Source organism: Scomber scombrus, chromosome 5 (genome assembly GCF_963691925.1).
Source record: "Scomber scombrus chromosome 5, fScoSco1.1, whole genome shotgun sequence".
Lineage (NCBI taxonomy): Eukaryota > Metazoa > Chordata > Actinopteri > Scombriformes > Scombridae > Scomber > Scomber scombrus.
The window spans coordinates 8749968-8822056 of NC_084974.1; the positions used below are offsets into that span (position 1 = coordinate 8749968).

At 40.1% G+C, this 72089-nt stretch overlaps 1 protein-coding gene across 4 annotated transcripts; it reads right to left on the minus strand.

The window, feature by feature from the left end:
• Window positions 1–21493: 21493 nt before the first annotated feature.
• On the minus strand, window positions 21494–36950 carry igsf11 (immunoglobulin superfamily member 11). Of its 4 annotated transcripts, none has more exons than XM_062419837.1 (7): window positions 36897–36950; window positions 28415–28622; window positions 27745–27900; window positions 25848–25910; window positions 24312–24381; window positions 21841–22052; window positions 21494–21738 (listed from the first exon to the last, which is right to left on the minus strand). In XM_062419837.1, exons 1-7 carry the CDS (start codon window positions 36933–36935, stop codon window positions 21494–21496), a joined length of 993 nt encoding a protein of 330 aa, XP_062275821.1. In that variant the 5' UTR covers window positions 36936–36950. The 4 variants fall into 4 exon arrangements, with proteins under 4 accessions (XP_062275821.1, XP_062275819.1, XP_062275818.1 ...); XM_062419835.1 differs by having other exon boundaries at window positions 24312–24459; XM_062419834.1 differs by having other exon boundaries at window positions 24312–24459; window positions 25788–25910.
• Between the last annotated feature and the right edge of the window lie 35139 nt (window positions 36951–72089).

Below are 72089 nucleotides of genomic sequence, written 5' to 3' on the forward strand. Positions count from 1 at the left end.
CAATGACTTCCATCTCTTGTTTTGCAAAGGTAAGTGGAATTGGATTTTTTTAACCAAGCTTATATTGCAGGGTCACACTGGAGCATTTAAATCAGTTGACCGTTCTGAGGGTTTCCCACAGAATATGTGAAAGCCACTCGAGTAAGCAAAAGGTGGTTACTAGTCTTTTGATGGTCTCTTTAACATTTGGTAAGTGTTCTTGATGAGCATTTCTGATATTTTGCTTCACTGGACATATGTGGCCTGATGCAAATACACTAGGGAAGATGAGCATACATCTGGTTAACCAGTTTAACCAGAATTAGAGGTGGGCGATAAAAGTATCTTAATATGGGATCACAATGAAAATCAATAACGAAGATAAACTTTGAAAATGTACTTGATAGATGTAACCTATCACACAGCAGAAATAAATCTGATAACAGCCAGTCAGTGTGCAGTTTTTGGTCTGCGCATCAAAGTACACGACCATTGACTACAGCGGTCTATGAGGCTATGCTAATGATCATTAGCAGGATTATGACCATCTGGAGTGCCCATCACATTTAAAGTAATGTTAGCCATTGTTTCAACAAGGCTGGAAATGCACAACTGCTAACCTAGGCAAAGCTCGAAGCTAGTGACGAAAAACTAGTTACCCACAATCACTACTGTCATTTCAATCCGGAGAGACAAGTGATAAAGAAATATATTTATTGTGAATATATGAGAGAACAAAGTCTTTGGTAAATAGACAAAGTCTTTGGCACTTGAACTCCATGAGGAATCGTCCTGGAACGGCTGCAAATATAGAACCCCCATGAAGTCAGGACACTGGTGGTGGTGATTGCTGATGAGTCTAATGAGAAGATGGCAGAATTAAAAAATGGACTGCAGATCCTGTGGCGAATGGCGGAAATGGGGAGGTGGTGAGACGCACGCAACAGCTGTATGACAGACTGAAGCAGAGAGAGAGAAAGGCATATTTTAAAAGACTGCAACGAGATGAAAGGCTATGGCTGAAGTGTGGCGTTTTGCTATTGGTTGCCTAGAGTGACAGGTGACAACTCATTTAAGATCACGCCCCTTGGACATGACAACTAGGAAATAGCTGAGCATGCGTGAAAGAAGTTAGAAAGTTACCCCTGAATTCCTGTATGTATTAGTGTCTTCCTGACTTAACTTTCGCTAAGCTTCCTTTCATAAAGAAAACTAGTGATATAAGAACTAAGCGCAGAAATTAACATGAGTTACAGCAGAATATAAACTGTATACATTAAATATGTAGCATAATGACTGGATTACAATTTTGCACTTTTTACTCAGAATCCTACTTCTTAAACATTTGAGAGATGTAAAACCAGTGCATAGTTAATATATTTTAAATGTATTTGAACTTACAGTGGGGTGTATAAATGTGCCAGGGCCATTGTGATCCACTTTAATTTACATTATTTTAATAAGTTAAAAGGCAAGCTAACTTATTTCGTTATGGAAGTTAAAGCATGTTTGCAAGAGTTAAATGCTTACAATTAGATGTTATTAAGAAATATTTTTTGAGCCTGACCGATACTAGATTTTTTTGGGGCTGATGCCAATACTGATATTGGGAATAAAAATGTTTTTAAAATGATGTTAATATATTGTTGAAAATCTTATATATACAGAATACATAACTAAACACAAATTTTTGTAATGATCCCTCAAATGTAGTTATAAAAAACACTTGTGACAAATATGTAAAGGAGGCAGGGTTTTATACAGTTTAACAATAACCTTTATTGTGTAAAATGACATCAATACACTGAAACAGTACACTTAACTGGGAAACTGGTGTAATATCGGTTTGTTATATGGAAATATTGGTGTATGCCACTGACACAAAACATCAGCAGGCAGCATGAACTGCTAATGATTGGCACAAAACAGCATCTAAAGTTTTTTCCCAGGTTTAAACTAGATTCAACCAGTATGACCCGCATGATATCATCATAGGACCATCAAAGAACAGCCTGGACTATTAAATGACAAGCAGCCAGAAGAACCATCAGCCTTCACTGCTGCCCTCTGCTCTTCACCAGGACTGCTGCTGTATGAAGCACTGCCGCAAAATGCAACAGATTGGTGTCCACTTCACACTTGTGTTTTAACTCTGAGTCTCACCACAAAACAAAGGCAGATTTCATAAAGCACTTATCTGTTGCATGTGACACTCAGCCTTCATGTATGAGTGCGTCCCCAGCTCTCTGCGCACTGGCAGTTTGTTTCACGCAGGGCATTTTGACATTTCAAGCACGCATGAAACGTAGATACAATTTCCCAGATGAGCAACAGTTAGACCTCAAAGACCCGCGCATTAACACGAGCTTGGTGAGCCGCCACAATCAATCAGCACTGCCCCAAACAATCCCCAAAGACTTCAAACTGCGCCATACCACATTACTATTCACCAGTTGTAACCCGGCTGCTAAAAAATCACAGTAACATTTCAAATGAAAGGAATGAAAGGGTCGATCCTTGCCTTGAAATCCGAAGAGGAAAGCGACGCCGGGGATCCAAACGCTGTAAACCCAGAAGTAATGCATGACGTCCTTTAGTCAGGTCCAACCGCTCCAGACGAGAAACTTGGTATCCTGGCGAGGGGCCGGTGTCCAACAGGTTATTTCTTGACCTCGGAGATAAAGAGCTATCCTCAGGATATGATGTGTCAAAGTGAAGCAGCTCAGCAGCAGCAGCAGCAGATGATGCGAACCGCACAAGTGCAGAGGAACCAAAGAACTGGACTCTTATCTCCCTGTGACGAGCTGCGGGTTGGTGCAGTTGTATATCCTGTCCTGCTCTGCCATCTAGTGAACTTTAGAAGAAAAAGGAGAATTTGCACAAAGGGGGGGGGGGGGGAGACTCAAGCTGCCTTGCATTATTAACTGAGCCCAATGAGCCACTGCTCACATTATAGCAGCCTGTTGTCTCAGTAGGGTTTTGGAGAGTGCGTCGTAAATAAATCAAAGTTAATTGGGGTTGTCATGATGATATCTTTCAAGGCGCATACCCTTACAAACGCTATTGTTGCATGGCTGTGACAAACACAACAACACTCTCCCCATCTCAGTAGAAGTCTAATATAGTTCAAGCAGTTAAAAAAAAGTCTGATGTCAATATGATTATTATCTCATTGTTCAATTGTATGTGATTATTTATGATTATTACCTCATCATGATGTTTATCTCATTATCTAATTTGATAAGCAACAACCAGACCAGGTCATTTGTTTAGAATCAGGTCAATAATATGCTGTCCATTATTATATTATGATGACATAACACGACATATTGATGGCATAACACACAGCATGAATCATTGATGTTGTCATTTATTATTTACACTTGTTCCTAAACTGTTAGGGAATCAAAGCATTTTCCATGTTTCATGCTTATCATCTGGGTAATATTTTGCATACCCAAGTCAAACATTATGAAATATTCTACATAATCAAATATTCATTCATGACTACAAAATGATTTGTAACCCATAAATTATGAAAGTGGGGCTCTGTTAAGCACTGTTTACCATTATGTGAGAGAGCTCAGTGGTTTGTCAGCACCCAAAACAGCTTTCTCTGCTTCTTTTTGATGATCTCCTGGGCTCCACTGCGGCACAGAACGATGGCATGGTTACAGCCAGAATCTGCCAATAGCACCTCTGCTATTGTCAGCAGCATCCATGCAGGAAATATTTCATCACCCACAGGTTGACAGGTATGACTTTGTTCATATGATATGCTGCATCCTGGACAATGGTTCTAGCACACACTTGACCTGGATCAAAAGGCTTCCTGTCATGTCAGTAGGTGCTCATTAACAGGAAAGCTTTGCAACCACATTGCCATTTTGTGTGCCATCAAACATTCACACTGTCTGCCTATGCAGTAGCTATCTGTCAGTTGATGGTGAGGCAATGTAAGGTTTTTTAATGACGCTCTAGGTACAGATTAAGAGTGAATAGGTAGCAACTGCAGAAGTCTGAACAGTGTGTATGCTCCTAATAATCTTGTGAAAAATCCCAATTAATTTAGTTTTCTAGCCAGAAGGAAGCGTCCTTGCTTTTATTAAGTAGAAAGTTTTAGAGTAAATACAAGAATTTAACATTTAACATTTGAAACATTGTTGACATACTTTGCACTTTATGAATTGCTAGCCGAACCCGATGAGGACCACCACTTTAACCTTGTATCATCTGTCACATTATATATCAATGCTTGTCTATAACTTGATGTTTTTGTCTTTGTTTAAAAGAGTATCTACAACAGCAGAGCAAAGCACTGGGAAGGACCACCACAGTCTGCATAGTTCAAAGTGACAAAACAGTACAACAAGAATGTTAATGAGTCCCGGCTTCTATCTTATGAGAACATGCTGCCTCTAGGCCCACCTTTGGCAAATCGGCTTATATAATAATCTCCTGAGAGATAGAAAACAACCAACCTCTTCCAATAACTTCACTATGAGGGATAGTTTGTACTTGAATCAGTGACAGAAGTAGCAACTTACAAAACTATAGAAAACATCAGCTGTACATCTTGTCTGTCTGTCAGTCTGTGTAGGAGAATGACCAAGAGGTAAATGTTGCTGTCTCTATAGAGTCTACTGCTTGGGATACCCTGCAAATATATCTTGGTTTGGTCTATGATGCAGTATGCAGGCAATATCGAGGTTAAGTTTAAAGAAACTGAACAATATTGTTTATTTTCAGGCTTTGGAGACAGGACAAACAGGCAGTCCCGTTCACAGAAGCATTTAAATATTATATGATTTCTGGTTTCTTCTGGCCTCTGCCACTGTTGGGAGACCGCTGCTGGCCTCATGAACCCACTGTGGCTGTATTTTCACTCTGTTTGAATGTGATGTTCTTGCAGGATAGCTGTTTTCACTTCTGATGACAGAGTTAAAACTTGAGGATGGATTTTAGGCTTCACATTCACCAAGATTTGTTGGCATAAACCATTTGCATTTGAACTCAAGTCTCCGCAATGTGTTAGAGAAGCACACAAAATTTGCATACAACAATCATTTTCAGTTCATTTAAATCTTCCTCTACTGTACATATACTAGTACACATACTGAGGTTTTTTTTGAGGGGGTTTTTGCTTGAGGCTTGCTTGGGAAAGATAGAACATTGTTGTGTAGCACTGTCAGAGCACATGGGTGAAATACTGTATTTTCCAAGTGAAAAGCACTTAATAATTCAGGTAGCATGAGAGAATGGCACAATACTTCTCCAAGAACAGAGTGTACAGTAACAGTGAACATTAACCATCAGTCAGTTTGTAAATGTTGGAAAAACTGCAGGGTGAGTCATGAATTATTCAGACAGATCAAGGTTGTGTCACTTTGCTGAGGGAAAGCGCATGTAACCACCTTTAATAACAGCACAGAGTCACACACATAGAGACCAAGCAATAGTTCTGCTGCAAAAATGAATGGTGCCTCTTTGTAGCCAGTATCAGCATTGTAACTGTGCTAAAGCGGCCATTAAGGATAAAGGCATTGCATCAAAATACTGGTTTACTCTCTCTGTGCTTCAGGGTGGTCCAGTCCGGAAAGAACAGAGGAAATAAAGCAAGGGGAAAATCAAGGAAAAATAAAACAAAGTAGGCTACTGCCCAGATGGAATTCAATCAATAAATATTTGAAAAATCCCAGAAGTCTGTGATGTTGGATTACTAATTCCCAAAACTGCAACAAATGCAGATCTGTTTTAACACACAGACTACATGTGTTCATGCATTATTCATTATTCGGTGTGTGCCTGTGCATGTTAACTTTACACATGTGCTTAAAAGCACAGTTATAAAGTAATAGAGGTCAGTCTTGTCCCTGAGCTGGTGTCGTGTAACAGTGTTACAGTCAGACTAGATCCTAACTTTCACTTTTCACATTCCTTTTTCCCCACTGTTGACAACAAATACAAATGTGCACTGACTGTGTGGTACCCTCGACAAATAGCAATATAGAATTCATCACTTTCAGGGTGGGAAATTGTTTTTACAATTAAGGAATGCGTTATCATGCAATTTCACAGGGTGAATTTGCCAGTCCATTTAATTTCACACTTGCATAGAAGAAGAAGAAGAAGAAATATTCTGAAACATTCATTTGGTGTAGGTGAAATTATCTCATTCCATTCTGTCAAACAGGGTAAAAAGTCCAATGTTTCGTGTCAGCCTAAATAAAAGAAATCGTCTTTTTTAGTATGTTCCACTGAGTTGAACTCCCCTGAGATGGGTTTTGGCTGTTTAATCAGGGCAATGAGGCAGGTGTGTGAAGTCGGTGCCAAGGAGAGCATTAAAATCTAGAGATGCTGAAGTGAAATGAGCTGTAATGGATTAATGTAGGTACTCATTCAACACCACAGTCTTTTGGATAGTGAATACAGATCAACTACTATGTCTACCACTGCATGTACTGCATGCCTGTTACTGTGATACGTGTGTTGAAAGACCACAGGGAGCAAACTGATCCAGCCTGTGGTTCAGCACCATGGACAGAGATAGTGCAGCAGCGCACCACAGAGCCCGGCTCGCAGCTGTGACAACATGGCTTCTGTACACACTGCTGTTGTATGTTGGATATCAGTATTGGCTATTGGTCTATACTGATGTATTCCCTCAGGCTTCTATACGTTACTCCAGAATATAGCGTCTTATTTAAATGGAAATGTAATCTACAAGAGCAAAAGCATCTCAGAAGACATACATTACAGTCCTTTGGTTATTCTGTTATCCATCTTCTTTTCTCCTTACACCAGACTTCCTCATACTGTGGAACAATCCCCCTGGTTCCTTTGTGGTATTAGACTACTTTACATTAACAGTATTACAAAAAAAGGAGGGGGGGGGGGGGGGGGGGGGGGGGGGGGGGGGGAGGGGATATAAGCTTCCAAGTTGAACAAAGCACACCACAGACAGACCTCTTAAACCCTGCTGAACTCTTCAGCAAAAACAAACAAGTAGTAACCCTAAAAATACATTGCATTGGTTGGACCAGGAAGATAGACATATTGTGTGTAGTTAAGAAGTTCTATAAAATCCCAAAAGTCTTGGTAATTGTCAAAAGTTGGACTCCACTTCTTGCTTTTTCATTGTGAATAATGAGATGGGGGGATCTTTTGGTTACACTCCAGCAACATACAGGTGGAGCAAATGACCTGCATCATATCAAATTTTACCCCAATTCTGCTGTTTAATAGCCGAAACCATTCTTGCCTGTTTATCGCAGTCAGTCTTCCTACCGCCTCCTAGTTTTTTCCTAGGACAACAGCCAATGTATTGTCCAGTCTGCTGAGCAGGTGATTGGCTGTCAACTCCCTTTCAAAAAAACACCTCCAGTGTAAGAGAGAAGGAAAGCCGAGGTAGAACTGCCATCGACCCTGCTCACTCAGGAAACCGTTCTGTGCACAAACCTCCCTCCTGGATATGAAACTGCTGCATTAATGTCATGGTGATGCCTTCACCGTCTGCTTTCTCCCTTCTGCCGCTGGCTCTGTACTTCCCTTCCTCTCGGTGTTCAGAGTTTATTCACCAGGCTCGCTGGTTTCAGAGAGTTTCTTGCCTTTGCTCATTACCTGATTGACTGTGTCACCTGCCACCTGCCAGCACAGCTGCTCTGCATTTGTTCATTAATGCTTTAAGTGCATGTTAAAGTTATTGTGACACTGATTGTCTGAGATACTTGAGTTGGCCATGTTGTCTGGCCTGCTGTTGCCTGGCCAATGTTTTTTTTGTTGTTGTTTTTTGCCATTGCATCCTTCTTAACACTACTAGTGAAAATGCCAAAAGTTTGAGTGGAACTGACAATGAGAGTTATTATGCAGCTTCCATCACACACTAAACGCAACAATGTGAGAGGTCTTTCTCAGAACAGTCTATGTCAGATTTATAAAACATCATTTTCAGATTCTCAGATACCACTGAATGTTCTGAAGCAAAGTAATGAAGCTTAGCCAAAGTCCAGTGAGGAAGATTATCTTTGTGTACCAGGCATAGTTTGTTGCTCATTCCACCCTGTCTTCCTTTTCATTCACGCATGCTGACCTATTTACTCAGTGCTCAGGGGGCATATTCTCATTTGTCACTTGTCGATCACGTCTATCCAATAGCACAACGACACACTCTCATCGTTAGCCTGTCATCTAGTTGCAGTCTTGTTAAATATGTCTCTCTCTCTTTCTTTGCTCTAGTCCGGCATGCAGCTGTTATGTGCGCCCCTCCACCTCCCCATCTCTGCCCAGTCTCCGCAAGATCAGCAGTCCCATCTTTTCATCAGCATCATTCTCATTGGACTTCATCAGCTTCCACCAAAGACACCAAGCACCAAAGACTTTCATATTATAAACATCATTATTTTCTCATTCACTTGTCTTTCCTGATTGAAATATGATTCATATTGACAAATTTAACATGAAATGATTTAGGAGAAATTTAGAATTTTTGTAATTCATTTCCTATGTAAGTTCAATTTTTGGAAAATTGTTTGGGAAGTTTTATGGAGAAGTGGATCCTGAATCCAAACAGGAACAGATTGATAATAAGTGTAAGAACAACACAGAGAAGATCAAAGAGAGGCAAGAGAAGCACACTCCGTTTTGGAAAGTCTCTGTATTCAGATGGAGAAAACAGAACAGGTTTGAGCTTTCTGGGAAAACCAAAGGGACATGATTGGAGCTGCCTGGATGGAGGTGCATGAAAGAACTAAATCTGCCTTCCAGAACAGCCTGAAGGAAATCAAGACAAATAGCCAACAGAGCTTTTGAGAATACTGAATAGCTACTGAGTAAACAATAATGCAAGAAAAATGTCAGGAGCAGGTCAGGCAGCTGAAAGTGCTGATCCTGAAAAAGAAAACAAGGAAAAGCCGATCTTTCACTTCACATATGAACTGATGGCTCTCATAAATGTGCATTTGCAGACTTTTTTTGCCAAGACAATCATAATGAAAGAAGAGGGGCAGAGAGAGAGAGAGTGAGAGAGAGAGAGAGAGAGAGAGAGAGAGAGAGAGAGAGAGAGAGAGAGAGAGAGAGAGAGAGAGAGAGAGAGAGAGAGAAAAAAAATGCAAATCAGCACAAAGATGTTTGTGTGGAGAAAGAAGGCGGTGACATGAGCCTCTTGATGATTGAAAATAGGCAGCCACCTCTGCTGATCATTTTGCTTTGGAATAAACACTCACTGGATGCAACATCTTGTTCCTGTCACTCTCTTGTCAACAATCAAATAATGGCAAATCTGATGTAAAACCTGAAATGGAAATAAAATCATAAATATGAATACATGCTCAACATTTTTAGCCTGTCACTCAGTTTCTTATTCATTTCACTCATTATCCTCTGTACCAGGCTGACAAAAAATATATCCACCAGCGAACAGCTGTGGGGCACATCCACTGACACTTGTGCAAACCGACACACTATTTGATATCCACCACATCTCTTTCTTTGCCTATTCCTCTGGACAAATGAAATACGGCTGCCAGTAAATTGATAAGGTGACGAAGGGAGGAGAAAGAAGCGACAAACACAGATAGAAAAAGATAGAAAGAGAAAAAAAATTGACAAAGGACACAGAGGAAGAAGAATCCTTGCCAGCTGCTGGGAAACTTATTATGTGACAGGTGGTAAGGCCTTGATACCACACCAAATTTGATTCCATCATGCTATTGCAATATCCTCCCTTTACCACAATGCAATCATATTTTTCGCTTTCTTCTAATGGAGGCTTTTCAACAGAGGTGCATTGAGAGAGAAGATGGAGGCACAGCCACTTCAACACTTATAGATAAAGAGGACAAGATGGAGCCAGTAATGATCCACCACTTCACTTAAATTGTCTACCAAAAGGCATTTCATTAAAGGGGTGTTACTGTTCTGTAAGGGGATTTGCTTTCATTCACTTCACACAGATAGAAAAAAAAAAGTCTTTTTCTTGGCTCCCCAAACACTGATGGCAGGTGGTCATAGAAATATTATCTGTTGCTGATTTATTTTAAAGCAGAGATATGAACTAAAGAGCAAGATATTATCCTTAGGAAATGATGGAGACTAAAAACCAAAACCTCATTGCAAGTGGCCAAAAATGTGACTTCAGGCAGGTTTAACATTCCTCTTTCTTCTAATTTCTATGAACATTCCTTTAGGGAAAATGCTGAGGTGTGGAGTATGTGTTGAATTAAACGTTTATATTAATTGGAAATGTGAACTTTATTTCCCTGTATGTAATATAATATTCAAAGAAGCTCATATCTGATCTTCTTGGCTGCTTTTCCATTGACTACAAAACAGAAACGTCACATCAAGGCTTTGAGAAATCAGCTCCTTTGCATGTATGAGGCAATCATTACTTAGTGTTTGACTCTATATATTTATCATTTAATTACTTTCACGTCACACCGTCTTATGACTTTGAAGGCTCAGCGGTTTCACTCAGTCCAACAAACCTGCATCTTACATCTCATCAGTGAGATCTGGTCCCATATCTCTTCTCTTCTGAAAAAAGCAATCTGCTGTTATACCATTTCCTGTCAGTCTCAGTCCATCTAATCCCCTCTGCCTCAGAAATTCATGAAAAGTTTGTTTTCTAAACTGGAAGTTATAGACTATAGATTGGATCTGGTATTTTGTTTCCAATGAGACCTCAGTTTTCACTTTCACTCCACTCCTGACAATGTTGTACTGTGATCACACACAAATACAAACACACACACAAACACACACAAAATGCCTTCCTGCTTACCCGCTGTGAATTTTTGATGTGTTGCCCGAAGCTAAATGAGTTAGAAGCAAAGTGCAGCACATCTTGTAAATTAGTGTCTTTAAATTTCTGTGTGTGCGTGCCTACAAGGATGTGTGTATATTTTGTGTCTGTCACATCCCACTCACATCATGCACACTTGCCTCCTTTTTTCCCGCAGACAGTATATTCTCCTGTTTCGAAGAGATGGGAGGGTGAATTGCGGGGTTTCTCTCTGTGCTATTAGACCCTACAGGCTGTTTTCGACCGTTAGTTTCCAGGCACGCATCAGAGACACTGTAGATCAGTTTGAAGAAAGTTTCTCCTCCAGTCCCCCATATGTTCTTCTCTACTTCCAACGCAAGACAAGGCAGTATAATCCATTGCACACTTTTACACAAAACAAGTAGTAAAGCACAGTAAAACTATAGCAAAATAACCATCCTGGAATACAAAAGCAAGGGGTTAAGTGTAATATTCAAGTGTAGTCACTTCATGCACAATCAGGCAAGCTGCATTCAGTGGATGTGAGAGAGAACACCCACATAGAGTTACAATAATAAACATGTGGTATTGGTTGCGGAATAAAGGACATACAAATTAATTTTAAAATGATTCTATGGTGGTTAAAATGTATTAGCATCTACATAAATGTCTATGTCATAATCATACCACATGTGCCTCAAAGTTTACTGTGAGATGATCACCTTGGTAAGTCTCATCATCAAAAGTGAGGATTTCAAGTACAGAAAAATATGTGTGAGCCCACCTGATGAACTTGGAGATGAACAAGTTACGAATAATGAAATGGACTAACTTCACATGAAACTGATCTATTCATTTTAAATTACATTGAATCATGGAAATGTTGGTGCTTTCCCACGTTCATTAGTAACACCATCTGAAAAATTCTTCAAATGAGAGGTGAAAAGTAGAACTACTAACTAATGGTACTCCTGCTCCTGAACCACAGTTAAAATCGAAAATGTTAATGTTGCTTCCCAGTAAATTTGCATTACAGTTTAATGGGATTCACTACTTTTTTTTTACTTGAAAAGTAACAAACTACTTGGGTATTCGACTGTATAGTAACTTTTTCATCCAACCTCATTACACAAACTACTAACATCATCTCACTCTCGCTCAAAGTTTAAATTGTTTTTCTGAGCAATTCTATTTCTTTAAACTCTGAACCTGTCCATCGCTGTACTGAATCTTTTTCTTATCACCTCATTTTCTCTCTTCTTTCCCTTTCACTTTCTCCATGGATTTTCTCCCAGATGGACTGCTTTGACCCCTGACTCACCAGGTTAACAACATCTATAGAACTTCTGCAACTCTATCAGACCACCAAGAAAAACACTGCCGTCAAACAAACTGCTTTTTTCTTTCCCTCCTTTGTTCGTTTCTGTCGTCATCTTCTTTAGTGTTTTATTGATTGCTTTTGTAGTTTGCCTGGAGAACTAAATGTGTTTGTTTTGATGGATTGTATGAAACAAACAAAAATGTATAGACATTTAAAAAAATAGCATGGCTTGTGCAATTCTGCACAACTTGTTAACACTCTTCAGAGTATCATGCATAGCAAAGCAAGCAATAGAAAATTAATATAATGCTAACAGTGATGAATTTATTCAAAGCATTTTCCGGTGTATGCAAGCTCAGCTGCTGTGTGGAAAACAGGAAAGGCATTCAAACATCAGAAAACCATGGGGAATATTAGAAAAGTAATTACCTAAAATGCTAAAATGGCAGCATATTTCTTTAACAAATGCCACAGAAGTGAAGTGAGGACCCAGGTGACTGAAGTTTCCAGAAGGGTTATTTCCCCCCAAATTTGGGACTGTTCCAGATATTCTGTATGAAATTTAAATGATAAGAAATGCATGTGCAGAAATGCTAAAGATGGGTTTGGGGTCATTTGGGGCCGGTGTTGCCATTGCATAGTTTGTCCAACAGAGGGTTTTGTAATTATTTTTATTTAAATTTGCATGTTTCAATCCAGATTTCTTTGAAGAATGAGTTTGAGTAAACCTCATTAACAGTGTTTAAGTATGTTATGTCTACCTCCAGTATCAGTCAGGCTGTTGTTGTGGTGTCAGATATTGTTGGCAGTTAGCCCTGGCTGCTCAGCATCTCCCTAATCCTCTACCAGCTGGTCATCATAGTATAAATCCATACTTAGTATGTATGTGAACACATGTTTTCTGAAATGTCAGCACATGTTAATTGATTGATTATTATTAATGTGGTATGTGTACAATAGTGTGTAAACCTTTGTAAACACAGACTGTTTTAAAAAAGTGTCGCTCTAATTTAATTACTTAAAATGAACCCTTTCTTTACACCATTATTATAATAATTTGTATGGTTACTGTTTTTCTGTCCTTACTAAAGAACACTAAAGAAAATATTATTCAAAAAACTTCCACTGGTAGGGACCACCTCACTGGTGTAGACAGGTATTCTGACAATTACTGATATTATGTTTATCTACACTGTACAACGACAAGCCTGTAGCTGGCAGGACTTCCTGTAACGATCCTTGAATAAGATTAAGTCTCTTGCTGAAGGTGCCCCACTGTTTGACCAGTGAGCTGTGGGGCTGTGAGATATTAGATAGATAGATATGCAGACAGACAGGCAGATAGTTCACATTACACATTTTTCAGACATGAATATAAAGAGAAAGAGACGCAGGCAGCCAGTTCCACAGTTCAGGGCTATTATGAGATGGCTGCTCTACAGACGACACTGGAGAGAAGAGAACATCTTGGATAGGACCATGTAATGGATGTCCAAAGTGATTTCTCACAAACAGCATTGTGCATTCAGCCTGGAAACCAGAGAGGCTTGATTGGCCATATTCAGCTCCATAGTTGGCCACATGTCTGCCCTGCTGGGAAATGGGTTTTTGTTTTTTTCCCCCTTTTTTCCAGTCTTTTTTCATTTGTTCTCTGTTTCATTGGTCTCTTTAGCTTTAGTTAGTGAATCACATATTGATTAAACAAGTGGACACTCACATAGATACATATACACATAGGATCCCATCACAAGTCTGTTGCTATTTTTTCAGGTTTGAAACTTGAAGATTGTTGTAATTGTATCCAGTTTCTTGGGGATTGAGATTCATTATCATTGTTAGCATCCTGTATTAGACATAAAGATGGTGTTCAATTTGGAGAGAACCTGGACCTCTCTTACTATACTGTATATATCCCTTTGTGTGCTCAGCATTTTTGTAAGATTTCCCATTTCCCTGCACATGAGCACAGCTTTGTCTCTGGCATCTTGATATATGATGGGTGCAATTTACAAATGAATGTATCTAAAATAATGAGACAGAGACAAAGAGGGAGAAAGCTGAACTCAGAAAAGAGTTTAGTCTCACACAGTCTCAACCTTTCCATATTGTAAAATATATTATCTTCTGGTTCACCAAAGTTATGTGGCCGCAATTAAGTATTGTAGCATTTCTGACAGTTTAATAAAGTTAAAAGCTTTCTGCTGCGGCCCACCAGGGCAGGAGGTTAAAATACATTGTCTAGACTACTAAGGTCATCTGTACTAACATTTATCAGAGCAACAGAAGACACACATTTCTTGGCCCAACCTACCATTTCATCATATATTTAAGAAATTAAAGTTAAAATGATCTTCTAGTTTTGTTGCCATATTGTGCCATAGTAATATTAGTGATTATCTTGTGAAAGATGGATCTCATTGTCGTCTTTGGTGTGTTCATCCTGCTGACCTGTGGACCGAGTATATGTTAAATAATGTGTTTTTTGGCAGGAACAAGTAGGGACATACTTGAGTGCTCAGGAGTGAAGTGGCAATAATGTTAAACAATGACTAAAACAGAGTTGTGTTGTAAGTAAGAAGAAATACATTCAAAAGATGTTTTAGATTCATGATCAATTGGATCTCAGAAAGCAGATAATGAACCACAATGTTCTGTTTAGGAGTGTGAACACATACACACATAGCATTCTAGCTGCAACACACTCTCATGTACATACACACACATGCACACATACACACTCACCAGGGTGGTGGTCTCACGTACAAATAATGAGCACAATCCTCAGGAGCAGTGCCCCATTGCTCTTTCTGCCTCTGCTTTTCCAAAGGTCACTCCTGTTGATCCTTAACGCTGAAATGGGCTAGAGGAAGAATAAAGGGTTCAGATTAGAACTGAGGCCATGGAGATTAATGTAATTAAAATGCACCAATTAAGACTGCATTAAGACAAGTGTTCTGTCAGCTGCAAGTTATTTCCCCTCCATTCAACTGAATTTGAATAAGTCCATTAATAATCAATCCATTACCACTGGATACTTTGCCATGTTATAATGCATGCAACACTGTGAGGATGTATTTTCTACCAGTGTGGTAGAGAACAGTACGGAGCCCCGAAGGGACATGAGGCAAAAGAAACAAAAAAAACATGTGGAGCCCCTGAAGGGACATGGGGGAAAAAAAGGAGCCAGTTATTTCGGGATCCCGAGATGGCTAAGTCGAGAATCTAAGATAACTTTTGTTAACATTTGTCTAACTTTGCGAGTTCAGTTTACTTCCGGGTCACTTCAGCAGCCATCGGGACAGCTTCAAGAGCAATTAAGAACCATGGAGGAGGATTTGGAAGACTACCTGCGCGCCAGAGATGTCCCACAGGAAGAGATAGCGCAAATGAACAGAGACAAGGTGGGCAGAAATAATGTAGCTTAACACGCTAGCTGTAGCTAATGTTAATATGTTAATGTCCTAGCTGTAGCTAATGTTAGCGACATGTGTATGTGTGTATGTACACTATGTGTATAGTTAGCACTCATCGCATGAAGAGCACACTGACAGTGCACAAACAGATGAGTCAGCAGCACTTCTTGATGCTGACAGTTGGCAGGCAGCAGTGACAGAGAGTTACTTTTAGCATGGAGTGATTCTGTATTGGCGAAGTTGGTGTATTGTATGAGTGGAAGTTTCAGAGCTACACAGAGCGTTCCCACAGCTCTATGTTCCCAAGTTTCTAAGAAATTATTGAAATTAAGCCCCTCTTTTCCCACAGCTCTATGTTCCCAGGTTTCTAAGAAATTATTGAAATTTAGGCCCTATGTTCCCACAGCTCTATGTTCCCACATTTCTAAGAGATTATTGAAATTTAGACCCTATCCCTCCGTCCCACAGACATGTGGGGTGTCCCGGTACCTCTGTGAGGCTACGAGTGAAAGTCCCTCATGAGCAATAATTTACAAATTTGGCACTTTTCTCCTCATTGGTATGGATCTGTTGGTGGAGTAAGACGGGACTCAGCCATAAAGATATTGCAGAGATCATAAACATTTGGATCACGTGGTACAGCCAACAGAAAGACACACTCATTTTTGCACAGTTGTATGTGTTCATCTTCAACAAGGGAGAGGAAATCTGTTGTCTGGTAAAGTTCAGGAACAGCATACATCACATTAGGCCGAACGCTGGGGACATTCAGGTTTCTCGATGGCCTGATGGTGTGTGAATTCCAAACCTGTGCAGTGTCATCCAACTCATCCTGTTAAAAACAATATATTAATACATTTAGGAAGAGCTGTACATACAGATCAACTTAAATCAAGCTCTAAATAACAGCATTCATACCACCCCCACCCTCCATCTCTCTCTCCCCCTTCCTCCCCTTTCTGTCTCTGTTACTCCCTCTTTCTCTTTCTACCCCTCCTCTCCATCTTTCTCTCCCCCTTCCTCCCCACTCTCAACCCCCCCTTCTCCCCTCTCTTTCTCTGCTACTCCCATCTTCTCTTTCTACCCCTCCTCCCCATCTCTCTCTCCCCTTCCTCCCCACTCCGTCTCTGTTGCTCCCTCCTTCTCTTTCTACCCCTCCTCTCCATCCCTCTCTCCCCCTTCCTTCCCTCTCGATCTCTCTGCCTCTTCTCTTTCCTCCCTGACCTGGAAGTACATTAACGTCACAAAGTTATCTCAGGATCCCATGATAACTAAATCAGGATCCCGAGATAAGTATATAAAAAACATTTCTGCTCTCCATGTCCCCTCGGGCTCCGTAGAACAGCCTTCTGCAACTCTGAGCTGCATGAGTGTATAAACACTGCCCCCTAGTGGTTCATGTCTTACTTCTACACTTTACAGGGCTTCATGAGCTTGTTGAAATAAGCATGGCCTGGTATAAATCAGCTAAATACACCATGGACATACCAACAGAGCACACACACACACATACACAACCGTTCCTTTAATCACAATCTAATCTATAATTCAGGGCAATACATAAAACTCTTGATACCCCCAGTTTGATGAGATATGTGAATATCAGGATAATATGGCACAGTATAGGCAGTAATGAGCAGAAACATGCATTCAGTCACTCATTACACAACACTTACGAAAATCTGCCGAGCCCTTGTTTCATAAACTGCATGGATATGGAATGGTCGTAAAGTAAAGGAGTTTTTTTTTACTTCTTAGATCATCCAATGGCATGCGCTGTCCAGTGAGCTCACAGGTGTAAGTCATGAGCATTTACAGAGCGAGTTACTGCAGTTAGAGAACATGAAGGAGCCTGCTCAGATAAATGCTGCAACGTATGCTGCTATTGATGGAGCAACAGCAGGTGCATAGAGAGGATGGTTGTGAAGATTATTCTTCCCCTGCTGCATTGCAAGGGAGAACATAGGTGTGAGGTTGATGACAATCTGTGACCGAACAGACAGAAGCAACAGGAGGTCCTATGATTCCATGCACTATTTACTTCATTTTCCTACTATACTACTACATAGAGTCAGCCTATGTTTTGTTTCAGTATTCAATTTTTTTTCTGTTTACTATATTGTTCTGTGTTGTGTGACCATTGCAGGGAGAGGAACTAATCATTTTGATGACAGTGGCTTACTCACTGACACAATCACTCAATTTTGAAACATCAATTAAAGGTTTTGGGTGAGTTACAACCTTTTTAGTATTTTTCTGTGCGTATGAGCTGTTTCGGGAAATGTGCCAAAGCAACTGAAAATTGCAATCAGCTAAACTGTGAGGATGAGCAGCACAGAGGAAATGTGTAAACAGAAAATAATTGCACATCTTAATGTGTATGTGTTCACGTATCCAGTGTGGATTGGAATCTGCAGCTTTACTTACAATACACTTACGATATCTTTTTTTTTTTTTTTTTGCAGTATTACACAATTTGTCTTGGGAATAGAACCCACAAGTGCACAAAGAAACTAGCACACTTGCATATTTTTTCATATTGTTATTCTGTACAGATCTCTTTTCTTTATGGTTGCCTTAACAGCCTGCAGCAGCACCAAAGGCTCAATGAATGTGTTTCATAGAAAGCTTGCTGAGCAAACCCTGAAATGTGGTATTAATATTACACAGTATTCTGCCAGTGGGGCCCAGCAGCTCCTCCTCAACACGCTATCTAAATGAGATATTTTATGCAAAATATATTAAATATATATTAGATATATAATAAATGTAATTAAAATGCAGTACAATGTCATTATTCATTAATGATCATGTTCCACTTGAGGGTGTATTTTTCTATCTTCTATATTTATTTCGTATTTAAAAAGTGACTTTCATAGATTCACCTTGAATACATGAAGCAGTTAGACACACGCACACACACACACACACACACACACACACACACACACACACACACACACACACACACACACACACACACACACACACACACACACACAAACACACAAATGAGCAGGATGCCAACTAGAATGTATTAACAATATTTATTCACTACAAGTTCCAGTGTTATTTTTCCTATTTCATCTCAACCCAACAGTAAGAACAATATGTATTTCTTTACATATATACAGATTGGTTTTTACTATTGGCAATATATCACATGTCCTTATTCATTTATATACACAACACATGAACCACCTTGTGTACCATACGCCAACCTAATGGTTGGGGTAGAAGATGAGATCTTTATATAATATGGGTTTAAACCTCAGTAGTTTTCTACCGATTGTGCTCACTTTCCCCCTATTGCTCCTGCAAATGTAGGGCAGAGTTAAGAGTTAAATAATCTCAGTTTAGCTTTTTCCAGTCTCTCATTCTCTCTGGGAAGAATATCTCCAGGGATCTCAGGAGAAAAGTTTTTCTCTAATGTTGTCAGCCAGTGTTCAGGGCAGGGACACTGGAACAGATGGTGATCGGGATCTACATAGACAGAAGACTTCACGGTGAAAACACTGACAGACGAATAAGGAGGGAAGATGACGTTTATGATAAACTGATCGTTTGACCTGTGTGTTTGCGTGTTTGTTGTAGGCAGGAGAGCAAACTTGAGATAAAATAAAAGATGAACTATTCTGCAACAACTCAGCTACACAGCAGATGAGTAGCTGTGGTCAGACCTAGGCCTGGGTCAGTGTAGATGGACATGATCTTTGTAATTGATCTGAACCAGTACATGCTGTAGTGATTGATAGAATAGAGGATAAATTGACAAATAAAGAATTCAAACTACAAGCCATTTCCATCATGACTTTTGGGGCAAAATCATAAGAAACAGGTTTGTGTACAGTATTACAAACTCGGATGGAAAACCAGTACTCACCGGGTATATTTTTGAGACTCCATCCATAAATGTGTGAATTAAGGGATAACATCAATAATACAAAAGTACATCACCATGGCTAGTATTTATTGCTTATATGCTTAATACTGTAAGTTAATATCATTCCAAATTTACTTTCTAACCTTCCAGCTTTTTTAAAAATGTAACTTCATTCACACTTTTTATTGGATCCATCTAACACACACTTGGACATGGCATGAGAGACATTAATGTAGTAATCTTCATATAAAGAAGTGTTGGAGTCAGTGAAGTGGTGAGATAATAATAATACAAAAACGTTTTTACCAGAAGTCATGAGATTGTATCTGTTAATTCTTATTCTGTATTGTTAGCACACAAATATGTTTCTGTAAGACTTTAAATGCAAACACAGCGCATTTAATTAAAACCCATAAGTTAGATGTATAGAAAAAATTGCTTTAAAAGAAAGAAAAATAATAATAACAACACACATTCCAATACTGCATGTAACACACAAATAATTGCTGTTTGAAATATTGTATCATAGCTGTGTGTATCACTTGTGCATTCGGTTCATGCACAGAAAGAAACGAGGATTGCTAAAATTTGGTTAAAACATAAATACAGCAGGTCAGAAACACAGTGATACTTTGCACCATATACAGCATAGGTGTGAAGTATTTATAGTAAAACATATGACCATAAGTATTAAACCATATTGTATTTACCCCAGATCTTGAACTGAAATGGCAATTCTCATTAGAAAATGAAAATATAAAAAAGAACCCATCCCTTTATCGAAATCAATCACGCTGTCTATCAAATTGAGCTTGTTGTCTAACGTAACAAAAAATTAAGACACATGAGTTGTAAAGTATGTATCAATCAGACATGTAATGTATTTTCTTTGATCCATAATCTAGCCTACTGTTGTAGTTACAATATGTACAGTAGAAAATAGTCGGCGTTTGATTTTGTCCAGGGGGGGGGGGGGGGGGGGGGGGGAAGAGAAATCTTTAAATATATATATCTCTTTATAAAGAAATTATGACATAAGACATCCTCTTATCCACATCTTCTTGAAGCAGCAATGATGTGACATGTACCAGATTAGGACAACAGCAAGGATGAACACAGCAAAGACTACAACGAGCTCCATCTGCAAGTTTAAACAAGAATCCAGCACTTGTATTATTTTATAAACTGTCTTTAAATACAGTATCACCAGTACTGTGTCATATCCCACTACTGTATGTGCAGAAATATTATGATTTATAATGTATGGGTAAAGCATTTCATTAGTAAGACTGAATTATTCTATATAAGACAGCAGTTTTGATATAATTGCTCAGAAAAGTGCAAAAACATAATTAAAATGTTTGCATTCAGTGAAGTTTATTATGTGATGTATTGCACCTGACAAAGTCCCTCGCTCTCTACGCTTCTAAGGCAATTTCAACCAACTTAATTTTATTCTTATACTTTCATCCTTTGGGTCACCCTTAACAGACTTTAAACATTCACTTCTTCAGTGCGTAATAATCCTCATCATCACTATCATTACCATCAATCAAAATAACAACTGTGAGAAGAAATTATCTCAAAGAATATGGACTTAATTTGTTATCCTAAAACAAGGGACACATGCATTTATGTGGGAATCCAAGCTCACTTCTCACTGACCATGCAGTATGGACACACTGAGATGAAAATGCCTTGCATTGCTTTCAGCTCAAAAAAAACACAATCATCACAATGATCCAGCCCTGAAAAAGATCTGGAGATCGAGGTTGTGCAGGAAATTTCACTCTAGCTTTGTGAAATCGTCCAAAAGTGGTTGAGAACTAGTTCTCACCACATTCACCAGGAAAGTCCATCCATGTAGGGGTTGACCTGATTCCATGTAGTACTCGTCTATAAAATGGAAGGTCCTGTTCTTTCAAGGAATTGGCATTAAATGAACTCTGCACTGTAAAATCAGTTTGTTTTGAGATAAAAAGGTCGAGACATACAGAAAGACACAGCTGTAAAGGGCAGCGGGCTGCTTCAGCCCATATTCTGTCTGTTTTTCATCAGTGGATTTCAAACATCACAACCAAAAACTAATGTAGTCTTTTTTTTTCGTCAAAGCAAACAGTTTACCAAATCAGACTTCAGACCAGCGAGCCCGCTCTGCTTTGGGCAGGCACCATTACAGGCACCGCCCCCATCCGCTCCAGCGTGGCTTGGCTCACTGCATAGGAGTGCGTGTGCTGCCCGTGTGTGGATGTCACCACTGGCTTTAGGCTCACAGAGCCGTTGCTGCGCACCATGGTGGGGGGAGACGGAGCAGAGTTTGTGGTGACCACCAGAGTCTTGGGTGGCGGGAGCGTGTGGCTGCCATTGGCAAAGGATGTTGTTGTTGTTGCCGTGGTGGGCGGTGCGTGGCGGGACAAAGGGGCTGAGCCTGGTGCTGTGGCCACAGAACTGTGGCCGTGTCCTGCGTTTTGGGCCTGTCCGTGTCCATGTGCTCCATGGGTGGCTGCAGAGAAGGTCTGACGTGTGTCTCCGTTGTAGCGGGTGTAGGAGTTGGTGTCATAGTTGGGTTTTGGGTTGTGCCAGTAGCGACTGTTGTAGGTGTTGGTAGACGTCAGTGTGTCATTCTCTGAGGATGAAGCGTCTGCATGGAAAGCCTTCACTGATGATGACCTCTTGGGAGGAAGGTCATCTTCTCTGTTGGGGAGATATTTTAAAAAGAGTCAGTTTGACATCTGACATCAAAATACATATCTATTGGCTTGCTTAAAAAAAATCTTACAAAATTAAAAATCAATATATGTTATATTACAATTAATTAATAACCAATGTGAAAAAAGTCACTACTTGTGTTGAACCCACAGAGAATCACATTTCTCCACAATTCCCCAGCGTTTTAGCTCAATGTTTTAGTATTATGGTCTTCAATCGTACTGTTTTGGTTCACTCTCATTCTCGATAACTGCCCAGCAGCCAACTGCAGACAAAGTTAGAAACTAGGGCGTCAACGATGTTGACCATGTAGCACCTTAAGGGTCAGATTTTTCTCTCAGGACTTAGTGAAGACCAAAACAGACCTAAAATCAGGGTGGCCAGAAAACAACTCTGTGAATGTGCGTAGCATCTATCTGTGTCTCCTTCCCCCACTTTTCTACTTTGTTCTCTCTGTTTGACGGACTACAAACACGAAAGATATTTAAAAATGCATCATTACCAGTGACCTCTATGTCAACTGCCAATAAATGAATGGTATCTATATATATTCACAAGTGAATATCACACTTCAGAGACACGAGCAGCCCCCACAAACATAAACCCAATGCGTAAGGAGCTGTGAGTGTGACACCAGTGGACAGACAAACACCAGAATGGCTATGATCATTTCCAGTAGGTATGATGGAGCCAGAATGACCTGTGTCTGCTGGATGTGTAAAATTGGCAGCTTTTTGCTAACAAGTCTATCACATCAGCGTTATAAAGTGATGATATCTCATTGTTGTGTTTTGCCAAAAAAATCAACTATTGCTACTTTTAAAATCACCAATAGATGCTCAAAAGGACGAGTTAAATACCACTACAAATACCCTCCTTGATATAGTAAAGTTTATAGTTTGTAAGATTTACATGTGTTTAAGTTATAGGCATCAAATGGCATCTATATGGTTATGAAGTTATTCTGAATTGTAGCGCTAAGTTCAAAGAAATGAAATAGACCTTTTTCACAAAATACTTTTTTACATGTTATAGTTGGAAAAGCACAGGTGTAAATAAAATGAACGAATGACTGATGGCTGTATTTTTTTGAAGACATCAGTAATATGAGAAATGATATCACTAAGATAGTCAGTTAGTTTTTTTTTTTTTTAATATTTAGCATACGTCCTTAATGATGCATAAAAAATTAAAAGAGCTTTACTATGCAGTCATCTTGCAGCACATACTGAGACTCTAAATAGTTATTTGTTCATTTCTGCCATCAGATCATCTTGCAGCACAATACTGGACACAAAACTTCAACCGCAGATGGGCTTTTATATTAAATTACATCATAAAAGGTGTTTAGAATATTGTGTCCGCCACCACTACAATTAGGCAACATGTCATTAAAAAACTACAACAAATTTTTGATATACAGTCCAATCAAACATAACTTATATAATTGATGTTTTATGAATGATTTTAAGTAGATGAGCTAGTCATACATTTGGCTCTGAGAAAACATCTCTCTTGTGATTTGCAGGAAAAGCAGAGCCGCAGGGGTAGAAATTGTAAATGCAGGATTTCAGCCCAAAATGATGCAGTTGTTATTCCAATCAGCCAAAACATCACATATCCGAACAATGATTTATCTTCTAAATGATTCATGGCGAGATTGAGAGCTGAAATTGCTGCCCATTCAAACAACTGACAGAGCTTCACAGACTGTTTGAAAAGGCAAATTAGGCTGTGATGATGGGGGAAAAAATTGCTTCAACGAGATAAAATTAAGCTGAATGCTCCGTTCTTGAAATCCAAGTCACTGGCCAGGGTTTTATCTGAGCTGCATCTTTGTTAGTATTCTACAATGAGAAACACAAAGCTGCTGCTGCTTTTTACAGCCGTTTAAAATACAGTAAATAGGCCACAAATGTAGTCTCTGCCACTGCATGAAATACATACACAGGTAAACTGCTTGACTTCCCCTTAGACACAACTCCAATACATGCACTATATTATCTGTTCTTTATGCACTACAGCAGCTTTAACATTTGCTTCTCCACTGGTGAAATTTGGTTGAAATATAAACACAGCAGGTCAGAAACACAGTGATACTTTGCATCATATACAGCATAGGTGTGTACTATTTATAGTGAAACATATGGCCATTACTGGTCAACCATACTGTATGTGTTTGATTGAAACAAACCAAAGCACCATTCTGCACAGAAAGAGAAAAATCAGCAATCAAAGGCCAACCTGATTTCATTGGGGATCTCTTCCTCGTCATATTTGTTCTTGTTCTTCCAGTAGAAGAGTGTGACCGCCACTAACAGGGAGCAAATGATGACAGCCAGGACTCCAGTAGCGATGGTCCCTGCTATCAGACCCACACTCTGAGGCTGGGCTGCAGGACAGAGAAAGGAGGGGACAGTGTCACAAGTGTTTGCCAAATAATTTACATAGAGTTTAGTCAAAATCAACCAGAACAGTCCTCAGCTGAAGAGAGAGTTTGGTGGGTTGCAGGAAAATAAATAACATGACAAAAGTAATATAATAAGTTGAATAGCTTGTGTTCAAGATTATTTGTGCATTTCAATCAATGTTTGATTTTGACATAAAGTAGCAAGTTGAGGTCATGAGTTTCAGGTAATAAGACTCAAGTGTTCCCTAAATAACAGCCACTGTCTAAAAAGTACAATTGTGTACTGTGTGCTGTGCTTTGTGTCCTTTTCCTCTCCTATGTATTGCTCCAGCCAGGTCATTTACACCTAATCAGTCCTCAATGAGGTGCACCTGGCCCAGGGAGGAAGAGGTTAATGCTCCAGCTTCCTGTGACAGAGAGGAGGCATCTTGTTTGTGGACTGCTATTCTTGCCTCAACGTGGGATTTTTTGTGATTTAGTGTTTCTGTTGTATTTTGATTGTTTCTAGAAGTCATTTAGTGTCTTGTTTGTTGTGTATGTTTTTGTTAATCAATTCCATGGTGGTAAAAGGTGCTTTGGGTAAATGGTGGATTGTTGTTCACCCCATAGGGCCGACCTAAGGTGTGGTTTAACAGTACATTATAAAATATGTTTTGTTTCTAAATCAGGATTGTGAAATGGCTATGAAACATGTATTTCTAATGCACAATGGCATATACGAACAGTGTTTATTAACCTGATTTATTTTTATTTTTTTTAAATAATACTGAAAACAGTAGTAACAGGGATGGAATAGAACATTTTGATGTAAAACTTCAACTTTCTGAGTATTTACATCTGCTCCATGTTGGCATTGCCTGTAGTTAAATAATTGAGATCCATTGCTGTCTTTGGCAGACGACTCAGCACTCAGCTGTCTTTTTGCCTGCACTTCTGACACTGGGTGTCAGCCTGTCATACACTGCCAGATTGTTGTTTTGTTTAACTGTCTGACCCTGCATGACGCATGAGCCAAACCATCTCTGTTTTAACTTGTCTTTTTGTGTGATTGGTGTCAAATGTGGGGGAGTTCTGCTGTCTGCAAGATGTTCTGCTCTTGTGCTGTTTTTATTGTATTGTTTTATTTCCATGTTTCCCCTGTTTACCTGTCTGTTCTATCAAGTGTCACTCAAGGATAAGGCTTCTTTATCTTCATCTATCAGTGAGTGAAATGGGGAGGTGGCTTTTCTATCTATAAATAAACATGTCTGTACCATATGACAGTAAAAGTGCCACATTCATCCAGCAGCAGTGTGTCAGTGTATACTTACGTGCTACAACCTGAAGGTTCAGAAGACAGGTGCTCTTGCCAATTGCGTTGCTGGAGGTACACTGGTAGAGTCCTGAGGTGCTGGTGCTGATGTTTCTCAGTGTTACAGTGCCCTGCATCTGGTCTGGTGGACACACACAGAACCACATAGTAACTAAAGGTATTAAAAAAATACACAAATACAGGGACACGGAGCACAGTGTCCAAGCACACAAACATATGAAATAAAGAAAGAAACATTTACATGAAGAGTGCCTATATGTCACATGTGGATTACTTTAAATGATTTTGAATTCATTTAAACCAAAGAAGTCATTTAACATTGACAAGTGTTGACCATACAGAATATATTTAACTGAACTACTAACATCTACCAATAGGGGGTGCTGTATACCTTTAATACAGGGTGTGCAAGTGAAGTATACTATTCAGTAAAGTAAAGGTGCATATTCCTTTCTGCTACAAATGATGAATGAACGGAGTTAACAGGGGTAATACACTACTGGCTTCATTAAAAAAGGCTTCACCATGAGTTGCAGGAAGTGAGACAGGTGTTCTTCTGCTCTCTTCACGGTGACATGATCTATCACTGCTTGAGCACATATATGTATCAAACTGAACACAACACACTGAGAGATAAGACTGACAGTGACAAATCCTGGATCTCATTTCAATATGAATCAAATGCAAACAGCAGAAGACAAACTCAAATCAATAAAACATATAAACCATACAAAAGAACAAGGCCTGTTCTTTCAGTGTATGACATCAGACATGTCAAATCAGGTAAAACTAGGATCAAATACAGTATTCATGAGCAACTGAAGCATAGGCCTATATTAATTTAGTGAACTGGTGTTTAGGTTTTGTAAGCACAGGGTGTGATACCCTCTAATAGCTTTAATTGAAATGCCAAAAGACAATTGAATTTTTATTTCAATAGTAGGATTTCCAAGTTCAAAAATAATATCAACATGCAATGTTAGTAGCTTGTGGTTTGTGCTATGTTACATGGCTTACGTGCAATTACCAGTGTTTATAAATCCTCTATATAATGTTAACATTAGGTAGTTTCATTTCGTGACGTTTTTTGACCAGTGCAATTGCAATTCAGATGAGACATGATTGGGCTTCTTTGAAGCTTTAAGATGTTATCTTATTAAAGTGCCTGACCCACCAATTAGCAGCTAACAAATGCAGATGGCTGAAATGTATTCAACACAATATGAAGCACTTGTGTAGCTTAATTTGCAATTGTGATTCATTTTCTTCACATTTACAGTCCACTCTCAGCAGGTGTCCACATAATTTGTCTCTATAGCTGCCTAAGAAAAAAAACTGTTGGAATCTGCTGTCTGCAGTTGATGTTGCTCTTTGTATAGCAGCTGTTATTGACCAGTAGTGTACACATGACACAAGCAATCACTGATTAAGGTTATTTGACTGTGCAATGGGTAAAGCTGGAAAAGAAAGGAGAGTCTACTACACCAATGCTTTCTGATGCTGAAAACCACCTGCAACTCCAACACACCTGCTGCTGTGATCCTGGTGGATCTGAGAATAGCTGCACAGGTTTTACTTCAGTGATTGCACCAGTCCAGTTCAAACAAATGTTTGAATTAGGTGGAAAAACTGTTGCAGAGTTTGGTATTCAGCATGAGAGAAGGAGGAAGAACATTATCACACCACAAAAGCATGATCACTTCATTTGCTTTCACACATTTCTGACACATGCACACACACTCAGTCACAAATTTACATCTGAATCACTTCATCCATCCTTCCATCAATCATCACCCCTCAGCAGGATCAGAGGGTGGGCAGTAGTTCAGGCCTGGCACAGAACGGGTGGCGATGATGGTGGGATTGTTGCTGAATCTGAGCTGCGCTATGCGTGTGAGATTTACCAGCAAAGGTGGGGCAAAAGGGTACTCCGACGGCCAGCTTGTGTCTAATACCTTGCATGGCGTTGCTCGGCAGCTTGGGCAGCGCGTCCAGCTTCTCCCAGGAGTAGGACGGCGTTGGAATACCTTCATCCGAGCTGCAAAACAGCATGATGTCACTTCCTACATCCAGCGTGCCCTGGATTCGACATGCCGGCACCGAAGGGGGCACTGGCAGATGGAGAGAGTGGGTGGTGTCATGTTAACCAGTTCACAAAGCAAATATAATGTTTTCCTAATTGCAGGAGAAACTGCATATACAAAATAGCTGCAATCCAACCATGCTTACTTGCTGCTTAAAATGATTCCTCTGGTTCAGCTTCAATCTCCTGTATTTTTGTCATAATGATGAAGACTACATTTACTTCAGAGCTCTACAATACTGTTGCCTTTGACCAAATGATTCAAACAATGAAATAGTAGAAATCAAAATTAAGCAAGTAAGGCCACTATTCTTGCAATCTGGACATAAGATAGGTAATATTATTTTTACCTTAACTGACATCTAATGTTTATTTTGGGCAAACAGGATAAATCTACAAGATCTAAGTTAATAGAGATGTGATAAAAGTGCATAAAAATTTCTTATCCTGCCTTATTCGTTGACTAGTCTTATCTTATCTTTCTGAACCTTCAAACAATAATAAATAAATAATCAATCTGTAGCACTGCTGCATTTAGTTACCCAGCACGGTGAGCCCAATGACGCCAATGTTGCGCCCCCCTCTGTCTGGGAGGTTGTTGACCAGGCACTGGTAGGTCCCAGTGTCTGTCAGCTGGGTGTTGTTGATGAAGATGGAGGCACTTGTACTTGGCATGGTGGCCACAAAGCCCACACGACCATTGAGGTGGTTGGCGAGGCTGAACACCTGGCCGCCCTGGTAAATGATCACCTGGAACGGGGCGTCACAGAGAGGGGAAGGGAAGGAAGAGAGACGGACAAGGTAGGGGATGCAGAGAAAGACATTAAGTTTAAAGAAAAGTTTGGAAAAAAAGGAAGTGCATGGGGAAGGATGAGAGGTAGAGAGAGACATAGGTGGCAAATAAAGTGTGAAGAAAAAGAAAAGAAAAACTGAAAATTAGGTACTCCTATAGACAAAAAATGTATATGAGTATTATTCAAACATTTTTTTCTGACTATTACAAATATCCCTCACTAGAGGGAGACCTAGTTCTATTGAGATGCTGAAAACAGCTTGACAGTGGACAGAGTAAGTAAAAGAGTGAACAGAACTTGTATATCTTAAGACACAGCAAACAAACAGACAGAGAAACCAAAAAACCTTTTATTTGTGAGTGGTTCTTTCTACTTCAGTGAGTAGAGGACGATTTCAGGGTAAGGAGCACATACTAAAAGTATTCTTTAATGGTACTATAAGGCTCTTCAGATAAAAGCATCCACTAAATGGTATGCATAATTGAAAACATTTTGACTTAGAAACATATAAACAGCAATCTGATGAATCCATGTGTAGCAATGCAGGCAGTCCTCTGCATATGGAATCAGATTCAGTGAGAAAATGCATCAAAACCTCAACTTTCATCATTACATCTGTGACCTTTGAGAATAATCAAAGCAAGAACACTCTTGGACAGATTAATTCACGCCTTCGGGTTGAGGTGAGGTTGTATCAGGTCCAAATTTAAGAGCAATGAAAGATCAATTTGTTCAAAAGCTTCCCCCGGGCTTCAAACTTGGACTGAACAGCTCATTTGTGAGGCCGAGCCACATGCAAAACAGCTCTCACCCCTCAGCTGGGCCCACACAAAAGATGAAGAGGACGCACACAAACACACAGTATGTGCACAAAAGCCCGGCACTCACTCCCACACACACGCACCAACTCACACATGGGCACGCACACACACATGCACACAAAGCACGGAGGGGAATCAGAGGGGCTATTCACTTTGGTGAAAAGAGCCCTCATTGAACTGTTCAAAGACCCAGGCAGGGAAACAACCAGCTTCAGTGTGTGCGTGCATGTGTGTGTAGGAGTGTGTGTGTGTGTGTGTGTGTAAGAGTGATAGTTCTGATGAAAGTGCAGGGTTGTGTATGTGACTGTGTCCTCCACTGCTGCTTAACGGTTGTAAATTGCGCGGCTGCAATTTCCTGAGTGCAGTAGACTCGCTTTGTCCTCTTATGTGCAGATGAATAGGCAGCTCCTCAGCTGTGAGGAGAGCCTGCAACTGCATCTCCTCTGTGTGTGTGTGTGTGTGTGTGTGTGTGTGTGTGTGTGTGTGTGTGTGTGTGTGTGTGTGTGTGTGTGTGTGTCTGTGTGTCTGTGTGTTTCAGCGTGTCAGTGAAGATTCATTTACTCACACGGAGTGTATCAGTTTTGAGTGTGTGTGATTGTTCGGTCACAGCAACTGTCTCAGTCTCTACAGGGTGCTAATAACTGTATGGCCTTACTTAAATTTACTCAGTAATGTCTTTTTCTCATTGTCTGTCTCTCACAGCTTACCTGCCTGTATCTCTCTCCAGCGGGCGGCATCGGTGTGACCTGGCTCGACACTCCTGATGACCTAACAAAATAATCTGCGTGCCCGGTGAAAGTGATCCAATCAATCGGCCTCACCCGCAACACTGTCCGTGCGTGTGTTTGTGTGTGTGTGCATGAATGAGAAGAGGATTAAAGCACGTCCTAACCTGAGCCGCATCTTTCACCTGCCCATGCTTTGCTTCTTTTTTATTTTTTTTGGGCACTTTTTTTGCACTAAAAACTGTTGGTTTTTATTTGTTTTAACATTGAAAAAAAAAAAAAAAGGATAAATCAAGGCTTATAATCAAATAGCAATTCAATGGTCAGTTTTCATAGTTAAAAATGTGCTGCATGCCAACTATTGTCTGTACGTGTCTATGTGATCTATATTTATGTATGTGTGTATACCACCTCATCCTCTCGCATGGCCTGGTTGGCTTTGTCGCTGTGCGCAGGGAGAAAAGAGGTCATGGCTGACGCTCAGATGGCGGACGGCCCTAAGAACTCTGCTGGCCCAAGTGACTAGCTGGACGTTCCACCGCTGACCCAGCAGTAAACCTCTGCTATATCCTTTCCTCTCTAAAATCCTCTGCACTCCTCTTCATACACACACTTATACACATACAGTACAAGCATCCACTCACACTATATCCTGCATACAGAAAGCCTCTGGATATTCTGTATTACCACACTAGTCTCATGACCATAGCCTACTTCTGATTGACCCAAAGGACCTGTTGGCCCTGGACACAAGGGATACTGCCACCGCCTCAATAAAGCCTGAATAAACCTCTAAACCCCTACAGTCTCCCTTCAATTTACAGACTGTAAGCCGCCACTGTTATCTCTTTCTATCCTCTGAGACATGCGCTGAACAATATGTGCTCAGATCCTTTTTACTCACTTAATGCTGGTTTTGCACAATTTAGCCCATGAACTACATAATGTGCATATACTTTATGGTGTTTCCAACCATTTTCCATGTGTGGTAAGGATGATGTCATACCAGTCAGTTGTGTTTCTGCCACAATGGCCACCGTTCTCTTTTTTATCAATGGATGAGAGCTGTGATGCCAAGTCACTGATTGAGTCATTGATACTTTTAATTAAAAACAAAGATTGATCACTCTGAACTTTCTCGAAAGCCATTAAAGTTAATTTTCAAAGCATAGCTGCCTTCATACACTCACCATCTCACTACTGTTTGCTTAGAGTACATACATATTAGTCCACATTTGATCTTGCTTTTACGGTATGCAATGTTACCAAGAGTGTGAGTCATCTGGATCTGAAAAAATCAGGGTGGTTAGGTCAACTAAAGGTTCTGCGTTCAAGTCCTTATATCATCAACTCACTGCTGTAGTATCCTTTGGAAAGACATTGAAACTGTACCTTTAAATATGTACTGTCAATGACTCTTCATACTGATAAGCAAATAAAAAAAGAATTCCTTTGTACTGATCAATAAAACATATCACATCACTGTATACGAGATACTGTGAAGCTGAGCATGTGTAACCTCTTCTCAGCCTCTCCATAGGGAGGAGTTGGAGCCTCGGACACACAACATGCCATTTTTGAGTTCATGTCTTTGTTCATTTTCTTTGATCTGTTCACCATGAAATCAGAATGGGGTTGTAGCAACACATGAAAAGGGCCACATTTTTGAGATAATGTGAATGCAGCATCTATCCGATACAACCTCTAGCGGATTGTTAGGTTCAGATAAGGATCAGAATCTGATCAGCTAAAATACTATGACAGATGTTCTCAATTACAGATTAACATCATTTCTGCACCACAGATTCTCTCTGACCTCAATTTCAACAGAGCCTCATTTCACTGAACTGCACAATTTTACAATTGGTTAAAAAAAATCAACAAACACCTCCTATCCAGGAACAGATAAAAACATATCTAACTTATCTTCCAGACAAAAAATATAATTGAGCAAAAATACAAATACGTTGCAAAGACGGTTAATCAGACTTGGATTGAATAAACTTTCTCAGCAACTTTCTTTCTCTGACTAATGTAATTGGATTTGAAAGGATTTCAAAAGACAGTGACAATATTAAACTGCCAGGCTCACCACCATGAAGGAATGTCTCCAAAGTGTTGCTCATAAACCTTTGATATGTCAACTCTTTTAATGATTGCAACTACAAAATTAGTTTTAGAAATTAGTTTCACAGATGGTCCAAGAGAAGAGTGAAACTACAGCTTTTATTAGTGCATAAATCACTGATATCCAGCAAACAGTTTAGAAAGGATGAACAGATCGGAAACATAAAACCATTGTCTTGTTTGGTGTCTGTGTGTGTGTGTGTGTGGTTTGCATGTGTTTATCTGGATTATCTCACACCTAGTGGCCCAGAGGAAAGAGGTCAGGACGTTTGATCAGACAGATTATATACACAGAAAACAACACATGAACATACACACACAAACACACAGATACGCCTCTCTGAGCTACATGGCTACACGTTGTAATCTTGAGCTCAGCATGTCAGTTAATCAGAGTAAACAAACACGACTACAACCACTTAAGTTTAGATCATGAGATGGGGATTTAAGGTTGAGTGTTATTTGAACACTACAAAGTCAGTGAAGACATTTTTTTTTACATTAATCTCATTATCTGCAGTTTCAAAGGCAGCAGCTTTATTCAAAATTGAATTGAATTTACTACACAGCTGTTATATAAAATCTGTCCCAACAGTTGCTTCTTATTTTTCCCCCAATTGGTTTACTGCAGCTTAAGAAGCTGTAACATTGATTAATTACCAGTTTACAACTTGTAAATAACATTCCCTTCAGCATTTGACTTGTAATTACGACTGGGAAAGCTCCAATGTATCCAACTCCCACCAAAATACAAACATGGATGCCTCAAGTCATCCAAAGTGTCTTTCTCAAGGCCATTAAACCCACTGATAGTGTTTTATGGCTAAAGCACAGTATGTTCAATCCTTACACAACAAACACTGTTATCATACATCTCTCTTAAATTGTCCAATGTCAAACTATTAATCCTCATTAAACCTGCAGTGGAAACAAGATTTAAAAACAACATTGCCATATTTTCACCTTTTAAGGTTACATAGCAAACTATTTACACATGCAGCAAATACAGAGCAACATCAGCATTCATTTTGAGTCCAATATTCACTCTCCTTTCAGTTCTATTTATACTTCCACTCCTGATGGAAATATCTGGCTATTAAGCTGCAAAATGCTCCACTATTTTCCCCAGCTAGTTGCTACTGTGTCTGTCTGCTGTTTGGTGTTGGGAAGATAGGGTGAGTATTTAGAAGTTTTTCAGATTTTTTTTTTTTTTTTAATTGCCTTTCCTTTGTATTAACTACTTCATCTAAACAGACTCCAGATGTACCAGATTTGCAGATTTTCTCAAATCATAAAGTATATGAAACTCATACTTGAAACATTAAGTTATACAGCCTAAAATGTGGAGTAAACAGTGTAACAGTGCCAAATAAATTGCATTGTCTCTTTAAATCGGAACCTGGTATTCAAATTTGAGAAGAGAGAGATCTGGGTGGTCCAAGTGTGCTTGGCAAAGTGCTAACGCAGGATGTGAGGGTGTGTGAGTGGGTGAGTTCTGTTCAGTAATTCTTAATGGCTTTTAGCATCAACTGTAATGATTTATGACATTCTCTTCCTCTAAAATGACCTTGCACTTGTACTGTCGCCCCACGCAGCACTTTATTTCATCGCTCACTTTTTAGACAGCGCACCAAATTCACGCACACAGCACGATGGTAGAACTCCAGCTTACTGTTTCTTGTTGTGTGTCATTACATTCTAAAAAATTCCATGTACTGTTTATGATAATGCTCACTTGAAACCTTGTCTGTGCAGCATGCCTCTGAACGTATACACAGACTTAATTATGGACATGGACTTAACTATGTATGTCATATTCTGTATGGTGATGATGACTAATGATGATGACCCATAATTGAAGGCTCTTGGGTTGGAAACACTAGCATTGGCAAGACTGAGGTCTTACCAGAAACTGCATTAAAACACTGGATGTAGCCACTGTGACAACAATCAATGGCTCGGGGATTCCCATTTTGTAGCTTCGACTTTGGTATTTTGACCATCGCCATCTTCATATTTTGGAGCAATAAGTGATGAGAAGTGACCATATTTGGATGAGAGGTAGGGAGGAACTTCTCAGGGTCCAACTATAGCACCTCAGGCACCGCTGTGGTAGAAACTAGTTAATCATGAAGTAGCCACCCTCTAAATTGTACCTTAGTTCATTGTGTATTTTACTCTTAATGGGGTCAAAATTTACAAAATGAACATTGCGCTGTATTGAAGAACACTTGAAACAAGTGATTGAGACCATAAACATAATAAATCAAGTGTGAAGTAGTGTCATTTTCTCATAGACATCTATACAATCAGACCTCTTTTTGGAGGCAGTGAATTTGCCTCCTACTGGCCATTAGAAAGAATGACGAGATAATGTACTTCCACATTGGCTTCACTTTTCCGAGCCAGGTCTACTTACTTGGGTCTTACTTGTCACACAGGGACCAGATAGTGGAAGTAAAGTAAATTGCCCTTGCTCAGAAGCCCGTCCCCTAAGCTGTGGAGTCCCCCAAGGAACTGTGCTAGGCCCATTGCTGTTCCTAGTGTACATTAATGACATGAAAATGTGACTTGTTCATATATGCAGATGACTCAGCTCTGGTGGTTGTTGATAAATACTGGGCTCATCTCCATGAAAAGGCTTAGCTAACAGTTAAGTAACATCAGTGTGGCTCTCTGATACAAACTCTCCTTACACCTTGGGAAAACTAAAAACCAAGATCCAAACCCAGATTAAACCAAGCCACAACATCTAACTACAACAAAGAACAAGATGGAAATAAGTCATGTGGCTTTTTTATGTTATCCTTGATGCTCTTCCACTTGTGCATACATGTGGTGTTGCAACCATGTAATCTGTCCCTTTAAAATGAACTGTCATGCAATACAGTGTGAAGGTATAGCATGAGAAGATGAATGTTATGCAGCCTTCCACATGTATCAGCACCCATCACTGCTCGGCTGGCATCTGAGAGTCACGTGCAGTGATCCATGAGTAAGTTGCTATACGTGTTAGTGTATTTGCTGTTGTTTGTAGTTTTTCTGTGTGTATGTGTGTGTGAAGATAAGAGTATAAGCCTTGATCCACAGGTGTACACATTAGAGCATCACTGTGTGATTTCTATTTGTGGATGTGTAGATGTATGCATGTCAGGTTTCACACTTTTATTCTACACTTTGCATGCATGTATGTGTGAACCCAGTAAATATATACAAGCTCTGCATGTATGCATGCGATTTTGCACTGCATTTGGTCTTATGCCAGTTTGTGTGTCTGCATTTGTGTGTGTGCTGGTGTGTGTGTCTGTGTGTCTGTGGTGAGAACAGCTGCGATATAGAGCCTGTCATGGGCGTGAGGTAATTAGTGCAGAAGATGATTGTATTATTTGGACGGCCGACCAGCGCCGGGGTTCAAAGTGAAGGGAGGCAGGTGAGCTTGTACGGCCTGCAGCTGCATGTTAAACAACTCAAATGGAATCACAGAAGTCCCACAAGGGGGGAGGAAGAGTTTGAGAGAGAGGGAGGGAAGGTGAGAAAAAAACCAATGGAAAAGAAGAGCAGCAAGCCAGGAAGCGAAGATGATGAGAAACTACTTTAGGGAGACTAAATTAACACCAACAAGACACAACTAAGGTCTAAATCATGCAGTATTTCTGCATGAAAATAAAACTACTCAACAGTAAATGAGCTTCAGGATATTTTTTGCCATACAGCTGATACATAATTTTAAAGGTAGAAAAATACCACTTGACATTGCAGGCTACAGAAGAAGGTAGAAAGTGATAGTTATCTAGACCATGGACACACCTGCAAGCCCTACAGTTCTACGTTAATCTAATATATCTATAAGTTACATAACTAATAACTGAATGGTGCGTTCAGATGCACCGAAAAGAGAACATTTGAGTTTCTGTATCTGCTCAAGCTTGATTGTATCACTATTGTAGTCTGCGTGTAGTTTTGCACAAAAGGCTAATGCACGTTTGGCACGAATATTGCACATTAGCGTTGGGATGTATCATCATCACCACCATCTTCAGGGAATGGATGTTGCGCTGAAGATTCTTGCCACGCTTGGTGGATGCATTGCAAATTCATTTTAATTTTATCATTTCAATTTAGGCCACTTAGCGGAATCTGTGTTTGTCCGCCTCTATACATTTCTGCAACCTCTGAAATTCTCTTTACGCTGTATCTGAGCACACCTTACTACTGTTCAAGATTGATGTTTTATAGTACCTGTTTTAGCTGTAATGTAAGCAGCAGTGAAGCCATCGGCACGATGCGTATAGAGTAATGTTACATTACAAAATAAGTCAGATGCATCTCAGTACGTCTCTAAACAGTTCTTTATTCCATCTAAACACCTTTATAATCACATCTGTCACAACTACATTCATTTCACAGTGAAGGGACAGAAAGCCAAAGTGGTTTACAGGATTCTGTCTGCTACAAGAATACTCCTTTCCTTTAATTCAGCACTTAACCAACTGCTTCCTTATTGTAAAATGTAAGGCAGTGACCACTCTGAGTGGGTGTGAGTGATTCATTCTCTACCTGTTCTGGCTGGTTGGCATTGGACAGTGGTATCACCATCCAGATGATGTTGAGGTTATTGAGAGCAGCGCTGGTGGTGAAAGAGCAAGGCAGGACGGCTGCTTGGCCGCGGGCCACCTGGATACTGCTCTGGGACACCGTCACATCCAGCGCCCGCACACACACTGCAGGAGGAAGGAGACAGCGATCAGTACTTTATAGACACTCAGGGAGAAGTTGTATATTGTGAATTCCATATATAACAGAGGGAAATAAAAATGAGAGAACAGAGAGAGAAGAGGAAATGTTTAACTGTAGCAAACAGATATATCTTGTATGATCTTTCTCATTCTGTAAAAGAAGCAAGAAGCAAGTTCAAAGTCTTTCTGCAGGCTATTTGACTTAAGATCACCTGTTTCAGTGATATTGGAAAACTTGTCTTAGGGGAGTCAGAGATAGAGAGAGACAATGAGGCAGAGAGAGGTAGATCTATAAGTTCAAATAATAATGAGCAAAACATCTGCCATGTACTTGTGAATGTACAATATTTTAAGAGGCAAAAACTTGTGTTTAATCTCTCAGTTCTTCCTCTTCTGCCATCCTTTTATCTTTACAGCAAAACAAACATGATTTCTGAACCAAGCTCTTCTTTTGAAATGCTCTCTGCAGCTAAACAAACATCTAGACCACCCTGTGAAAGATGACATGAAATATGTAGCAGTTAAATGGGGAAACACGATCGGCTGACTCTTGAGTTATTCATTTCCTAAAACAACTTGCTTCTTTCACTGGAACACGGTCTATATCAATACATGCTAAATGAACATGCCAAGTGGGATTAGTAATGGTTATTTTGGATACTATTTTCTGATTGCTGTGCGCATCCAGCATACTAAACAACCAAGATAGCTTGTTGTCTTGTGCAACAAAGGTTTATCCTCCCAAACTAAAGAACTAAGGAGCTGCTTTCCTCATCAGCCGTCAGCCATAACAGACCCATAGAGACAGATATGTACATGCAGCATCCTATTTCTAGACCAGCTAAATACATTACAGCCAAAATTAAGTTAAATCTCCCCCGCAAGCATGTATCCATGTCCAAAAAACCCAATGGGAAGTAATCGTATCTAAACATGGTGAGGAGGATGATGGCAGTGATATGATTACAGATAATTGATCATGTCCTGTGAATCGCCCTTGTTAGTGATAATGTAAGATGATGATCTTGCCAGAGGAAAACACCAGCATGTCATTTGAACTGTATGTAGGAGTCAAACCAGATGTCAAGTACAAGCAATGACCACATTGCACACTAAGATATAGATCTTATCAAGTTATTGATTCATCTATAGGTAACAGAATATATGCTTTATTTTACAGGTCCCTTAATTTCATGCTAATTGTCTAGAAAGAGTAGTTCGCTGTTATTTAATGGTAAATTTGTGTTAAAAAAGTGTTAAGTTGGATTAGTGCCGACTCATATTTGAGTTCATATGTAGTTGTTAATTTTGCAAAAATTCTTAGTAAATTTGATCTTTTAGATAACAGGAAACAATAAAAACATACACACAACAGTTTGCAGGGTCCTCACTGTTGGAACCATTTACCAGATTACATTAGACATTCAAAATCATTTAAGAAACTAACCACACTCTTCTTTCTGGGCTGATTAAGTAATGCAACATCATAACCACTCTCGCTATCATATTCCCCACCTCAATGTAATGCATGTATTATATATAATTTTTGTATTATGATTTTTTCTCATGTGCAATCAAACAATTTAATTAAAATTTAATTAAAATGAACAACAATAAGCCCAAATATAATAAAATAAAATATAATACAAAATAATCATTTAATAATGACTATTTACTCAGGAAATTTCAAGGAATTTAGTATGAAATGAAAGACTTTCAGGCTTCATCATTTCTGCCAAATTAGAGTTTTGAATACATTGTAGCTGACAGACTGCCTGTTGCTCTTTCTCTGTCTGTCCAAAACCTGCTGGACTTCCTACGCTTTCCCTCTGCTGGCAGACACCACCTACACCCTGCAGGCTCACTGCTGGCACAGGAGAGATAGGCAGCACTCAAACTGATCTGCCTCATTACAGTTTATAAGAGATATATTCAAGAAAAGACTCCCCATTAATTATTCAAGCAGCTTAACTTAAAGGTATTATATTCCGCTGGAATGTACGTTATGTTTGATTCCTCGCTCTAACTCAATTGCTTACATAATGAGACAAAAATCTCCTCAGTATGTGTACATCACAATCCTGCTAATGAGCTCCCATTACCCGTTATGACATCTGCAATTTCAGGCCATCATTGTAAATAAAATAAATAACAAAATCTTAGATCACCTCCCTAATCTGATCTTCGTCTATCCTCTGTGTACACAACGTTCACTTCCTGCACAGAATCAATCTGCGTTCTTATTGGACGGTTCAAGCCAAAGGGGAGGAAGCTCATACAAAAGGTTGTGGCCTTAACAGAATGTGCGATTATATTGGCGGCATGAGATTAGTCCAAGTGTTTATTCTCATGTCCACACAGATATTAAATGTGCTAGATTGAAGGAGGAGGAAAGTCACAAGAAGAAAGAAAGAAAGAAAGAGAGAGAGAGAGAGAGAGAGAGAGAGAGAGAGAGAGAGAGAGAGAGAGAGAGAGAGATAGAGAGAGCGAAAGAAAGAAAGAAAGAAAGAAAGAAAGAAAGAAAGAAAGAAAGAAAGAAAGAAAGAAAGAAAGAAAGAAAGAAAGAAAGAAAGAAAGAAAGAAAGAAAGAAAGAAAGAAAGAAAGAAAGAAAGCGGTCCTAAAGGAATGAAGATAGAAGGAGCATCTTATCGTTTCTAAGCCTCCTCCAAGGCAGTCTCTCAAGCCCACAACAGCTGGAGGGCTCATTTCAAAACACTGGATTAGGGAACCTCTGCGCACAGAGCCTGTAAGCTCCCACGACCAAAGAAGAGCACACACACACACACACAAAAAAAAAAAATCACAAAAATGTACATGAACACACATGCTAGCAAACATATGAGCATGTATAGTACATACGTGCACCCACATTCCCTTCCGACACGCACGCTACATACCACCTACCATGACGAACACAACCCACCACACACGTGCTCAGTTATTCTAACTCATCAGCGTATGTCAGCTGTGACATGTATGGTGGCCCTTTAGGGACATATCTAAGAGACAGTGTCAGAACGTCTCGACAGCTCACCAACCACACTACGGCATTGCTTGGCATTGCCTCATTATTGCACACACTTCTTCTAAAGCTTTATGCTGTCTCCTCAGCTCTTCTATTGGAGCATGTCCAGTCGACAACCACTCTTCCAGAATGCATACTGTAAACAGTTTGATATGTGAGGGCTAAAGGGTGAGTGACTCATTGCCATATAAGGCCATCGGGATAAAAAAAATGCATACACAACAGAATGTGTATCCTGTAACTGTGCATATGACTGTGTTGTGTACATTTTTCTAATCTCCAGCAGACTATACTCAAACGACACATAGTTTGTCTCATAGACGGGACAGGTTTTCATACACTGTGATGTGATACACTTCTCCCTGTTTTATTCCTTTCAAGCACATTACTTTACTATTCTTGCCGAAGGCTGAGTGCCGCATGGAGTTCTGCAGTTAACTTCATGCAGTCTTCTTCTTATCTTCAGGCAAATGTGCATAGATGACGAACAGTACAAGTCAAAAGTTTGGACACACCTTATCATCCTCTTGAATGAGAAAGTGTGTCCAAACTTTTGACTGCTACTGTACAAGAGCTGTCAATCTCGCTGAGTTTACCATCCAAGTCTTTCCATTTTTCTTGTTTTCAAACAACTTGTTCTCTCCTACTCTCATTTCCAGCCCTGAGCAGCCCTGAGGCACAACTCAACAGGGCTCAGACCTGCCTGACTGACAGGAAATAGGAAAAAATGAACCAAGCTAGCAATCCCTGATGCTGAACCCGTGCTGCCCACAGTGATGTGTACCTGTAATAGACGAATGCCACAAACATTCTCGCCTTTGCTAGACCTCAATAAAACACTGAAACATTTAGCTTCATTTACCTCCTAACCCTCACTTAATTTCATATTTCTAAGACTATGACTGAGGGTGTTAAATATGAAATCATCTCTCCTAAAACATTCCCTCAATTAATATTGAACCACGTCATCCAATTTAGCACTACAACATCCCTCTCTCTCTCTCTCTCTCTCTCTTCCTGTGTGTGTGTGTGTGTGTGTGTGTGTGTGTGTGTGTGTGTGTGTGTGTGTGTGTGTGTGTGTGTGTGTGTGTGTGTGTGTGTTAGGATCACTTTTACGATAAAATTGTCATTCTGTATCTCTGATTGGATAATAAAACAGATAAAAAGCAAAGAAAGTGATGTGTTTGCTCATCTAGACAAATAAATTAAGAATAATATAGAGACTTTGTATGGAAAAATGATAGCGTACATATTTGCCCTAGTTTTTACTGAGATTCTGTTAGTTTATGATGACATTTTTCTCAAAAGACAATCACAGACTACAGACAGATGATGTGCTACTCGGTGTCTGGAAGGTGATTCTAATGTTTTGTATGGAGTACAAAGGACAAAGTAATTGAGAAAGAATGATGTAGGAAGTAAGGAAGGGCAAAGTGGTGTCACGGGTGAATAGAAAGAAGGGAGGAAGGGAAAAGCACAAGAGAAGAAAAGGGAGGGACAGAAGTCAAATAGGGAGGTCTAGAAAGGAAGAATAAATTCAAAGAAAGTAAAGGGGAGGAATAAGAAAAGGGAGGATAGAAGGACGGAGAGAGGATGCTGCTGTTTCCATAGAGGCCTAATTGATAAAGTCACCCCGGGCAGTGCTAGCAGTGCTTGTGGAGTGAATGAGAGAACCAATGGCGATGCACTGTTAAAACAGTTTTCTCCCCTCATTTGGGAGCAGAGAAGTGTCAAAACTGCTTTTGATTAATGTATGAGAAATCCATACACCTTAGAGAACATGGAAATGTGTGTACGTGTGGTGCCTATGTGTATGTGCTTACTCACTCAATCAAGCTAAGGTGCAGCCATGATGGGATGGTGAACAAATGCAGGGTGAATACAATACTTCCACTCTCTGACTCGCTCGCTCACTCTCTCACACACACACACACACACACACACACACACACACACACACACACACACACACACACACACACACACACAATCCCTGCTTGGCAAGTCATTTGCATCCTGTGTTTTTATTCATGTGGTTCTTTTATTCATAGGCTTTACTTTTATTTCAGTTTCAAACAGATGCCCCTGATGCTGTGATGTGACGAGCCTCTGGCACAGCTTCCCTGGGTGGGCTGACACACACACACACACACACACACACACACACACACACACACTTACACATACATACATACATACACCTGTTTAAGTGGGATGATTGATGATGGTGCAAAGTCATGACTAAAGAAAGGCAACAAAGCACACATCTATGTATAAGTGAAATGTCTTCTTTTTCTAGCTCTTTGCAGGCAACAGTGAATGTCTGAATTCGTCCAGTTTGACATCGCAATTGCTAAATCTCTGTTTTCAAATGTAAACCTTCTCATTTATTTTATGCAGAATACCAACAATATCCACATTCCTAAGCCAAAAAGCAATGTTAAAAACCTTGCAGGGGCCAGTTTCCTGCGTGATAGCCACCTTTTGTCAGCTGCTTTTTCTCTAAGCATGAGACCTCTTAAGAAGCGAGTGCAAAAGAGTAAGAGGGAGCAATGAGAGATCGAGCATAAAATCATGTATCTTCTGCTCGAGGCATGACAGTTGGCAGCTCTGATCACATTTCATATTTAATCTCCATCCTTTCAGAACTTCTCCTTGGACTCCAACAGCAATTTAGATTGATGCAGTGTCTTAACCTCTTCAATAGAAGTGAATCTACTGCAGCAAGGAAAAAAAAATCAGCGAAACCATGAAATTGAATAGACGCAATGAACACGTCAACACATACACCGACACCTGTGCCCACACACAAACGGAACTCTGTGCCCCATTCTCTTGCAGAAGACCCAGGGGCTTCATGGTGAGCTGTGTTTGTGTATGTAGCAGACCCTGTGATGTTGCCACTGCCCGCGAGGCACCAGGGTGAACCAACAGGCAAGCAAAGACATCCATGTGAAACTCAGGTGGTATAGTTGTGTACCCAGCTGCTTGATGGGAACTCATCGAGCACCATGCTCAAAGCGCTGCTGAGGTAAAAATAAAGTCATAAACCAAATCAGTTTCCTTCCTGGAATGGTCTTTAGTTAATGTAAGCTGCTTTGATAGCACTTGTTAGCTTTGATGCAATTCTGTATGGAATCCTTAATATCTTTTTAATGGGTCTTTACTTTCTTGGCAAGCTTATTTGTAAAAGGAAAAGCTGAAAAACTTTCAGTTTCTAAGGTAAGCTACCTCCAGAGTCACAACACTGCATTATATATAATCTTTTGAATATCCACTCTCAAGCTACAGCTGATTGTAATAAAGTTAGAACTTTCTCTCAATAAGGCTGTAAGAAGATGTTACGTTTTGGACTAAAAAAACTCAACCTTTAGGGCAGGCCTAGTTTCTAATCATAGTCCATAGGGGCCACATTATAAAAGGTCCTCATTCATATTTCACAAAGAAGCAAATGTTGCTCCTGTCTGCCGTGTACACACATTTCTGCTTTCAACAGAACAGCACAATCTTAAGCAGAAAAAAAACAGCTTCTTCCTGTCCTAAATCAAAAGGCTATGTATTTCTCTGTTTTTAACTAGAGACCACAATAAATGCAATACTGCTGTGTGCATGCAGCAGTATGAAACATGAATGAATGTAGATAATATATCTGTTTGATATAACTAAAGTGTTTTTCTCTTTATTAGTAATATTTATTGGTAAATCATTCTCAATGGGTGAGGGATTTTGGTGGGTCAAAGGGAACTCAGATAATGATGTCAGCTCAACGTTTGCCAGAGGTTTTGCTCACATGACTTTGCCCATTTAATCCCTCCTTTCCTTCCCTCCATTCTTCTCTCCTCAGCCTGTCCTGCAAACAGTCACCCAATGAAAGAGCCTTCAAAATCTCTTGTTCATCCTCCCCCTCATCCCCTGCCCTGCCCATACTAGTTGACCCATTAGCCACCACAGCCAACTCCGTAACAGGGCCCACTGACTAGCCTACATAGCCTTATACTCTCTTATAAACTGCACTGAATCTCACTACCTTGGCTTACTGCGTTCCTAATGCACTACTACGATAAAGACAAGGCCTCACAGCCTACAAAAACAAGCTATAACATATACAGTTGCTTATAGTCTTTCTCATCCAGTCTCACAATCGTGAATGCTGACGATAAAAATATTCAGCATATTTGCATTTTCACAGCAAGTGGGTTTTTTTAAACCTCTACATTTACGTTACATAAATACCCGACAATTCCCAGACTGGTCTTATGTTGTACACAAACAAGCATGCATCACATGAGCAGCAGCACGTCCCCAGTTGCTCCTCATGAGACTGAGAGATTGCTTGTTTGAGATGCTGCATCTGACCGCTTCAGCTTTATGTTTGTTTGGAATGATTAACAACCCTATAAGCTAATACTTGCAGAATTTACCAAACAATCAATATATTTCTTGACATAACCAGGTTGGTCAGCACAATAAGATGTGGATAGAAATGCATGAGTCAAGTGAGAGATGACGCAATTGAAATTTTATGGGATTTAGTGTGTAAATATAATGAAGTAACATTTTTAGAAGTGGAGGAAAACAAATATAACAGTGAAAAAGAAATATTTGCTTTTTATGATTCTTGTCTTTTTTAAGACTGATGCAAATGAACTGGGGGAAAGTTACTATGACCAAGCTAATGGGTGATCAGCTAAACTAATGTGCTTGACTGTGTAAAGTGAGTGAGCAGAAGGTTAAAGTAGGCCACTGCCCTCGTGCACAGATAAGCCTGGGCACTGGAAGACTACCGCTAAAGCAGCAAACAGATGGCTCTGCACATGCAGCCCTGGACACAGCTACACACATAAACACACACACACACACATACAATGTCCAAATACACATCAAATACCATCTTCTGTAAAGTACACTAATCACAAATATTACTGGTCTGATCTAAAATATAATTCCTGTACTTCCTGTCATACTGCGAACAGAATCCAATAAATAAATAAATAAACAGTGTTTTTCAAATTGCCAGCACATGTTCCTCTGTATGTTGTTTCAAATGACAGCTGACAAACCAGACCTGGATTTCCCCGAAGTATCAGACTCTGTTCCTGTCAGCCACCAGCCTCCTCGCAGTCTTCATACCGTGTCTCTGTGTGTAGTAACTGCATTCCCTGGCAGACTTGCATGTTTGGCAAACCTGTCACAGTGTCTGCACGTAAATCTAACATCTTGGCAAGAATACTGATCTGCCAGTAAGATGACATGATTGGCAAGGCGCTGTGTTTTGCTATTTGGCAGCTGCCATCCTGAGGTCCCTTTTAACTAGGTGACAACGTCTTGGTTCTGCCAAAGACATCTGAATGAATGTGTGTCTGGTTTGCAGGTACAACTGGTATAGAAGTAAGAATTAGGAGGAAGATAATAGGTGTAAACAACACTACATTCCCCAGTCAAGAACAAGTGTCTTATTGTACTGTAAGTTCACACATATGACATCAATCATTTTTATCAGAGCATAAACTGCATTAGAGCCTTTACCCTTAAATAGAGACAACACCATGTAGTCTGGTTGGATGGGTAAATTCCCACATGAAACTGTTTTGTGCAGATGTTTGTTAAATGGTAAATGGACTGTACTCATACAGCACTTTCTAGTCTTCTGACCACTCAAAGCACAAGTGACATTCACCCATTTGGACACACATTCATACACTGATGGCAAGGGCTGCCACGCAGGGTGCCAACCTGCTCATCAGGGAGAAGGTCAAATTCATGCACACATTTACACAACATTGGTGCAGCCATCAGGAGCAATTCGGGGTTCAATATCTTGCCCCAGGATACTTTGACACATGGACTGGAGGAACCGGGAATCAAATCACTGATCTTACCAAAGCCACTGTGGCTCAGGAGGTCAAGCGGGTTGGTTTGAAGTATCCTCAGTGATTTTGCTAGGCCTTAAAACTGTGATGTTGTAGAAAACCATTGTTGTTTCACTCTTTGTACTACAGAGCAGGTGAGGCCAAACTCCTGGCACCCTCTTAACTGTCTGCACGGCACAGGTTAATGTAAATGTAGTCTAAGCTTCTCCCTTAGCCAGCCAGAGCCTCAAAGTGCCAGCCAGCAGATAATACTAGAAGACTATTCCTGGAACAAGCATTTAGCCTAAGCTAACCTTGCCTGTTGTCCGTTAGTAATTGGCTTGTAGGCATGCTCTCACTCTGAATTGTTCTACTCATCTTTTCTTTGTGTCTTACTCTCCTTGGTTTGATCTTTTTCTCTTTGTGTCATTCACTCTTGTTTCCTCTCCTCTAGCTCTCCAAATGAAGACAGTACATTTAAGCCCACTAACACTGACTGGGCCACCTGGGAGAGCAGAGTTTCTGCAGGTGATTTGGTCAGTGCAGTACTTCAGTAATAAGGCCCCGTAATGATTTATCGCCTGTTTGAGTCCCTGAGTGGCTAACCTTCAGAATGAACCCTCGCTCAACTCAGTGCCGCTGAAGTGTATTATCAGAGGAAAGCAGAGAACAAGGCCAAGGCTGTGGTATACCTCATTTGATTTCACATATTTTAAACTGGTTTACTCAAGAATGACTCAGGTTAGTACTTCAAAGGATGTGCCATATCTTAATTATTAACAAATTGAAAATTCTTATAAAAGTCTTATAAGTACAGTGAATGGTCTGCAAAAGTCTGGTGGAGGATCTGCTGAGATTTAATATCGCTGTACTTTTCTGAGATCAGGCTGCTTGCACAAAACATGGTAAAACCTGACAGTTTGCCTGATAGACTGACTGCATGTGACAGTTTAATAACCAAAGCAGAAGGATTACAATCCCTTTTTATTAAGTTTTTATGAACTTTTGAGTGTTGAGTGAATTGTGCTAGCTCAGGTTAGCCAGCCTGTCTGCCATAATACACCAGCTGGTTTTGTTCAATTTCTTAAAAATGGCCCCTAATTAACTTTCACACAGCTCCGTAAATACAGCTTTAATAAACCTGAAAGCTGTTTTATGTATTTTTCTCAGTAGTATTGGCAGTAGCAGGCACTAACAATCTAAGATGACAGAGAAATGTTAAATATGATATATTCAGTAGAAATATAATTTTTTACGACTCTATTTACTGCCCTACACCAGAAGAACTGCAACTATGGTGCTGATTTCTATCATGCTGCACAGTGTGGGAAAAGGATTATCATTTTTCCTAGACTTGGAAGTTGTAAATATTGAATTTAGAGTACACTGAGGAGTTTAAGGGGATGCCAAACACATTTGTGTAATTGGATTAAAAGTATCTCATTTTATAAATGGGTGAAAACTAATTTTTAACTATATTTTAGCCATATTTGACAGCACCCCATGTAGTTGACTATACTCACGTGGTAGCTGAGGTCAACAGCTCTCTATAACAGTTGGTCTCATGTCTGTTGTTCCTTCTGTTTCTGAGTTATAATCCTTCAAACATGCACCAGGGTCAAGGTTCAAAGGTCTGTATTTAAAAGCGGGGGACATGTAGGATCTTTATACTGACACATGCTACTCTCCAGGTTGAGACCTTTCTAACAATGTGTTTGGTTTAGCTCTAAGACAAAGTTGTACAATGTATTTCCTTAGTCTACTGCTAGAAAAGTTAGAGTTATCAAGGATCTTCTAACACACACAAAACTAAAGGTCAGAAACTCCAGAGAGTATCTTAAACTGCCTGTGCCAAATATCAACACTATTACAGAGCAGTCATATAGATCAGGACATTAGTGTAGAGTCATTAGTTCAATAAATGTTGTTTCTCTAGTGAATATAACCAGGGGCTTCCTACAAAAAAGTCTCCATTTTAATTTTGTCCCCCTCTTTCTTTAGATTAGTGGAATTAGGAAAATTCTCTGGTACCAGAATTATATTTTAGCCTGTTAGCGTACCATCTGTCTCAGAAACTAGGAGGTAATGTATCTAATGCTAGACGAGACAGGATGCCTAACTAGCTCTGTTCTCTGAGAAACAGCAGGATGTCAGTCAGACAGACAGGAATGGAGACAGTCATGGACTGTAGGGAACAGAAGAACCAGACCAAGGCCATTTCCCCACAGGAGTTGCTGCTACTTCTTACCTCTATAGCTCTTATTTATTTAATTCTTTGTTTTACATATATACATTGTATGTACATATGATATTACATATATTGTATGTAAGCTCAGTCTTGTCAAACTACAGATGGGTGACAAAGGAAAACTGATACAGGTCTGAATGATTGATCACCTACAGTGACGGGATCCTGTAGCTCTGTTATGCTGTGGGGGGCATTTTGCTGACATGGTTTGGGTCCTCTTGTCCCCTTAGAGGGAAGGGTCACTGCAAATCAATACAAAGTTGCTTTGAGTGATGACCTTTATGCCATGATAAAACATTTCTATTTTGATGGGAGTGGTCTCTTCCAGGATGACTGTCTCCATCCATAGAGCACGAGGGGTCACTTAATGGTTTGATGAGTATGAAAATGATGTGAATCATAAGCTATGACCTTCACAGTCAACAGATGTCAACCCAATTGAACACCTATGGGAGATCTTGGACCGACATGTTAGATAGCGTTCTACACCATCATCATCAAAACACCAAACGAGGGAATATCTTTTAGAAGAATGGTGTTCATCCCTCCAGTAGAGTTCACACACTGTAGAATCAATGCTACGGTGTATGAGGCTGTTGTGGCAGCACATGGAGGCCCACACCTTACTTGGACACTTTCTAGTGGTTTTTCCTTTACATTGTTATCCGTCTGTATATTTGAAAGGACTGAAAAACCATTATCTGCACTTTACCAGCTGTCACACATTCTCGCCCTTAACTGTTTTGCCCCCAGTGTCGCAAAAGTTAGTGATCTCCCTGTGGACAGCTGCCCTGAGCTGACCCCACCATGACATACAAACACCCAAGTGATGTATGTTGGTATTAAGAGAGGAAACAACTATTGATTCCCTGCAAAAGCCATTTCAATCTCATTAAAAACTCTTTTTTAGTTGCTGCTGTTTTCCCCCGTATCCAATTTAGTGACGCCATTCATGGACCATCTTTTAATTACAGCCGTCTTTTGATACATTTTTTGTTGATCCAGGAACAGTGGAGGGGATGGGCTGACATGGACTCTTTGAAAATAGTTTTGTGTAAACAAGAGCACGTGATAAACAGTACTGAGAAATGAACAGCATTTTGCAGAGGCAAATATTCGCATAAGGGAATCCTCATGGGAACTCACATCGTATTGTACAATTTCATTACCTGGCCGGCAGTACATAAGCATTCCCAATACAATCAAAGATTATCCTCCTCCTGCTCACACTATTGCATCACCAAGATGGGTTTACATGTATCTCTTTATCTATGTTACAGGATAAAAATATATATTTGGGTATGTGTACTACAAAGCTGATATTTCCAAACGGAAATACATCAAACTTCAATTTATGGCAGTCAAGAAAATACCACACAGCATCATAAATGTAATAATAATTGGCCTGGCACAATCACTGCTTCATTCTTCTTTGATTTCTCTCTGAAACCAGCTCTGATCCACTTCCACTAATCAGATGTAAATAATAAACTGAGGTACATTTGAAATGGTAATTTGGGAATAAATCATAAAAGTGCTTCTGTGTGGGGAGTTTTGGTCTTTCTGCCTGATCTCTTTGATGTGCAGTGTTTGAGGTGTTGACCAGCATGGTGATGCTTTCTAACTTATTATGCTTTTGGATGTTTGATGTAGGTCAAACGCTGGCTCAGCAAGCACTGGGAACCAACTTAGGTTCTCATTGCACACGCTGGTCAAATTTACATCCCATTTCATTCAGAGGAAACTTTACTGTACTGTAACACACACACACACACACACACACACACACACACACACACACACACACACACACAAACACAAACACAAACACAAACACACACACACACACACACACACACACACACACCTCAATCGTTCTTCTACTATTCAGCAAAAAACTGCAAAAAAAAAAAAAAATCAACACAAACACGCTGAGTCAGCACTCTTCAGGCAAGGGGGGCTCTTTCCCAGACAGCAGAAAATCCAAGAAGTCAAAGCACCAAACTCTGATCACTGAAGAAGTTTTTTGTTTTTTGTTATTAAAAACTGATCAGCCAAAAGAGTAGATGGCCTGCTTTCAGTACACTCTTTCCTACAAAGTCTGAACAGGAAAGGACACGTATGAAATTTAGTAATCATGATACTTAACTCCAAACTGATATCCTTTTGGCCTATAAGCATGATAATGGACTGTGCTTTTAATTGTGTCACATTGTGTGTGGGTTTCTGTTTGACTGGTCACTCAGTGTTGGCATGTGCAGTACATACATCTCTGAGGTGCCCCGCTGTAGGTTTTGTCGCTCCTGCAGCCAGTATGGCTGCACTTAGGGAGTTAGATAATAATGTTGTCAGTCAGTGATCTCTTCTTTTTGGTAATAGGCAATGTGTAAGCCTCTGTGAGTGTGTGTGTGTGTGTGTGTGTGTGTGTGTGTGTGTTTGTGTGTGTGTGTGTGTGTGTGTGTGTGTGTGTGTGTGTGTGTGTGTGTGTGTGTGTGTGTGTGTGTGTGTGTGTGTGTATGCATGTGTTTGATGGAGCAGAGCCCCAATGCCGAGCACATCTGCTCCGGACGCCTCTGGCACTGCCATATGGCTGGCAAACACGCCTCCTACTTCTCCTACACAAAGAGAGAGTTAGCAATGAAAAGAGAAAATGAGTGGAAATGAGTGAAAATGAGTGTGCGTGCGTGAAGGAGGGAAAAGCGTGTAAGACACAGCACAAGGGAAGGAAGGCAGAAGAGAGTAACAGCTGATGAGTGAGGAGCACGTGCTGCACATTATGGCTCAGAGGACAGATCCACACACTAATGTTTTAAACACCCCAACGCAACTCTATCCACACCAGGCCCAGGTCAGATACTAATTGCACAAAAGCTTACTTCTTAACCTCCGTTTTTACTTGACCAGAGTTGTAAATGACAGGGAGGCACATTAAGATAAGTAAAATGGAGTTACAGCATTATTTTGAGATGAGTTTTCAGGTTATAATCTGCTTAAGGATGCATGTAATATGAGTTTATAAGAATCACAACACTTTTTGAATTAGTGTGGACTTTTTTTCTTATTACTGGGACATTCCACCCAAAATATAAATATCTCTTGAGTTTTTTTGGTTGTGTTAGTATGATGGACCCCAATGGTTACTTTAGTTATTTTATGGAGTAAAAAAAAGATGAAACTTCTCAAATTTCTCCAAACAGCTGAATACATTACTTCTGTCCCAATCCTCAAGCCTTGTATTGAGCTCATTAAGAGACATTTGCATTGGTTTGCATATATTAGAAATCATTACAAAATGTAGGTAAAATTACAAAAGAAACAAAGAAAATACAGTCTAATCCAGTCCAATTCATATTCTATGCTACAGTATAAATCATTTATGTAGTGTCCATACTGTAACTATCACCACTGGAAACTACCACACCCCCCTTCTCCTCATGAGAGCATTTCACTCATGCGTATCACGCTTTATCACAAACAACTTCATCAAGTACAGTTCAAACTACTAATTTTTTCCTTTTTAACATTTCAAATACCAGAGCGGGTACTGAAGTTCAGGCCTTGCTTATATCTGACTTGTGAATCTTTTTGAGCATGATGTACAGTATCAGAAGCACCAGTCATTGCTTTGCACTCCTTCCTCCTGCCCTCCTCCTCCTTCCCCCTATCTCGTCTACAGCTCCCTCCTTTTTGTATTTTTCTTCAAACCCTCATTTCTTCTTTCTTCTCCTCTGCTGCCAAGGGGCTATTCATGGAGGTTGCGTTAATATGGGGAAATCAATACCTTCACTACGTCGGTTGTCGGGGGGCAGGTCAGAGACTTGGTGGTGCACATGGGGGGGAAGGGGTGATGGTGTGGTGGAGTTGCTTGCTTCTGTGTGGGAGGCGGGAATATGTTGCTCAATAAACGCAAGTCCATTGATCTTTCCTGCACGTCTTTGTGTGTGTGTGTGTGACGGTCCGCGGAGACTCCTCAGGGCCTGACTGACAGGCAGCGAGCTGGTTCTCGGCCTCAGAGGCAGACTGAGTGGGTGTGTGTTTGTGTGTAATTGGGGGGACTGTGATCCTGGTATACAAACTGTATGAGAGTATTCAGATCCTTTACTTGTGTAAAAATACAAATAAAAGTATTATCAGCAAATTGTAAAAGTACCAAAAAGCCCAACTATAATTTTGTAGAGGTATTAGTATTGTGCAGTACTTTGGCTCTTTTTCATGTCATCTCATTTTATTTTAATAACCATTACTTGTACAATCTTGAGCAACCAGCATTTTCAGGTTGTGGCTCGATCATTGGCGAACTGATTTTAACTGTATGCAAGGATTACAAATCAGGCAAATTGTGCAACCGCCCCCAACTCCACGTGGTCTCTAAAGGTCCCAGGTTAACTGTGTGGGAGTTGTAATTTGTTACTTGATAAATGCACATTTGTTTGTTCACAGGCACCACAAAAGCACAGTCTGACTAAATTAACATAACCTCTTAGGCCCCTTCAGTATTGTTAATCTAACTGATCCCGAGGCCCTATTTTTAAGAGGGGCCCTTTGTCTGTTTTTGTTTTAAATTAACTTGAGAAAGCCAGGGGGAAATGGAAGGGGAGGGGGCCTCGGACCATATAATGTATATACAGGTGGATGTAGCCAGGTGTGATGCAACCCATTGGTTTACACTGCAGCTGGGTTGAAGCCCAGAGTTACATCTCACCATCCTTGAGACAATAATGACAGAAATGAATGACTTAGTATTTGTAGAGAGATGCTGATGCCTTTTGAATGGGAGTCAGTTGGAGCAGCGATTTTTTTGGAGCCAGTATTGGCACATTGGCTTCGGTCTCAAGCCGTGGTAGTTGCTGCTTGCCTCCGACGCATTAATTCGGCCTTGCCTAATCTATTGCAATGCGTCATATTTTATAAGGTTATCGCCATGTTTTGTTGTATGTAAAATTTGAATCTGCAAAGTACTACAGCTGTGAGATTAGTACAGTGGAGTAAAAGTAAAATATTTCCGTCTGTAATGTTGTAGAATCGAAGTGTGAAGCATGAAAATGGAATTACTCTTACTATAAGTCTTGGACCTGGATAAATGTAGTCCACACCTGTATATTAATGCAAAGTTAAGAAAAATAAGGATCTTCTGGCTCCCTGACTGAAACACAACCACCCAGTATTCATTGTACATTCCCTCCTGGCAGACCTTCCAATTACAAAGCAGCCAAAGTCAAGCCCTTGGAGGCAAGGCATAATGTAGGTCTATTCGGTATATAGATATGGGAGCTATTGTACATTATCCCTCTATGATCCATCTCACACTCTCTCCAGCTCTGTCACTCTCTGCCTCTCACACTATATCCCATCGGTGAAGGAAAATCCATATGAGCTGGACAGCAAGACCGCAGTATTATTAATGGAGCTTAACATCCATCTGAAGGGGTTTAAAATGTTGAAGGCTTGATGTGTTAGCCTTAACATTTCACTCAAAGCAGAGAGAAATGGTATTGTCACAGAAATAGCATAACTGGCAGCTGGCTCAATATTTCTGGATGTGTGATTGAAAATGACAGTGGGTGGGCTTTGGCACTGAATAGCCCACCTTTTTGGTCAACAAGACATGAGAGCATTGCCGTACAGTTCTCATTTTTATATACATATTTTTAGTGAGAAGCCATTAAGATGTGTTCTGTTTGGGGTACAAGTTCATCACAGTCGTGGCGAGTCGATAGCACACATGTTGCCCTCTTTCTTAGAGATTCTTTGTTTCACTCTATTCTCACGTCTTCTTATAAAGTACACACACACACATACATATACACACACAAAAAACACACCCCTCAATAATCAGTTGAGCTATTCAGTGCTCGGGGCTACGCACAGAATGAACACATTCATCACATAATTACTGTGGAGGCAGTCACACACTTCATCAGTCTATTCCTGTCTCAAAGAACCCTGGAGAGAACAGTGAACGCACAAGATTTCCAAAAGATATGAGATTCTTATACCTCAGTCTAAGGAAAGTCAAAAGAGAGGAGCAGGATTTACAAAGCATCAAAGTGACATTTTGACTGACTTTCACTTCTACGCCCAGGCCGGGTAGTTGAAAGAGAAGGGTTCAAGATAGGCGGATGCTCGAATGATAGAAAAGGCTGATAAATCTTTAAAAAACCTCTCCCATGCTAAGAAACATCTTCAAAAATATAACTGTCTTTCTCACAGGGGAAGATAAGTGGCAATTCAGAGAGGCATCAGTTTGAAATCAGAGGGGCTGAGAGAGCCGTAAAGGCGGAGGTGTCTGTAAGGGATATGATGATATAAGAGGAAAGATATAAAAGGTGAAGCCTTAATGTCGGATGATGTATGATGCTCGGGGTGAGCGGGCAAAAGGCTCACATCGGGCGGATACTGGAAATCAATGGTGGTGTAATAGACGCGGAATGGTGAACGTCATGTTAGACCTCTAAACGTGAAGGAAGCTGCAGCTGCCTAATAAAACACAGTGATTAGTGGCCAAGGGGTCGAGTGCAGATGTTAGCAAATATAAATTGTGGATCTATTCGAACCTAAATGGGTCTAACATAGAGTCAGAAGAGTATAAATCCCTAGATCTATTTACTATGGCCTACAGTCTCTGGTTTACTCAAATTCTGACCATTCGAGCAACGTTCGTATGCTTTTCACACTGTATTTTTGATCAACTGTACTTTAACTAGCATACTTTCAAATAATTTTAGTATTTTTCATTGTTATGTTTTTCATTAGTGTAATTTTTTTCTTTTCTCATCAAGAAACTTTAAAGAAAAATGTTTAAAAAAAATTTGAATCAGCAAATTTAGAGACAAATGATTTTAGTGGGCTAATTGTTGTATTAGTAGCTATAGCAATTGTCGTAAGGGTAGCAGGACAGGGAAAAGAAAGACAGAAAGAGCAAAAAGGAAAACAGATTACATAAAGTGGAGAGAAGTGAAGCAAATTTACAAAAAGAGGATGTGTGGAAGAATCAAGATCACACAACATATTTAGAGAGAAGAGAGGAGAGATGTGGCTTTTTCCCCAAAACAATAATCCTTACACGATTCCCCACTTATTGTACATTAATAAAATTAGGGGAACTTAATTCAGAATTAAAAGATGGGTCATCCCTTAAGATGAGGTTTTCTGAGGTGCACACAATGTATCATAAACCTGTTTTAAATGCTTTGTCTCTCATTCTTTTCTGATTCTTGCTAACTTTTTTTGTACATGCAGACATGCAGATGATGGCATTTTTAAATGGAGGCAACACAATAAATGCAAATCTACCTGTGATTTAGACTTTAGACACTACTAGCTGCTTATGGGCTTTATTGTTTAGACATGTAGCTACTCAGAAAACTGTTACTTTATATCATAATGCATTTATTTTCCAACCAGTGTTGGAAAACAAATATAGCTCAAATGATGTTGTCTGAGTACAGTGACAAACTGTGTGCCCCTTTTTCTAATCAGCAACACCTGTGATTACTGACATGAACTTAAATAACCTGTGGCAAGCCTGGCCTTTACCATACACCCCCTAGTGCTGGGAGGAATATTACACTTTCACACAAATCAAACACATGGCACCTACATGTTCCATTTCCCTTTACATCATCATCTTACAGTGTAAATTGCCACTTTAGTAGTACAAAATAAATGTCCTTGTTTGATACGGCTGTCTGCCTTAACAGCCATGAGTCATGACACAAATGGCCCTGTTGAGTTAAATTTACAAATCAAGAACTAAGTCATTTATTGATCAAATCATTGACTAAATCCACTGAGTGGAAATGTAATTTCATTATGTGCCTGGGCTGTTATGGCTTCAGAGAAAGTAATAGCTCCATATTGTTGCTGCGTTATGTTGTTTTTCTCTCCCTCTCTCTGTGGACCGGCTCAGACATCAGACAGGTAGCGGAGTTTGCTATCGCTGTGTGAAATTTTGCAGTGGAGCCAATGAAAGCTTTTCCATCACAGCATCATTTACATTCAAATTAATTCCATCAAAAGCAAAGCTGAATGTTCAATGAGTGGAGAGTGCGGCTAGCTGTCATCACCCTCTCTTCTCTGGAGGGCGAAGAGAGAAAGAAAGAAAGAAAGCGAGAGAAGTGGGGGATACGGTGAAAGACAAGTAAGGTAATGTGAGAGTTACAGAGCAAGAGCAGCATCTGATTCTAAGCATTCAAACGGAATAATTGGAACAAAGAAGCACACAAATTGATGACTACTAATGCCTTTGGACAGATTTGGTGATTTAAAAAAGAAACTATGTGAGTAATTTGCACCCAGTTTAAAAGCAGCATATCATTTATCCATCACTTATTGATCACTGTTATTATGCTTCCACCAGAACAATCATCACTATTGATCCATTTAAATCAATATCAGAGCTTTACACCCAAACTAGATCCATGTCTCTCACATCTACACACACACACACACACACACACACACACACACACACACACACACACACACACACACACACACACACAAACACAGCTTTAGGGCAGGGCAAGAGAGCAGCCCAACAGCTTGCCGGTGGTGGCATAATTGCATAGCATGTCAAAAACACTAATAAATAAATCAGTGATTACTTCCCTTTGTGAAGTGCTGCAGCCCAATTATTGAATATTCATGTAGGTAAATACATTCATGCAAGCTTCTCTCCTGGGTTTCACAGTTTGCTTGTCTTTCATTTTTTTCTTTCTATTTTTTTCTTTTTTCCTGTAGTTTTAAAGCGCTCTAACTGTGCACGGAGGAACACAACATAAATGCTTTGAAAAAAAACACAAATGCTCTTCATGTGTTCATGCCTCATACATACATGCATGCACACTGTAAAGGCTCTTAACGTATTATCATATCTGTAATATGCTTGACTGTATATCCTCAGAACACATGAGAATTATATTATTTAGAGACTTTTTTGTTGTTTTTGTTTTTAGCCTATGTGATCAATTTGATAAAGAAATTCAAAGCTGATTGCTATTGACAGAATTTTATTGATTCCCGATCCCCTGAGGCTGCTATCTGTGTAGTTTGACATACACAGTGTCATTTCCCACTCCATTGTTTCTGTAATATCTCAGTGGCGCGTTGATGAAATAAAACCACCTTTTTGACCCGCTCTACTCAATTATCTCTCCTCTTGCTGTTTCTCTCTCCCACCCTCCTTGTCTCCTTGTATCTCCTCGTAGATCTCCATTGCATGAGAATTTTTGCTCCATCTCTGATTCACTCTTTCTCACATTTTCTCTTGTCGGCATCAGTGCACGAGCGCGTGCCAGTTTAACGTAAGAGGCGCCATGTACATACACGGACCCGCGTCTTCATGCATGCAACCACATGCACGCACGCAAACACACACATACACCATTGATGGCAACTTAGCCTGCATGATTACTGTGGCTCTAAGCTGCTTAGGGGTTCTGTCCCATCTGGCTCTGGTGTTTGCAGCATCATTCAACCCCCCCCCGCCTCCCTCCATCCTTCCCCTGTCCCACCCCACCCCACACACACACACACACACACACACACACACACACACACACATCACCCCTTTCCCCCATCCTCATACTGTTTCATCGCCCGTCATCCACTCTCCCCGCTGCACACACACATACCCACACACACCCACACACACATACACACGCACACAAAACAGAGGCGGAGCAAAAGGGATGATAATCCTGCGTAATCTGGGTTTACCAACTATTAGGGCTCTGCAATGTTTTCTTACGTAATCTAATCATCCGTAAAAACGTGCAGTCATCCACCGGCGTGTGCTTGTGTGTTTGTGTGCGTGTGCATGCGTGTGTGTGTGCGTTCAAAGTGGAAGCCGGAAGGGATGCCTCCTCATGCCACCTGGACCATGTGGGAGAAAGCACACACTCAAAATACACATGCGCAGGCCAAAGTTTCACACGGATATAGATTATATGGTGACCAGACGTCCCGGTTTGTCCGGGATTGTCCCGGTTTCAAACTCAAAGTCCAGACAAATATCTTTAAAATACTAAAATATTGCAGTTTTTAACATTCGCTACCAAATTGTCTTTGTTTTAACCACAATTAAAATAATAATTATAATATTATACTTGTTTTCAGTGTTTACATAGACCATTATCATGTTCTACCTTACCTAATAGAAAAACATAAACAATACACCATGTGTCTGAATTCAACACTGATTTGTCTATATGTGAGTCAATCAATCAATATGCTACATTGGCAAGGTTGTTACCAGCCTATGAACCCTTTTCAAAGCTCCAGGAAGCTGACTGCATCCTTCGTTAACTACCCAGCAAAGAAAATAGAGTACATTTTCAGTTGCGCACGTTGCTGATATAAAACATCATATTAAGACAGTCAAACATAGGTGGTGGACTCCCCAAGAGCTTAAAGTTCCAGAAAAGAAACTCTTTACCGCAAATTGTAACGTATCTAGCAATCTTCTTAAAGGTAACTTAGTTTCTTTGTAAACGTGTGCGTAAAATCGTGGCATAGTATTGTGAGGTTAGTTATGTCACAGCTTATAAAATTATTTATAGGCCACAGAGAGATCTGTACCTATTTTGTTAAAAAAAAAAGAAGCTGAGAATGTGTCACAGTGGGCAATTTAGCCAACAGCCTGCACTTCTACACATTGACAAATACCTTGGTGGACTTTGGGATGCAAAACATAATTTTTCATCCATTGATGAGCTGTCCATGGTGTTGGAAGGTGCACTGTGTAGGTGTGCTAAGCTCTGGAATAATTGTCTCCCATCCTGATGAATACACCTATGGGGCGTGCATAAGCGCATACGTGTGCACATGAATAAACATGTGGTAATAGCACACAGGTTGAAGGTTTGTGCTCACATGTGCTTAATCCAAATAAGTATAGTATAGGATCCCACCATAACACACACACGCACACACACGCACGCACGCACGCACACACACACACACACACACACACACACACACACACGTGCTCAGGAAAGTCTGTAATTTAAAGTTTAGTGGCACATCAGAAGGCATTCGGACTCCAGCTGCTCTAATAAACCTCCTGCCTTCTGTTGATGGAGGAAACACACACAAACATACACAAATAAACCAAACACAGACAACTAACAAACAAATGTTTCACCCCTGAAAATAACAGTATCTGCTTACTCGGTCATGTCAAAGTACACACACTGAAGTGCATGGATGTTAAAAAAAGTTTCAGCTGCAGTGGAAGGTGTGTTTTTTTAGATCCTGTTAGTACTGATATATTTCACAACCTGTTCTCTGTGAGCACTGAACTTTTTGTAAACTTTTACCATCACACGTCATACACTAATAAATATAAAGAGATGCTGAGATATGCAAGGTAGGGTTCTGACTTAACCCAGCGTGATAAAACTGGTTAATGTGTTTGTGTTTGATTATTAATGAGACACAAGTTGATATGTTAAACTTAACTCCACTAAAGCAGTAAAGAGTGATCTGGGCTAAAATATCACGCAACGGCTGTATCCTTAAGTGAAATACCGAGAGAGAAAATGAGTTGTGCTATACGCTTGTATGCTAGGATAAGCGTTGAGACATACCATAAATACTGCATGTGTAATCTCATTTATATCAGCATGATTAAATGTTATTTTGCACCATGTTCTGCATTCGACACCCGGAAGATATGACGTCAAACAGATTGTGAGGACAATATACATAGTTTCATGCCACACCCTTATAGCATATGGATAAAAGGAATTAAGTCTATCCATATACTGAATCATGTAACACCGATCTGGCGCAGTGCACATGGCCTCCCTGAAGATCCGGGAATGATACATCAAGCAAGGGATAAATCCTCAGAATATTTTTGTCTGTTGCAGAAAGCGTACTGTCTCCTTGCATTTCACACAGATGATCCCGAGAGGATTTTTTTTTACATCATGCCTTCTTAAGGGAATAAAAAGATACAAGGATAACCATTAGTTCCTCTCACTCACGAAGGGGAAGTAAGAGTGACTTTGGCAGATATGGAGGCAAGTTAAAACTTCACGTGCATTTGCAGCAATATTTCTGTTCAGTCAGTGCTGCTCATGAAACTAGAACATAACAGTCCATCTATAGTTAGAGCTTTCTGCGCTTTTACTCCAAAAACCTCCAGAGGATTTCTCTAACATGAATATTACAGATTCCATTTCAGTGAGAGATGTCATTAGGTTTTCTTGGGTTTGTCGCTTTCTGTCTGCCTCACTGGCTGACTTCTACGAATCTCTCCCCACCACTCTCAGTCTGTCCCACACGTTGCACATAGACTCTCAGAGATATGTGAGAATCTACTTGCATACACTACAGACACAACTTCTACTCATCTTCTTTTCAGATGACCTGAAAGATGTGTTAGTAACACCGTTGGGGGGGTCACACAATCTCATATTATTATTATTATCATTATTATTATTAGTAGTAGTAGTACAGTAGTAGTATTGCAGAACATTTTTTTAATGTTCTATGTTGGCATATTAATTGATTACATATGGTGAATAATTTGATTTGTCTGTTTCCAAGTCTGTAACAATCTTGTTTCAGTACTGAGTGTAATGGCATCGTAAACATGACACTAAGATAGTTTGAATACAGTAAGTGGGGACTAATAAATTATTGAAATATGAATTGTGTGAATTCCAGTTTATTCTTGATGTGTGGAAACATGTGTGGCTATCTACATGTCCTGGTGTGAGCTCCAAACAGAAGTATGCGCACCTTTTAGATTGTGAAGCAACGCGTTAGTTCATGCAGGACACGGAAGTCATACGCCCCAGCTTTAATCAGCGGACAGCCACTGAGTGAATCAGCATACCCCATCAGTCACACACCAAGCACAGCCACTTACACCTCGAGGCGTACCATTTAAATATTACTCCCACCTACACTTATATCCTTTCACCATTGCTCACACTGCTGCTCCACCACCCCAGCCTCCACCTTTCTGATTCAGGGTCCCACCATGGCTCTCGGATCAATCTGCAATTCATGTCTTCTTCGGCCCACTCTGGGTTTTTTTTGAATTGCGCTCCCTGTTTTTAGCTCAGCATGCTGCTGGCTAATCCAGGGAACATCTTAGAGTGGAGCCGCCAGCGCCAAGTTAAGCTGTATTCCATTTGTTGCAATAAATGGTTTAATCTATGACGTGAGTGTTCCTGACTGAATGATCATTATGTTCATTGTACACGTTTAGCATATATTTACTTCATTTAGGTTTTAGTTTAATAGAGAATACACTTAACACATTAAATACAATGGATGGACATATAATGAATATATTTGGCTGCGGCTATCTTTTAGTGAATGTTGAGAAAGACAAAGAGGAAGATATGGAAGTTGATTCCCTACCATCACGCTACTGTCATTTCGTTGTGTGAACATCTCTTAGTTTACTAGCATCATTTAATCATGTAGTCTCAATAAGATCAAACTCTTTTTCAAGAGAGACTTGATAACCATAAGCAATTACAGTCAGACAACCAGCACGCAAGAAACAAGTTACAGCCAACAATGAAGCAAATTGAATAAAAAAAATAACTAGACAAGAGTCATAAAAACATCAAATAACAAAGCTTTCCAAAGAGAATAGAAAACTCCAGCTTGAGAGCTGTTTGCACTTCTTTTCCAACATCTACGAGTCACATGTTGTGACTTTCAACTCCCTTCAAGGCTCACACACATGGATGTCTTCTGAGGTAACACCTTTAAGCTATTAGATTTTGTGATCTGCATTGTGGATATCATGACACTCCAGAAATACAACAATGTCGCTTAAACAGTGAACTTAGAGGAGTAAGCAGAACTTTGTCCAGGTCAGAACTGTGATTTAAACCAAGGTTTATCTTACCTTGGCTGACCCTGTTTAATACATTCAGCAGTGTAAAACTGGTAAGAGCAGAGCATGTCTGACTGAGGGAAAGTCTAATATGTCTGGCTGTTGCAACAGAGAGAAAGTAGCCATTTATCCAAAATTCACTTCCCCCCATCCATCTGTGGTCCCAGCATAGATAACAGTCACCCTAGCTGCTGCATAGTTGATTGATTTCTAGTATTTTTTAGCAATGAATACATAAAGAAAAAGAAGAGAAAAATGAGATGGACTTCCACTAATGTGTGTGTGTGAGAAAATAATTAGTGACGGAGGGAGAAAGAGCGATAGAAAGAGGGATGAGGCGCGCATCACGCTCAGAGAGGCTCACATTATGAATGATTCATGCGTTCATCTTTAACGATATTTGAAGAACTTTCGATTTCTTAAATGGATCATTCCATTTCCCCAGAAGTGAGAATTTCTCGGGTTGCTATTTTTTATGAGGGCAGAGAGCAATGTATCTTGTCACATCCATATTTTGATAATATAAAGTCTTTTTTTTGTTTTTCTTTCCTCGCACATATTGCACAGAGCCTGAGAGGCCCTGTAAGCTAATTTGATAGCCAACCCGGGAATGAACACAATGAGGAAAATGTCATATGGGGCCCTTGCAGGAAATATTTGCATAGGCTCATCTGAATATGATCACATTGGATTATTAGGAATGGAAGAAGAATGGATGTCGGGGGTTGCTGTATGAGTTTTAATAGCAGTGATGATATACTGTCATTAAACAAAGAACATGATTCACTATTGGGGAAGACACAGGCTGGCAAAGGCACAGTCTCTGCTGGCTATTGTACTGTATATTCATTAAAAGTGGGAACTGAGACAATGGGAATAAAATCAGGACAGAATGTGCTTTGAGGGCCAACATTATCACCATGCACCACTCTCAACAGAGGAATAATTGAGAAATCTTGGCTTAGATGCTCCACTCTGCAAGAGTCTGTCCAATGGGAACCTTCAGTACAGTATGAGATCATGAGGATAGCTCCAATGTACTTTATACAATGTTGTTGTGCTATAGCGAGAGTTGCAAATGGTACCAAAGTGGAGCACCTGCCTTGCTGTTCTCTCATTTCTATGCACATTAGTCCCATGTCTTGATTACTTAGCTGTCTTCATGCAAAACGATTAACAAATAATGAGAAAACCAATCAGTCTAGGCGCGTGGCATCCTTCACCTGTAAAATATAGACTCGTGAGGGGGGACAGTGACGCAGAGGAAATCTACTAGCGGGGAGCGTGCCTTCGCTCCCGTTGCTGCCACTGCGATCAATTTAATGGGCCTCCATATGGTGCTGCAGAATCAATGAAAGATCATTGCAGATTCCACTCAGCACTCAATGTTGGTGGGGAGCAGGAGATTCTAAATTTATACTGAAATTCCACTGAGACGTCTCAGAAGAAATGGTGGCTATATGTACAATACCTTCAGCCCCCCCCCCTCGTCCTCCTCCTAAAGCCCTTTAGCGGAGAGTCAGGGAGAAAAAGGGGGTAGATACGGCTACACTCTTAGAGCTTTGACCCATATCTGTACCACAGAACTGTCAGAGGCTAGAAAATGAATGGGTGACCTTGGTTGAAACTCATACCCACATCTTGTCTTGGGGATAGTCCTACAAAGACATTGTAAGCTTTGGGCCCAGCCAAGGAGATGAGGGAATGGATGGAGGTATCGAGGAAGAGGAAGGGAGGGGTTTAAAGAGCACAACGCCAGGAGACAGAGCAATTTCCTTCCTGCTCACAGCAGGTTATATGTTTATCCAATAGCAATTAGACTTTCTATGGCCATTTTCTGGCAAGAATGAAAGCTGGTTCACAAACTCAGGTAATCTGTATGCTTATTTGAAGCACATAAAGCTATTTTTACTGCAAGTGTCGAGTGAGAGAATTGGCTCAGGGAGCAGTCCACACTATACAGATGTGACAGATGTGTCTCTGTGCTGTTGCACCACGATGTCAGCAGTTATCACTTTATCTATAATGTATTCCAGAAGACAAGGATCATGGGAAATTATGTCGGCATAATGAAAAAAGAAAAGTCGCTACAGACACTGTCTTTTTTGCATAATTCTATCTAATATGGAGCACTGTATAATACAGAAACAATATTCTGACAGCAGGATCATCTAAAAATGCCAAGCACATGACCTGTGAATATCATCCTCGAGTTTCTTGCCCCTCATAGAAAATATAATTTAAAAAAGGGGGAAGGCTAAATGTTCTCTCCTCTGGAGCTCGTGCTCTAGGAACTCCTCACTCTTCATGGTGGTGGGCTCAGAAATTTGCTTAGATCGACAAGAAAGCAAGTTTTGTTGGTTATCCTGTATCGTTTAATAGAGATGGGATTGCCTCAGGGGTGGACAGGCAAGTTTAGAATATCAATTAGTATCAACCAATTCTCTGAAATTCTGCTCGGGGTGATGCAGATTTTTTTTCTTTGTACAAAGAACAAGCTGCACTGAAGATAAAAGGCAGCAATGAGGGCTGAGAAGCACGAGGACATTGAATAACTCTATGTTGCTTAACTTGGGATAATGTCTAAAGGCTGTCTGAGAACTATGAGGTCTTCATTTTCACAAACATATTTGGCTATAAATTGAAGCAACAGTGTACTGTTATTGTAAGCAAAGGCCAAAAGTTGTGCACCTTTGAGGTTATTAATTGTGGCGGTACTGAAGTGTAATTGAAGCGTAAAGGGATACCTTGAAATCTTCATAAAATAAATACACAATAATCTTATTTCCTATCTATTTTATCTTAATCCTATCTCCCATGTGTTTGGAGAAGCATTTTTCTGTTGTGTAACAAAAACAGAAATGTACAAGATGAGCAGTGAATTTCAAAGCCAAAAACTCCTACTATATGAGAATGTTCTCATGAAACAATGTTACCCAGAGTGATTGATGTCTCCCTTGTAACCTGATTGTAACTGAAAAAAGTATTTAATCACCTGTGCGACGCTTTGCGTTACTGAATCTATGACCTCAGTGGGTACTTAACCGTCCTGCTGGAATCTTACAAAGTTAGAGAGATACAAAGACAGAGCCCATAACCAAATTAATAGTGAAGACGGATAGGCCTCACAAAGTGCTACAGAGAGAGAGAAAGAGAGACATTTGTCCTGGGGACAGACGGGAGGATGATCAGCACATGATGCAGCCCTGTTTGACAAGGTTACGCCTTGTAATTTCAGTGATACACACACACACACACACACACACACACACACACACACACACACACACACGCATTCACAAACACTGTGACACACAGATGGAGAAACGGACGCATGCGCACACAAACATATAAGCACATACACACATTTCTGGGTCAGCTGGGCGATATTTCATGTCTAGACAACAACTCTACAGCAAAGGAAAAATGCACAGCTTCCAGACTGGAATATTTCAAGCACTCAGTCTTACAGCAACATGTTTTTCCCACATATGACACAATTAAAGACAAAAGCACACTCTAATTCTAGCCACTTATTGTGACAATAGAGGTTTTAGTATAAAAGAGCAGTGCTTGTCATTTGGGACCATTCTGTCCATTCATCTATTTGCCATCTAATGTGTCTGGTGGATGGGACATAATAACAGCATAACAGAGTAACCACATAGGGGTGAGGGAGAGACATGGAGGGGAGATTGTTAACAAACTTGCCATCTAAAAATACAAACTGACAGTCAGTCCCACTTTACAGTTATCTCTCCATCACACACTCAGTTTCACACATGAATCCCAGAGAGGCTGCGATTCAGACATAAGCCTATCCAAGGATCATGTTCAACCCAGTGGAGGTTTAAATCATACACAGCTTCAAACACATCCCACGATAGCTCCCAGGAAAAATCATGAATGTCTGACTATGGTAACACAGGGTCAGATTTGTGGCCAAGTATGGAGCCATATGAGGCCTGCCCAGAGACAACACTTAGACATTATATACTGTAATGACATACAGGCTATGAAGGCTTTAGCACACAAGCTATTAATATTGATAATAGGAACAGGGAGGAACAGTTATCTGTAAAAATTTCTTCTTCTGCTTTCCTCTTTGATCATTCATTGACAAATAAGAGAAAAACCAGGCTGATGTTTTCAATTTTCTTTCACCTGAATGTAAGTGTACAAACACAGATTGCTGCTCTGGCTGAAAAATTACCACAATGCAAGCACATTCATTAGCGGGTAACCTAGAGAAGCAGGTTTAGATGAGAGGAGTTAGGAGCCTGGTTCAGCCTCTGAATATAGAGTTGGTGTAATTTCCATCCAATCCTTGAGATTTCACACTCGCTCCTGTGAAAAATCACACTTAAAGGGGCTCCAGTAAGCAGGGGCTTAATTGGCTGTGACGTGACATGCATAATATCAGCTAACTCTCTATTTAAAACACACAATGCACACAAATGCACACACACACACTCACACTATATATATATATATTTCACAACCACACACACAGGCAACACAGACACACACACACACACACACACACACACACACACAGCAAAACTTCATCTGGTCTACGCATATATATGCAGTGTGAAAAGCGGTTAAGAGGCATCTGTAAATCATCTGTAACTTATACCTATCACAGAGAGAGAGAGAGAGAGAGAGAGAGAGAGAGAGAGAGAGAGAGAGAGGAGGGGGGGGCTTGCATGTGTGTGTTAACTCAGTTGGAACGGAGCAGTAATGAGCAGGTCAACTTCTGTCATAAATCATGTTGAACATGTAGCAAAAGGAAAACATGTTTGGCCCACAATAAGAATAAATAATCAAGGCTATTATCCTCTCGCCATTTTCAGCAGCACTGAGTCTTTATGTTGTGATGTTTACATATACACACAGAAACATAACCTGTAAGACATTCTCACGCTGTACAATGAAGCTCTCATTGCTTGTCAGTAATCCTGACTGCTCTCTAAACTGTCTGATGCTTGATTACTGCCGATTTATTGCTTCCCCTTTTGACTGATTGTATTCAAGTGTGCTCATGCTTTGGCATGGGCCCTACATGATTGCAATGGAAATAGATTCTGAATTACTGTGAGGTTAGTAATGACTAAAGACCCATATATTCTGTGTAATCCGGCTGGTAATAACATACTTGTAATGTTCTGTGGATTTAGGGCTAGTATGAAAGCTGTTTATGCATTCACGGTTCACTCTAAGGTGATTAACGAGCATGGTGATCGTTGGTGAAGACTAATTATTTTGGACCGTTAGTTCCTTCAGCTCGTTAGGCATGCTCACGAGGAATGTGTCCTTTGGTATTGGTGTTTTGCATATTAAAGGACACTTATAAAGCACGTTTAGTTCATTACTGGGGAAAAAAAGGGTCCTTAAATTGTATTCGATTTAATTTGATTATCTACAGTATGTCTTATGAAGGCTGTTTGTACAGAAAATACAGCTCCTAAAACAAGCCTTAAGGAAGCAATTAGTAGATCATGCAGAGTGTCTCAAAGTAATGGTGTGCCATTGCAAATACTGTTCAAGGGAGAGATAAACTGAGAATGATAAGAGGTGCATTCTTAGGCCCTGTGGTGAGGTAAATATTAAGACATATCAGGTAAAGGACACGACTTATACTATTAGAAGCTAATTACAGCTGGACCACTGGAGCAGCTTGGTATAATATATAGCTGCAGTGATCATAATACACACCAAATTTAGGAGCAGAGATTACCTTGACACATAATGGCTGACACAAGTGCAAGTTCCTGGTAGGGGATATCTGTGGATCACTCAATCTCACAACACACACACACACACACACACACATACACACACACACACACACACACACACACACACACACACACACAGTCCCTCAACACCTCTGTTAAGACTGAGCACCAGAATGAGACGGAGACCTCTCGACACATGAATCCAGTGGTATTTTGAGGCGTCTGTAAGACGTTTCTGAATTAGAACAGAGTCTTTGAAAGAGAAGCAGACAGACCAGGCCCGAGCTTGGTATGTCAACATGACAAAGATGAAACTATACACCAATACTTGGAATAGCCACCTCACTTAGCGGCACTGGCAACTTGAGCTCCTCCTCACTTTCACTGGGGTCAAAGAAGCCTCTCTCACCTTCTCTTTTTCTTTCTCACAAATCTCTCTGTCTCACACACACACACATGTACACACACACACACACACAGATTTGTTGGTTTATATTGCCTTGCCTGGTGCGTAAAACTCTTAAAATAACCTCCTTCCTCCACCATTCAAATGCCACAGCTGCTGTAGTGTTTAAAATAGTACCATCATCTTGAGGTGTCTCTCAAGAAATCATTAAGTCAGATGCTGAGGTGCTGATAGGTGATAAGACACAGTGCCATTGGAAAATATATAGTGGATTACACACCATTGAATAGCAAAGACATGCAAAGTAGGGATAAAACCCTGATGAAGCTGGTGCGATGTGAAACCTTTTGGTTAAATGTCAAGTAGAGCTTATTTATGACCTGTGCCCATCTTTCATATTCCTCAGTATGTGTGGTTTCACATAGCAACCCTTTTCTGTGTCACATGCTTTCCTGGACCAGTCAAGCCATACAAGTATTAGTGTAGCCATAAGGAACTCATCTCAGGCACAAAGATACAACCAGGCTAAACAAAGGAGCTACTGTTCAAATCCCAGACATTGTCTGAATGACTACCGCTCAGTATGTACATGTGACTATGGGTTTGTGTGTGTTAACGTGCTGATAAATCACTGCATTATCCCATGGCCCACAATGAATTGGATACAACTCCTCCAGCTATTGTATCAACACCCCCTCTCTACTGTATCTGTACAACATACTGCTTATAGAAGGAAAGCCACTTAATCCATTAAGAGTTTTCAACACTCGTAAGCTGGACAATAACAATGTAAATAGTGTTGTAACATAAGTGCATAAAAACTCCAACTCCAACACACGATTAAACAGCAAGAATAAACACTGTTGTATTGAATTTCAATACTTTGAGTAATGCCTGACATGTATCGAGAAACAGCAAGTATTAACAGTATCTACTGGTATTGAACAGCTGTTGAAATTTGATATTGTGTTTACTTATTCTTTGATCAAATGATTAGAGATTATGGCTCCTGTTTGGAAATGAGAAAAACATATTATAGAAAAACAAGTTTAGTCAGATATCAGAGGAAAAAAAAACTGTGTGTAGTAAAATGTACATAATACAGTTACATTTAGATTACATTTATAGAGCTTCCTGGGGCTTTTTTTCTTTTTGGACCACTTGGGTACGGAAACGTATTGCTGCCACGCCAGAAAAATACAAATGCTTCAGTATCATGTTATAACCTGAAACTTATCACGTTATAACGTGAAAGTCATAGTTGGTGTCAAGCAGAGGTGTGTTGACTGTATACCTACTCCCACACTTTCTCCATATACCACGGAGTGATGAAATGGTCCGCTGATGGTGTGTGGAGAGGGGCACACCTACTCTCTATCTGATGTGATAATTGTCCTTCAGCTGTTAGAAGTGAGGCTCTATCTACTTTTAAAACATGCTGTGGCCATTTCACCCTACAATGAAAGCTAAGGAGAGAGATCTGTCTTAGTGCACCCTAAGAGGAGTCACACCACAACCTGTGCACTCCTTAACATGTGTGTTAGTGTTTGTGGACCGTGGTGGCTCCATGAATGAATGACCCTACCATAAGAGGGTCGGACTATACTGGATGAATGAGTCCGACCCTCTGTATACAGCCCCATGCATTTTAAAATCTCTCTCAGTGTAAGCATATTTATCACAGTATCATCCACTGTGCTCAGTAACAGCAGAATCTCTTCATGTCTCAATCCAAGCATGAAGTACACTTAATATGTAAATTAGCCACATTCCTATCTGTTCTCCATACACCATTACCTCATTCAAAAATGAGGTTCACGTTATAACGTGATAAGTTTCATGTTATAACGTGAAAACTATCACATTATAACGATATAAGTTTCAAATTATAATGTGAAAACTATCACGTTATAACGTGATACTGATGTTTTTTTCTTTTTCTGGCATGGCAGCAATACGCTTCCATACCAGGACAATACTGGACACAGAAGGGAAATAAGGAGGGAGGGAGAATGAAGTGAGAGGTTTTGCTCCACTGTGTTGATATGGACTCAGTAGGTGGTATAGTGAGACAGGAGGTGGCTGCAGAGAGGTGGTCAGGTGTGATGTGCAGATCGATGGGCCGAGCAACCCACCACAGCCTCGACATTACACTGTGCATGGCAGAAGGCAGAACAGGAGGCTGCTCAGCCAGGTCTGCACACACACCACAGACAGAGAGAGAGAGAGAGAGAGAGAGAGAGAGAGAGAGAGAGAGAGAGAGAGAGAGAGAGAGAGAGAGAGAGAGAGAGAGAGAGAGAGAGAGAGAGAGAGGGAGAGAGGGAGAGAGAGAGTGCCAGAGCCGAGGAACAGCTGGGTTAGGTCACAACCTGTAAAGCCACACTGCCTGTAGAACATCCAGTAGGACAGAATAAAAGGCTGTAGAGCGGAGTACCACAGTCACACTACAGGACAGCCTAACTGCAGGGTGGCCAGAAGGACCAGGACCAGGCCTCTATCAGCTCTGTGAACATGGGATTGATTTGTTCTTCTCATTATAATGAGAATATTATATAATGTCTTGTCAGGTAGGAACATATAGGTCAATTCTGACTTCTAGCTGCTTCATTGTGAGGGAAACAGCTACAAAGATTTATTTTTAAAAATCAGTCATATTTTCAGGGAAACATCCCTTTATGGGCTTTGATCCTTACAATATCATCATAATTTCTTCATTGCATGTAAATTAGCATCATTACTCAGCTTAAAAATATGAAGCAAAATATTCCACATGAAACAGGTGGGTTAGTTAGGTGTCGAGTTTAATTTGGTGAAACCTTCCTGTTTCCTATATGTCTGTTTGAACATAAACTTCACTGACAAATGGTTTTATTGCCATCAGATGAAAATTGCACAAGCTGACATGATAGGTATTAAAATTTAAATACAAAACAATTATCAAATCCACCACTGCAAGTCATTCAGTCCAACCTCTACATTCTACAGTCAGATGTCAATATCCAGCAACAAACTCAAGCACCTTTTGCTCCCAGTTTTATTGTCACAGTGTAATTATGCAAAACAGATCAAACATATTCCGAAAACGACTTTTTCACATAACAAAATTCTATTACTGACATGCTTGATTAGGTAACCAATTACTCAAGACAAGCAGCCCGGAGTCATCTTTGCTGCCACCAATATATGAAATATATTGCAAGCTTCTTCCTCCGGGCTTCAGTCAAATAAACTAAAGCCAAATAACAACAGCAGCATTGAAATGGATCCATGAGCTCAAATGATTCAACATATTTCACTTCACTGTTTATGTAACACATGAGGTTCAGCCTTTGAAGTCAGTACTTTATAATAATTTGCACTACACAGTTTTCTTTTAGCCTAATGCATGGTGTTACACCCCGCAAATACACTTTACACTGAAGACTAGTTGAAAGAAAAAGTCACACATCATCTCTGTTGTGTTGGGAGACCAGCGAGCGACGGGCTAGAAATACACTCCAGCATCTGCTAGCTATGGGACTAAAACTAAGTACATACAAAGTGATGACAACTAGCAGCTTAAAGTGCAAACTTGTAATTCTACCACTGGGTATTACACAGCATATGAGACCGTGCTCAGGATATATGGATTCAATATAAACCCAAGAATATTCAATATAACCCCAAGATGCAGACTCTGCAATTGAGGAAATGATTAAACTTTATCACCAGGCTTCCATTAAATATTGTAAGAAAAATCATGGTTATTATTTCGAGCTGAACTACACTCCAACCGCTGTGCAGTAGGTGTGATGGGGAATGGAAGGGAAGGGAGGATGGGGTGACAGAAAAACAATGAATTTTCTTTGGTGTGAGGCAGTTGTGTGAACTTGAC

Bases quoted from the DNA above. Each gene is read 5' to 3' on its own strand.
- igsf11 (XM_062419834.1), bottom strand. From the start codon at position 36,935: ATGGTGATACCACTGTCCAATGCCAACCAGCCAGAACAG. The intron at 22,053-24,311 runs GTTGGCCTTTGA...TCTCCCCAACAG, and splicing joins GAGATCCCCAATGAAATCAG to AGAAGATGACCTTCCTCCCA. The intron at 21,739-21,840 runs ACGGACAGGCCC...CGGCAACAACAA, and splicing joins CACCCATGGAGCACATGGAC to CAACATCCTTTGCCAATGGC.